The sequence below is a fragment of the Heterodontus francisci genome, chromosome 10 (assembly GCF_036365525.1).
Source record: "Heterodontus francisci isolate sHetFra1 chromosome 10, sHetFra1.hap1, whole genome shotgun sequence".
Lineage (NCBI taxonomy): Eukaryota > Metazoa > Chordata > Chondrichthyes > Heterodontiformes > Heterodontidae > Heterodontus > Heterodontus francisci.
Window position 1 is genome coordinate 119,988,099 of NC_090380.1, and position 72,089 is coordinate 120,060,187.

Below are 72,089 nucleotides of genomic sequence, written 5' to 3' on the forward strand. Positions count from 1 at the left end.
ATACTCCTTTGTCATCCAAGTTGCATTTGCTTTGGATTCTCTACTTGTCCCATTCAAAAGAATATGCCATACTTGTACCTGAAGTAGTCGCCACTCAAACGTGGTAGATATCCACCTCCGGGAAATCATAAGGATTATTTCTGGAATATTGGAGCCACACAGCTCGAGTGGCTTCCTGTACTACCATACATTGAACCTCCTGATATCTGTAGGCAATACACTCTCCTCAAAAAAACACCACTGGCTGATAGCTAATGAAGCACTCCTTTTTATACAGGACCTCAAAAAAAATCCATGCACTCGCCTGAAATTTTGGAGCACCTACTGGAACACAGTCCACACCCGACAAACCGACGACAGCCCCACCTCTCGATGACACACCTCCTGGTTGACTGCTAACATTACCAACCGTAATCTGGTAATTTACCCGAGTGGTGAAGTCCCAGGTTTAAACCTCCTATGGAAATTCGGACAATCCTTAATCCTTTGTTCGGCGGAGAGTTTCATCTGTTGACTTTTTTTTATTAAAATAAAACCACCCAGTTTGTATATATTGAGGACAGGCTCGGGAAGTTGTGGCCACTTGCTCCGCAAGTGGAACATAAGGTCCAGCTCAAGCTGTGACTGTGGGCATCCAAGTCAGACCATCACCCAAATATTGAACTCTTGCCCTGGAAGATCCATTCTTGGTAGCATCACAAGCATTCACACTGCATCAGCTGAAGCCATTGAATGGATTGTGAACCTCGACATTGAACTATAACTGCTTCCCCAGCCATATGAATATATACCTGAAGTATCTCTTTCCTGAATGTCCTTCACTGCTCCGTTATTGCTTTAACCTTGAATCACCTTTCCAATCTACCTGTGCAAGGTCCCTTCTTAAATCACTTAAATCATTCTTTCCCGGTTGAGCATTTTTACCTTTGATATTTTCTGGTCTCTTTCCATAATTACTTTCTCGAGTTATGTTGTAGTCACTGTTAGCTTAGAACCATATCCAACACTGCTTCCTTCCTTGTTGGACTGGTGACATATTGATTGAGAAATCTCTTCTGTACACAGGCCTTTTCTCAAATTATTTTTCTTTTTTTGTGGTCATTAAAGTGAGTTATGTTATTGCTCGGGAATGAACTACTTTGCATTTCAAGTGTCTCGTGTCAGCATCAAGTACCCCCAAGTTATATGACATAGCCAGATGCAGAGTAATGGTCCATCTAATCTACGTCAACCTCAAAGGATGCACTGTGATATTTTTCCCTTTCCTAACCCAGTCAAAATAATGCTGTACACAGAGGGTAGCTGGGCAGGTTGAGAAAGTGGTTAAAAATACATAGAATATATAAGAAAAAAAGTTACGATGAACCCTAATAAGGCACTGGTTCGGCCTCAACTAGAGCATTGTGTCCAAATATGGGCACCGGACTTTTGAAAGGGTGTGAAGGCTTTAGAGAGGGTGCAGAAAAGATTTACGAGAATGGTTCCAGGGATGAGGGACTTCAGTTATGACGATAGACTGGAGAAGCTGGTGCTCTCCCTAGAGAGGAGAAGTTTGAGAGGAAATATAAGAGAGGTATTCAAAGCCATGTCTATGACTCTATGAGGGATTTAAACAGAGTAGGTAGGGAGAAACTGTTACTGATGGCGGAAGGGTCAAGAACCAAATGACACCGATTTAAGGTGATTGGTAAAAGAAGCAACGGTGACATGAAAAACATTTTTACGCAGCAAGTGGTTAGGATCTGGAATGCATTGCCTGAGAGTATGTTGGAGGCAGACTCAATTTTGGCTTTCAAAAGGGAATTGGATAAGCAGCTGAAGAGAAAACAATTGCTGGGTTATAGGGAAAGGGCAGGGGAGTGGGACCAGATGAGTTTCTCTTGCTGAGAGCTGGCATGGACTCGACATGCCAAATGGCCCTCTTCTGTGATGTAAACATTCTGATTCTATGAACCTTGTTTGCGTGGGGGATATTGGTATATCTCGCTGATTGTGGTGTTTAAACTGGCATAAAAGAAGGGGAAAATAGACTGGTGGTGGGCAAATTATGGGAAGTAGGTAAGTTAACATATGAAAATAGGGCACACTGGAATGTAGATTGAGCTTATTTCTTTGAATGTGATCTGAATTTCTAACAATGAGCAGCTATCGTCCCTCCTATGTCTGCCTTAGAGGGGAAAGCAAAGAAAGGAGGAAATTGCATTTGGATCCAGTATAAGAATCACAGTCATTATGGCTCAGAAGGAGGCCATTCTGAACATCGAGCCCATCCCATGTCACTGTAGAGCAATCCCTTTTCCCCGCTCTATCCCCATAGCCCTGCAAGTTTATTTCCCTCAACAGCCCATCCAATTTCCTTTTGAAATCATTGATCATCTCCGCTTCCACCATCCTTGCAGGCAGCAAATTCCAGGCCATCAACACTCGTTGCATAAAAAGGTTCTTCCTCACATCCCTGCTGCACCGCTTGTCCAAAACAAAGCTGTGTCCCGAACAGCTTTATAAAGGTTCAGCATAACCTCCCTGCTTTTGTACTCAATAACTCTATTTATGAAGCCCAAGATCCTGTATGCTTTGTTAATTACTCTCTCAATACTTTCAAAGATATATCCGTATGAACACTCAGGTCCATCTGTCCTGGCACACTCTTTAGAACTGTGCCATCCAGTCAATATTGCCTCTCTCTATCCCTTCTGTCAAAATGCATCACCTCATGCTCCTCTGTATTAAATTACATTTGCCACTGATCTGCCCATTCTGCTATCCTATCTATGTCCTGTTGCAGTTGATTTGTATCATGCGCACTGTTTGCCACATCCACACATGAGCAAATTTTGAAATTATACTCTCTTCCAATATCCAAGTAATTAATATATATATCAAAAAAGCACTGAACCTTGGAGAACACCACTGTCTACCATCATCGAGCTTGTGAAACAACCATTCACTGCTGTTTTCTGCTTTTAAGCCTTTTTTTTTGTCCCAGTTGACACTGACCCTCCGATTCCATGAACTTCACTTTTGTCAACCAGCCTTTTGTCAAGTGAGGAGGGTTGAAGGGCTTCCCTCTTTTCCCTGTCCTTGTTAGACCACAACAAGTTTAATTCTTTGTAAAAGTGGATGTACTGGCCAATCAGTAAGTGTTTGATTACTTAGTTTTTTTATTCATTCATGGGATTTGGGCGTCACTGGCCAGGCCAGCATTTAGTGCCCATCCCTAATTGCCCTTGAGAAGGTGGTGGTGAGCTGCCTTCTTGAACCGCTGCAGTTCATTTTGGGTAGGTACACCCACAGTGCTGTTAGGAAGGGAGTTCCAGGATTTTGACCCAGCGACAGTGAAGTAACGGCGATATAGTTCCAAGGCAGGATGGTGTGTGACTTGGAGGGGAATTTGCAGGTGGTGGTGTTCCCATGCATTTGTTACCCTTGTCCTTCTAGTTGGTAAAGGTCGCGGGTTTGGCAGGTGCTGTCTAACTTACTTGCTATGATCATAACAAGAACCAGTCGGACAGGTTTTCTTGAGTTAACAAACAAAGAGGTTAACTTTATTTTACTTAAACTGAACTAACAAAATAATAAACAACGTGCCAACTTTCACTCTCACACACACACACTAGAGATCTCTTCTTTGGCCTCCTTGTCTCGAGAGACAATGGGTAACCGCCTGGAGGTGGTCAGTGGTTTGTGCAGCAGCGCCTGGAATGGCTATAAAGGCCAATTCTAGAGTGACAGATTCTTCCACAGGTGCTGCAGATAAAATTGGTTGTCGGGGCTGTTACACAGTTGGTCCTCTCCTTGCGCTTCTGTCTTTTTTCTGCCAACTGCTAAGTCTCTTCGACTCGCCACGCTTTAGCCCCGCCTTTATGGTTGCCCGCCAGCTCTGGCGATCGCTGGCAACTGACTCCCACGACTTGTGATCAATGTCACAAGACTTCATGTCGCGTTTGCAGACGTCTTTAAAGTGGAGCCATGGATGGCCGGTGGGTCTGGTACCAGTGGCGAGCTCGCTGTACAATGTGTCCTTGGGGATCCTGCCATCTTCCATGCGGCTCACATGGCCAAGCCATCTCAGGCGCCGCTGGCTTAGTAGGGTGTATATGCTGGGGGTGTTCGTATTATGGTCCTGCCACCTGATGCCAAGTATTCTCCGGAGGCAGCGAAGATGGAATGAATTGAGATGTCGCTCTTGGCTGACGTACGTTGTCCAGGCCTAGAGGTCTACACACACACAAATAGGTTACAGAGTGGGGAAAGGTAGATTGATTGAGTTAGAGTCCAAAAAAAGGTATACGGTCTGTGCAGTTTGGTGATTCGTCTGGCTTCTAGCTGAATTCGGTGATGCTGAAGCTTTTAGCTTGAAGAGGTAGATGACTGGTTCAGTGGGTTTCTTGGAGATAGCGATGCAGATGATTTCCTCCAACGGGGTTTCTGATTGTAGCTGGAGTAGGCAAAGGTGGTCAGTCAACAAGCAGGATTTGAAAGCTTTCAAGCAGGAATGGAGAGAGAGAGGGACCTCCACTTAGTGTCTGCTCATGTCAGAGTCCGGTTGCTTTGCTGTAGAGAAAACACCAGCTTAAAACCACAAATAAAAATAGAATGTGTTGGAAATGGTATGTTAGCCTTCATAGCGAGAGGATTCGAGTACAGGAGCAGGGATGTCTTGCTGCAATTATACAGGGCCTTGATGAGGCCACACCTAGAATATTGTGTGCAGTTTTGGTCTCCTTATCTGAGGAAGGATGTTCTTGCTTTAGAGGGAGTGAAGCGAAGGTTTACCAGATTGATTCCTGGGATGGCGGGATTGAGTCGGTTAGGATTATATTCGCTGGAGTTCAGAAGAGTGAGGGGGGATCTCATAGAAACCTATAAAATTCTAACAGGACTTGACAGGGTATATGCAGGAAGGATGTTCCCGATGGTGGGGGAGTCCAGACCCAGGGGTCATAGTATCAGGATGCAGGGTAAACCTTTCGGGACTGAGATGAGGGGAAACTTCTTCACCCAGAGAGTGGTGAGCCTGTGGAATTCGCTACCACAGAAAGCAGTTGAGGCCAAAACATTGTATGTTTTCAAGAAGGAGTTAGATATAGCTCTTGGGTCTAAAGGGATCAAAGGGTATGGGGCGAAAGTGGGGACAGGCTACTGAGCTGGATCAGCCATGATCATAATGAAAGGCGGAGCAGGCTCAAAGGGCCGAATGGCCTACCCCTATTTTCTATGTTTCTATGAAATAGCAGGTCTGGCAGCATCTGTGGAGAGAGAAGCAGAGGTAATGTTTCAGATCTGTGCCCTTTCTTCAGAACTGCTCTGATGAGTATTTCCAGCACTTTCTGTTTTTATTTCAGATTTCCAGCATCTGCAGTATTTTTCTTTTATTTCAGCTTAAAACCACAGATGGGGAGTGACTTGTCACATGGCAGTCACTCAGTCATTCGAACATAGCAGTTAGCAGTACTTCTCTGCTTGCTGAGAGAGAAGGTAGTTCCTTTCAACTTCTTGGGTCTTGGTTCTTGCTGGGAAATTAGCAGACATTTCGTCTCTTTCCTCATAGTCTTTTGCGATATAGGATACAGTGTTACAAACTAGGTGATCATCTTCAGCCAAAAGGATGACCTTGCTGGCAGCTTGTCTTTTTAGCAATGTCGATTAAAAAAATACAAATTCAGATCTCCAGTCAGTGGACCAAAGAAAATTATCATTCAACAAAACACATTGGCATAACATTTTTATGTAGTACTTTGTCAAATGCTTTCTTAAAACCCATATCAACAACATCCATTGTATTCCCTTCATCAACCTTTTTTGTTACTTCATCAAAACATTTAATTAGATTAGTCGAACACGATCTGCCTTTTACAAATCCGTGCTGGCTCTTCTTACTTAACTCAAACCTCTCCAAGTGCCTTTTGATTTTTTTCCTAATTATTGATTCTCAAACCTTGCCCACCACTGATGTTAAACTGACTGTCCTGTAGTTACTAGGAATAATGCCCTTCCACCCTTTCTTGAATAAGGTTATCACATTTGCCACTCTCCAATCCATTTGGCAACTCCCCCGTATCTAAGGAAGATTGTAAGATTATGGCAAGCCCTCCACTCCCACTTCCTTGAGAAACCCGGGATGCAAGCCATCTGGACTAGGCGACATCCACTCTCAGCATAGGAGGCAATATACTGGCATGGATCAAGGATTGGTTAACGGGCAGAAATCAGAGAGTAGGAATAAAAGAATCATTCTCACGTTGGCAGGCTGTGTCTTGTGGGGTACCGCCAGGATCAGTACTTGGGCCGCAGCTGTTCACAATATATGTATCAATGAATTGGATGTAGGGACTAATGTAATATTTCCAATTTCGCAGATGGCACAAAACTAGGTGGGAATGTGTGTTGTGAGGAAGATGCAAAGCGGCTTCAAGGGGATTTGGACAGACTTAGTGAGTGGGCAAGAATGTGGGAGATGGAATACAATGTGGAAAAATGTGAGGTTATCCATTTTGGTAGGAGGAATAGATCTGCAGAGTATTTATTAAATGGTAAGAGATTAGAAAGTATAGATGTACAAAGGGACCTGGGTGTCCTCGTCAATAATTCACTGAAAGCTAACATGCAGGTGCAGCAAGCTAATGGTATGTTAGCCTTTATCACAAGAGGATTTGAGTACAGGAGTCGTGAAGTCTTGCCTCAATTGCATAGAACCTTGGTTAGACCGCACCTGGAGTACTGTGTGCAGTTTTGGTCCCCTTACCTTAGGAAGGATATTATTGCCATAGAGGGAGTGCAACGAAGGTTCCTATGTCCTATGAAGAAAGATTGGGAAAACTGGACCTGTATTCTCTAGAGTTTCGAAGAATGAGAGGTGATCTCATTGAAACCTACAAAATACTTAAAGGGATAGGCAGGTAGATGTTTGCCCTGGTTGGGGAGTCTGGAACCAGGGGACAAAATTTCAAAATAATGGGGAAGCCACTTAGGACAGAGATGAGGAGAAATTTCTTTACCCAGAGGGTTGTGAATCTTTGGAATTCTCTACCCCAGGGGCCTGTGGAAGCTCAGTCATTGAGTATGTTTAAAGTAGAGATTGAAAGATTTCTAAATACCAGTGACATAAAGGGATATGGGGATAGTGTGGGAAAATGGCATTGAAGTGGAAGATCACTCATGATCGTTTTGAATGGCGGAGCAGGCTCGAGAGGCTAAATGGCCTACTCCTGTTCCTATGTTCTCAGGTTCCAGCCTCTCCAGTACATCCTTCCTATCAATTTCCATCCCATACATTACCTCTACCATCTCCATTCTACTGATAGTTTGTCAGCATCCTCTTCCTTAGTGAACACAATACAACATATTCATTAAATGTTCTAGCCTTGCCCTGCACTTCCAAGCAGATATCACCCTCTTTGTCCCTAATAGGCCCCACCCCGCCTCTTACTACCCACTTGCTATTTATATGTCAGTAGAAGATTTTTGGGTTCCCTTTTATGTTAGCTGCCATGCTATTCTCATAGTCTTTCTTTGCCAGTCTTATTTTCCTCTTCACTTACCCTCATCTTTTTATTTGGCCTGGTTCTCGCTTAAAAAAAATCACCTGACGTGCATCATACACCCTCTTTTTTTTGTTTTATCATATTCTCGACCTCCTTTGTCATCCAAGAAGCCCTGGCTTTGGTTCCTCCACCTTTCGCCATTCTTTTACCTGAAACATCTCCTCCTTAAAGATCAGCCATTGTTCCATAATTAATATCAGCAGAGAGAAAGTATTGGAGAAACTTAAGGGATCAAAATCTGACAAATCCATAGAACCTGCAGAGATAGTGGTTGTGCTGGTTATGATTTTCCAAAATTTCCTGGATTCTAGAACAGTACCCGCGACTGAAGGTTAGAAAATGTAACACTGCTATTCAAGAAAGGAGGGAGAAAGAAAACAGGGAACTACAGGCCAATTAGCCTGACATTAGTTATCAGGAAAATGCTGGAATCTATAATTAAGGAAGTCTTAACAATGCACTTCGAAAATCATAGTATTATCAGACAAAGTCAACACGGTTTTATGAAAGGGAAACCGTGTTTGACAAATTCATCAGTGTTTTTGAGGGTGTAACTATTAGGGCAGATAAAGGGGAACCAGTAGATGTAGTATACTTGGATTTCCAAAACACATTCGATAAGGTGGCACACAAGAGGTTAATACACAAGATAAGGGCTCATGGAGTTGTGCACAATATATTAGCATGGATAGATGATTGGTTAACAGACAGGAAGCAGAGAATAGGGATAAGTGGGGCATTTTCAAATTGACTGTGCCTAATGGAGTGCCTTAAAGATCAATGCTGGAGCCTCAGCTATTTACAATCTATATTAATTACTTATACGAAGAGACCAACAGTAATGTATCTAAGTTTGCTGATGACGCAAAGCTGGGTGGGAATGCAAGCTGTGAGGAGGACACACAGAGGCTACAAAGAGATATAGATAGGCTAAGTGAGTGGGCAACAAGGTTCAGATGGTGTGTAATGTGGGGAAGTGTGAGGTTATTCACTTTGGTAGTAAAAATAGAAAAGCAGAATATTATTTAAAAGGTTTTGAACTTGTAAATGTTGATGTTCAGAGGGTCTTGGGTGTACTCATACAAGAAACACAGAAAGTTAGCATGCAGGTACAGTAGGCAATTACGAAGGCAAATATCATTCTCGCCTTTATTGCAAGGGGACTGGAGTATAAGAATAAGGACGTCATGCTACAATTGTAAAGGGATTTGGTGAGACCACACCTGGATTACTGTGCGCAGTTTTGGTCTCCATATTTAAGAAAGGATATAGCTGCCTTGGAGGCGGCATAACAAAGGTTCACTGGATTAGTTCCTGGGATGAGAGGGGTGTCCTGGGATAAGAGGCTGAGTAAATTGGGTCTATATTCTCCAGAGTTTAGAAGATTGAAAAACGATCTCATTAAAACATACAAGATTCTGAAGGGGCTTGATAGGGTAGACACTGAGAGGTTGTTTCCCCTGGCTGGGGAATCTAGAACACTGGTCACAGTCTTAGGATAAGGGGTCAATCATTTAGCACCGAGATGAGGAGGAATTTCTTCACTCAAAGGATTGTGAATCTTTGGAATTCTTTACCCCAGAGGGTTGTGGATGTTCCATCGTTGAATATATTTAAGGCTGAGATACACAGATCTGAGGAAATCAATGGTTTTGGGAGGCGGGCAGGAAAGTGGAGTTGAGGCCAAGGATCAGCCATGATCATATTGAATGGTGAAGCAGGCTCCAGGAGCTGTATGGTCTACTTCTGTTCCTATTTCTTATGTTCTTATGTTACAGTTTTTCCTGTCAGTGTTGGATTCCATTTTACCCTGGCAAGACCCCCTCTCATCCCATTGAAATTATCCCTCTTTCAGTTTAGAAGTTCTACTTTAGATTGTTCCTTGCTCTTCTCCATTACTAATCTAAACCTTATGATATGATGATCACTCTTACCCAAGTGCTGTCCCACAGACATTTGGCCCAGTTGGCCCTTCCTCATTCCCCAGCACCAGAATAGAATACCTTCAGTAGCGTGATCATACCATTTTTGCTTCTCACCTCTAACCAGATGGATTCTGTCCTTTCCCCCTCAAGGACATCCTTCCTTTCCAACAGTACAATGTTTTCCCTCATCAGTACTGCTACCCTACCTCCCGTTTGTCCTTCCCTTCTTTTTCTGAACACTTTGTATCTCTGAATATTAAGCATTATTAACCATTTTTAAGCCACATTTCCATTATTGCTACCACATCCAACCTTATTCACCACAGTTTGTGTATTTACATATATGCATTCTAAACCTTACATGGCATTCCCTGGAGACCTTCTCACTCTGCTCCTATCTAATATGGTACTGCTTTGTTCTCTGGTAATTTTCAACGCTCTTACTTTATGCACCTTATTTCTCTTTTCTATTTCTATATTCTGGTGCCCATCCCATCCAACATGGGATAAAAATTGAACTAAATGTTTTCCTAAGTTTATAATATACATCTATGAAATATTGCCGTCTGCAAATTTCTGGATTCCTCAATTAAGTAAAAGTGCTGCAGAGTATGGCATGCTCACTGAAATTGGAGGAGGCTGACTCTATCGCTAATCCTAGGGGACAAGGGAGGTTAGATACATCAGGGAAACACAGAAAATTAAGAGGGAAATGGAGCAAGAATGCAGCATCTGTATTTAAAGAGCTCCTTGCAGCTAAAAGGGCTGAGCCAACTCTTCGAAGAGGAACTGAAATGGCTGGAATAGAAAAGATTGATGTGGAAGTGTTGCTGGCCCAAAATGGAGACAGGAGGGTTGTAATAGTTGGGATACCAAGAAAGAAGCTATCACATGCAGTAGCATAGGTCATGTCGAAGAAAGTGGCTGTGGATCTCTTGAACTCCAAGAATGTAAGAAGAAGTTTAATGACTTCACTAGGTAAGAAAGTTTTTAGTTAAATAACATGGCAGATAGGCACAAGAGAATTCTCTGGAACAATAGTTAAATATTGTCCTTTAAAGTATCACATGACACCATGTTCCTTGTCCCAAAAACAACGCCACTTGGCAGCATTCATGCCAAATATCTCACATCCCATAATTCATACATTAGTTGAAGGCTCACAAGACACTTCTTTGCTTCCTTACACCTATCATTATTGCCATCCATTTCACAACACCAGACATGGTGACTGCCAATTAAAACTATTTCTCCTTCAGAAGGACAGTGCATAATGCCAGGAATTACTAGGCTATTGCAGGAGGTTGTACCAACATCTGATATTTAATGACACATGAAGAGAAAACAATATCAATAATAGGCTTCAACTCTGGCCTGGCAGTTTGGGATGAAGATGTGGAAGTCTATTCTGACTTCACTGTGTTTGTGAGAATGTATATTATTTCTTAGTAAATGATTCTATTTTATTCAATCTTCACCAGCTAGTACTTTCCTTGTGAGATCAACAGAGTAGCTGATTAAGATCGAAAGCTGCTCAAGCACACCAAACTCTTTTTGTTTCCTCCAGAGATTGCAAACCAGTATACAGTGGATTAGACTGCTGAAGAACAAGACCTTGCACTCCCCTCTACCTCTGGCAACCCTGGCGACCACTCACTCTCCCCATCATTCACCCTCTCAAGGGTGCACCGAGAGGGTACACATTGATTTGGTGTGACAAGAAAGCCAGAGGTTTAAGATGTGGAAGCGGAGCTTGATGTAGTAGGCATAAGACATGTCAAAGCACATTCATTTTACCTGTGCACATCTCCCCACCTCAAACAAACCAACAGTTGAACAACCCATCTCCACCCCTCCACACTGGGCATCGGATTGGTGACCAGAACCTGACTTCCTAACCTGAGCATATCTCCCTCCATCTTCTAACTGAGCATTGCTTAGCTGATTGAACCCTAACTCCCCATTCTGTCCCTCCCTTTCTCCTCTACTCCCTCTTGCCCATCTCCTCACCCTCCCCTTCCTTTCTCAACCTCTCCTCCTCCTGAAGCCTAGTTTTTTTACTCCTTGTTTTTCCTGTCCCTTTTCTGGTCCAGTTTCTCCTCATCTGGTTCTTTCTTTCTTTCCTCTATTTACTTTCTCTGTCCCTGTTCTCGTTGGGTCCTTTCTCATTCTTCTGTCTGTCTCTCTTCCTATTTCTTCTGGGGCTCTCACCTCCTCTGCTTCTCTCTTCCCCTTTCCAGTCTCAGTGCATTTCTATTAAGATTTCATTATCTCAACAATATAATCCTTGCTTCAAATTACATTTAGTCTAAGAACACAAGCAGTAGGAGAGTTCTGGCTCAACCCACTAAAGCAGCACAGAAGAGGAGAGAGTGCTGCAACTCTTCAAAATTGCTGGGCCTGGAATAGTGGCAAACATCGCACCGTAATTCTCAAATCTGGCAGATGCTGCCAGTACTTCAGGTCCGTGAACTTTAAACAGCTTTAAGGTGTTCAACAGAAAGTCATGGAAATACTCAGCAGGTCAGGCAGCATCCGTGAAGAGAGAAGCCAAGTTAACTTTTCAGTTCTTTGACCTTTCATCAGATGACTTCTGATGAAAGGACACAGACCTAAAACGGTAACTTTGCTTCTCTCTTCACAGATGCTGCCTGACCTGCTGAGTATTTCCAGCACTTTCTGTTTTTCTTTCAGATTTCCAGCATCTGCGGTATTTTGCTTTTATTTAAGGTGTTCATGTTGGCTTTGCAGACATGTGCAAAATAACGGAACTGGCAGGAGCTTTGTGGCGCGATCAAAGAAGCTTGTCTCTTGCCTTTTGAATATTTCTGCCTCATATCATTTTCGGCTGCCAGGTTTATTTGCTTAAAAGTTCTGTACTGAATTAATTTACAATTTCTTTTCTTTATCTTCTCACTTCCTTGAAACCTGTGCTAATATCTTTGCCTCTCCACTGTCTAAGAGTAGCCCATCACTGAGTTAATTACATTTATTTCTTACATGTCATGCTGCATTTATTTTGTTCATTTATTAGTTTGAATTTATTTCTGCAGTTGTTTACAAGCTGTTGAATTTATTTATTTCAGCTGTTTTGACTATTGACCAGCTTGAATCTGTTCCCCAGTTCATTCTATGTGGCAAGTTTATTTGTTCATTTGTTTGCCACTCTCAAGTCTCCTGTTGAATTAATTTATTTTTTATTTTATTTTACTCCCCTCTGCCCAAGAAACCTGCACCATATACTTTACTGTCAGTTAGAGCATCATGTTTCCCAGTTCATTAACTTCTCCCCATCTCCCCACTGTCTATTACTCTGCTCCTGTTATTTGAATTATTTTGACAAGTTTACCAAGTCTTCTATTTTAGTTACATTGCTGAGTTTACTTCATTTTTAAGTTTTCCCAGTTTTTAAAATAATTTTTCTCTTTCTCCCCAGCAGCAGACTGTCCCTTCCGACTTTTGAATTACTTTACTGAGTTGTTTAAGCCAGCTATTGCAATTAATTTATCCAGTTCATTTTCCTCCCATTCGTGTCCATATACACAAATCCTTAAAGGTGGCAGGGCAAGTTGACAAGGTGGTTAAAAAATCATATGAGTGAATTGGGTTTATTAATAGAGGCAAGGAGATCATGCTCGAATTTTATAAATCTCTGTTCGGCCTCAGCTGGAGTATTGTGGACAATTCTAGGTACCACACTTTCGGAATGTTGTAAAGGCCTTAGAAATGACCTTAGAAATATTAGAATAGGTTTACCAGGATGGTACCAGGCATGAGGGATTTCAGTTATGTGAAGATGTTGGAAAAGTTAGAACTGTTCTCCTTGGAACAGAGAAGGTTAAGAGGTGATCTAATAGTGCAATTCAAGATGATGAGAGGTTTTAATGGGAAAAAAAACTATTACCCCTGGCATGTGAGTCAATATCCAGAGGTCTAAGATTTTTAAAACTTGGCTGTAGATCTAGAGGGGAGTTGAGGAGAATTTTTTAATTCAGAGAGTTGTTGAGGTCTGGAATGCTCTACCTGAAAAGATGGAGGAAGCTAATTCCATAAATAATTTTAAAAGGGAGTTGGACAGGTTCTTAAGGATGACGAACTTACAGAGTTGGGGATGAAAAGTAGAGGTGTGGTACTAAGAACGACTGCACTTTCAAACAGTCATCACAGGCAAGACAGGCCGAGTAGCCTCCTTCTGTGCTCTACGTATCTATGACTGTGATCGCAATGCTGCCTGTTGCCTTGTTCCACTATTGAATTACTTTGTTGAATATGCTGTTGCAAAGATGTGGAGGGATTTGAAAATTGCTGTAAGTTTAGTATATTGCAGACATGGAGTTAATCATAGAAAGTTTATGGCACAAAAAGAGGCCACCTGGCCCATCGTGTCTGCACCGGCCAGAAAACAAGCCACCCAGTCTAATCCCACCTTCGATTATTTGGGCCATAGCCTGCAGGTTACAGCACTTGAGGTGCCTATCGAGATACCTTTTAAATGAGTTGAGTGTTTCTGCCTCTACTACTCCTTTAGGCAGTGGGTTCCAGAACCCCACCACCCTCTGGATAAAAAAATCTTTGTTCATCCCCCTCTAATCTTTCAACCAATCGCTTTAAATTTATGCCCCCTATTCACTGACCTCTGCTAAGGTAAATAGGGTCTTCACATCCACTCTATCCAGGCCCCTCACAATTTTGTACATTTCAATCAGATTTCCCTTCTGCCTTCTCTGTTCCAAGGAGAACAGCCCCAGCCTATCCAATCTTTCCTCATAGCTGCATTTTTCTAGTCCTGGCAACATCCTCGTAAATCTCCTCTGTACCCTCTCTAGTGCAATTGCATCCTTTCTGTAATGAGGTGACCAGAACTGCACACAGTACTCAAGTTGTGGCCTAACCAATGATTTATAAAGTTCCAGCATAACCTCCCTACTCTTATATTTTATACCTCGGCTAATAAAGGAAAGGATTTCTTATGCCTTCTTAATGACCTTATCGACCACCTTACCTTCAGGGATTTGTGGACGTTCACTTCCCCTACACCTCTCAGTATTCTCCCATTACCTGTGTATTCCTTTCCCTTATTTGACCTCCTCAGATGGATCACCTCACACTTCTCTGGGTTGAATTCCATTTGCCACTTTTCTGCCCACCTGACCAGTTCATCAATATCTTCCTGCAGCTTACAGCTATTCTCCTTGCTATCTACCACAAGGACAATCTTTGTGTCGTCTGCAGACTTCTTGATCATGCCCCCTACATTTAAATCCAAATCATTAATATATACCACAAAAAGCAGGGGACCCAGTACTGAGCCCTGCAGCATACCAGTCGCAAAAACATGCGTCAACAATTACCCTTTGTTTCCTGCCACTGAGCCAATTTTATATCCACCTTGCTACATTTCCCCGGATCTTTTTTTTATTCAGGCATGGGATGTGGGCGTCACTGACTAGGCCAGCATTTATTGTCCATCCCTAATTGCCCTTGAGAAGGTGGTGGTGAGCTGCCTTCTTGAACCGCTGCAGTTCATGGGGTACACCGACAGTGCTGTTAGGAAGGGAGTTCCAGGATTTTGATCTAGCGACAGTGAAGGAATGGCGATATAGTTCCAAGTCAGGATGGTGTGTGGCTTGGAGGGGAACTTGCAGGTGGCGGTGTTCCCATGTGTCTGCTGCCCTTGTCCTTCTAAGTGGTCAGGATCCCGGGTTTGGAAGGTGCTGTCGAAGGAGCCTTAGTGAGTTGCTGCAGTGCATCTTGTAGATGGTACACACTGCTTCCACTGTGGGTCGGTGGTGGAGGGAGTGAAAGTTGAAGGTGGTGGATGGGGTCCCAATCAAGCAGGCTGCTTTATCTTAGATAGTGTCAAGCTTCTCAGTGTTGTTGGAGCTGCACTCATCTAGGCAAGTGGAGATCATTCCATCACACTCCTGACTTATGCCTTGCAGATGGTGGACAGGCATCGGGGAAATAGGAGGTGAGTTACTCACTGCAGAATTCCCAGCCTCTGACCTGCTTTTGTAACCACAGCATTTATGTGGCTGGTCCAGTTCAGTTTCTGGTCAATGGTGACCCCCAGGATGTTGATAGTGGGGGATTCAACAATGGTAATGCCATTGAACGTCAAGGGGAGATGGTTTGATTCTCTCTTGTTTAAGATAGCCATTGCCTGGCACTTGTGTGGCGTGAATGTTACTTGCCACATCAGCCCAAGCCTGGATGTTGTCCAGGTCTTGCTGTATATGGACGTGGTCTGCTTCAGTATCTGAGGAGTCGCGAATGGTGCTGAACATTGTGCAATCATCAGCGAATAGCCCCACTTCTGACCTTATGATGGAGGGAAGGTCATTGATGAAGCAGCTGAAGATGGTTGGACACTACTCTGAAGAACTCCTGCAGTGATGTCCTGGGACTGAGCTGATTGACCTCCAACAACCAGAACCATCTTCCTTTGTGCTGGGTATGACTCCAACCAGTGGAGAGTTTTCCCCCTGATTCCCACTGACTCCAGTTTCGCTAGGGGTTCTTGATGCCATACTCGGTTAAGTTCTGCCTTGATGTCAAGTGCAGTCACTCTCACCTCACCTCTGGAGCTCAACTCTTTTGTCCCTGCTTCGATCAAGGCTTTAATGAGGTCATGGGCTGAGTGACCCTGGTGGAAGCTAAACTGAGCGTCACTGAGCAGGTTATTGCTGAGCAAGAGCCACTTGATAGCACTGTCGATGACCGCTTCCATCACTTTGCTGATGATAGGGTGGTAAGTGGCCGGGTTGGATTTTCCTGCTTTTTGTGCACAGGACATAACTGGGCGATTTTCCACATTGCTGGTTAGATGCCAGTGTTGTAGCTGTACTGGAACAGCTTGGATAGTTCTGGAGCACAAATCTTCAGTACTATTTATTGAGGACGGCGCAGTGGCTAGCATCGCAGCCTCACAGCTCCAGCAACCCAGGTTCGGTCCTGGGTTCTGCCTGTGCGGAGTTGCAAGTTCTCCCTGTGACCACGTGGGTTTTCTCCGGGTGCTCCGGTTTCCTCCCACATGCCAAAGACTTGTGGGTTGATAGGTAAATTAGCCATTGTAAAAATTGCCCCCAGTGTAGGTAGGTGATAGGAGAATTGAGGGAAGGTAGGGATGTGAGAGGGAAAATGGGATTAATGTAGGATTAGTATAAAAATGGGTGGTTGATGGTCGGCGCAGACTCGAAGGGCCTGTTTCGGTGCTGTATCTCTCTATGACTATTTCTGGAATGTTGTCAGGGCCCATAGCCTTTGCAGTATTCAGTGCTTCAGCCATTTCTTGATATCACATGGAGTGAATCAGATTGGCTGAAGACTGGCAACTGTGATGCTGGGGATCTCACGAGGAGGCTGAGATGGATCATCCACTCGCCACTTCTGGCTGAAGATGGATGCAAATGCACTGCCTTGTCTTCTGCATGGGCTTTTTTTTTATAACCAGTCTGCCATGTTGGACCTTGTCAAAAGCCTTGCTAAAATCCATGTAGACCACATCAACTGCACTACTCTCATCTATCTTCCTTGTTACTTCTTCAAAAAATTCGATCCAGTTCGTCAGACAAGATCTTCCCTTAACAAATCCATGCTGTCTATCCTTGATTACTCTGTGCCCTTCTAAGTGACAGTTTATCCTGTCTCAGAATTGACTCCAATAATTTGCCCTGAACTGAGGTTAGACTAACTGGCCTGTAATTATTCGGTCTATCCCTCGCTCCCTTTTTAAACAAAGGTACAACATTAGCAGTCCTCCAATCCTTTGGCATCGCACGTATCCAGTGAGGACTGGAAAATGATGCTCAGACCTTCCACAATTTCCTCTCTTGCTTCCATTAACAGCCTGGGGTACATTTCATCCAGCCCTGGTAATTTATCAGCTTTCAAGGATGATAATCCCATTAATACTTTCTCTGTTGCTATGTTTATCACATCCAATACTTCACACCCCTCTTCCTTAACTACAATATTGTCCCCCTCTTTTGTGAAGACAGAGGCAAAGTATTCATTAAGAACAATTGCAACATCTTCCGCCCCTACACACATAGGTTACCTTGTTGGTCTTTTATGGGCCCTTCACCTTGATTTTGCTTGCCAATATTCTTTCATGCCCTTTCTTAGCTTTCCTAATGTCTTTTTTGATTTCACCCCTTCACTTTCTATACTCCTCTCGGCTTTCTAGTATTGAGTTCTCAGTGTCGGACATAAGCTTTCTTTTTCTGCCTTATCTTACCCTGTAAGCTCCTTGACATCCATGGGGCTCTAGATTTGGCTGTCCCACCCTTTTTTCTTTGTGGGAACATGTTTACTCTGAACCCCTTGAATCTCCTCTTTGAATGTCTCCCACTGTTCTGACACTGATTTACCATCTAGCAGCTGTTTCCAGTCACTTTTGCTAAATCACTCCTCAGCTTAGTATAATTGGCCTTGCCCCAATTGAGAACGCTAACTCCTGTTCTATCCTTGTCCTTTTCCATAATAATGTTAAAAGTGACTGAATTATGATCACTACCACCAAAATGCTCTCCCATTGCTACTCCTTCCACCTGCCCAGCTTCATTTCCTAAAACTAAGTCTAAAACTGCACCCTCTCTTGTTGGACTTGCTACATACTGGCCAAAACATTTCTACTGAATGCACCTCAAGAATTCTGCTTTGTCAATTCCTTTCACATTAAAATGATCCCAGTTAATATTGGGGTAGTTAAAATCCCCCACTATTACTGCCCCTATTGTTTTTGCACTTCTCACATATCTGCTCGTCTATCTCCCTCTGACTCTTTGGGGGTCTGTAGTACACTCCCAGCAGTGTGATTGCCTTTCTTTGCTCCTTAGCTCAATCCATATAGCCTCATTTGATGAACCGTCCAACATATCATCCCTCCTCACAGCTGTAATTGTTCCTTTGACCAAAATTGACAGTCCCCCTCCTTTCTTATTCCCCTCCCAATCGCGTCCGAAAACCCTATAACCAGGAATGTTGAGCTGCCATTCCTGTACCTCCTGTAAAATTTTTGTGTGGTTAGGTGAGACTTTGACTAGCTTTTGACCCACAAGGTACAAACTGGCTATAAAGGTCAATTCTAAAGTCTGTCACTCTAGAATTGGCCTTTATAGCCACTCCAGGCGCTGCTTCACTGACCACCTCCAGGCACCTACACATGTCTCTCAAGACAAGGAGGCCAAAGAAGGTGAGATTTTGACTAGCTTTTGACCCACAAGGTACAAACTGTGGTTTCTTAATCAAGATAGAGAGTTTATTAAGTACAGCAAGAATATTCAAGCAATACTTAACCAACGGCTGTAGTTATACAACTGGATATAGGTGTCCTCAGTCCTTGCCTTCCATAATAGGCGCCGTCTTCTTTCTTGAGGTGTTCTGTTGACTGTAGGTTGGTTTTTTTTGAGTCGGTGCGCCCTGAATTGTCCCAGCACCTGCCATTTATGCCCTTCTCTGAGGGTTCCTTCCTTCCATATTAGGTTTTAGTCCACCTTAACCCTTTGATTGTTAGGTATGACCTCACCTTCTGTACATTGTCCCTTTTTTATTAGTTTATAATAATCAGATTACAGCAGATATGACCGTACATTGTCTCTGCAGACAGCTTGATGGCCCATGTCATTGTCATACAATGGGGAATATTTGCTGTCCCCATCAACATTCCAATCTTGAGTGGTTTCTGAATATCTTTATTTGCATTATCATCTCATGGGACCTACAAGTCCGTCCCTTATTATGACTGAATCTGTCTTAGTTGAAATGCAGAATGGGTTGTTGTCAAGACATCCAGTCTCATAACAACACGACTTCTGCTATTATTGTGAGTGAGGAGGTCACATGGTATATAATGTTTCAATTTAACTGTGTGAAAAAACCAACAAAAAACAGTTTTGAGAGACACCAGGAAAGCGTGCTACTGAAGGAAACAGCTGCCTATTTCTCTCAGCAGAAATTCTACAATGAGCTATAGGCTGTGTTAATTGCCTAAGGAGGAAAAAACCCTTTGAAGAGACCATTTGTATTGCTGGAGTAAAGTTTTGACTGAGAGACTGTTGGTTTTAAAATCCAAGTGGACCTATTGCTATACTGCTTGTTTAAAGAACTGTTTGATGCCTGCTGCAGCCGAAGTGCTTTGAATGCTTATCAAGAAAAGTTTGTTTCATCAAATCCTTGTGAAGACTTTGACTGGCATTTGATTATTTTTACACTACATTTTACACTTATTTTTACACCTCACCCATCAGAACGTAACCCACAAAGACTTATTTATTTATTTTAAGAAACAGCTCATTTTTAAAACATAATTATTTTTAAAAGAAACTGGTTAACCATTGATGTTTGAGTGTATGTGTGTGAATGGGGGAGTTAGATTAAAATAAGTTATAAGGTCTTTAGACGTAGGTTTATCTTAATAGTGTTTAAGATTTAGTTTTAATAAATAGTTAATTTGTTGTTGTCTAAAGATACCTGGTTTGGTCTGAATTATTCTGGGGGTTACTGGAGTGTTTAATTTGGCTGTTTTCCAGTTGAGTGGGAAAACTTTAATAACATGCTGTGACCTGTGGAGTGATGGGACTGAATTGACAGTGCATTGCTCCAGCCTCGGTCATAACAATATACATTTCACATTTAGCAACATGATTCTAAATACAAAGTTCATAATTTAGAAACATAGAAAATAGGAGCAGGAGGAGGCCATTTGGCCCTTCGAGCCTGCTCCGCCATTCATTATGATCATGGCAGATCAGCCCCAACTCAGAAACCTGTTCCCACTTTCCCCCCATATCCTTTGATCCCTTTCACCCCAAGAGCTATATCTAACTCCTTCTTGAAAACATACAATGATTTGGCCTCAACTGCTTTCTGTGGTAGTAAATTCCACAGGCTCACCACTCTCTGGGTGAAGAAATTTTTTTTTTTAGAGATACAGCACTGAAACAGGCCCTTCGGCCCACCGAGTCTGTGCCGACCAAGAACCACCCATTTACACTAACCCTACAGTAATCCAATATTCCCTACCTACACTGGAGGCAATTTACAATGGCCAATTTACAGGCTTGGTCCAAACATGGACCAAAGAGTTGAATTCGAGAGGTGAGGTGATAGTGTCTGCTTTTTGCATCAAGGAACTCCAGTAAAATTGATGTCAACATAAATAAGCTGGAAAACTCACCACAGGTTGAGTCAGACTGAGAACAAAGATTCTAGTTGTTGAAGGCCAATCATCTCAGCCCGAGGACATTGAAGCAGGAGTTGCTAGAGCTGTATCTGAGGTGGAAATACCTTCAGCTGCTTTATCAGTGGCCTTCCTTCCATAAGGTCAGAAGTGGGGATTTTTGCTGATGATTGTATGGTGTTCAGTTCCGTTTGCAACTCCTCAGATACTGAAGCAATCCATGCCTGCATGCAGCAAGTCCTGGACAACGTTCAGGCTTGGGCTGCTAAGGAGCAAGTAACATTCATGCTACATAGGTGCCAGGCAATGACTATCTCAAACAAGAGAGAATCTAACCATCTCCTCTTGACATTAATCAGCATTACCATCATTGAATTCCCCACCATCAACATCTAGGGAGGGTCACCATTGACCAGAAACTTAACTCGACCAGCCACATAAATATGATGACTACAAGAGCAAGTCAGAGGTTGGGAACTCTGCAGCGAGTAACTCACCTCCTGACTCTCCAAAGCCTGTCCACCATCTGCAAGACACAAATCAGGAGTGTGATGGAATACTCTCTACTTGCCGAGACGAGTGGAGCTCCAACAACACTCAAGAAGCTCAACACCATTCACATAGAAACATAGAAAATAGGAGCAGGAGTAGGCCATTTGGCCCTTCGAGCCTGCTCCACCTTTCATTATGATCATGGTTGATCATCCAATTCAGTAGCCTGTTCCGGCTTTCGCCCCATATCCTTTGATCCCTTTAGACCCAAGAACTATATCTAACTCCTTCTTGAAAACATACAATGTTTTGGCCTCAACTGCTTTCTGTGGTAGAGAATTCCACAGGCTCACCACTCTCTGGGTAAAGAAATTTCTCCTCATCTCAATCCTGGAAGGTTTACCCCATATCCTTAGACTATGACCCCCTGGTACTGGACACCCCCACCATCGGGAACATCCTTCCTGCATCTACCCTGTCAAGTCCTGTTAGAATTTTATAGGTTTCTATGAGATCCCCCCTCACTCTTCTGAACTCCAGTGAGTATAATCCTAACCGACTCAATCTCTCCTCATATGTCAGTCCCGCCATCCCAGGAATCAGTCTGGTAAACCTTTGCTGCACTCCCTTTATAGCAATATCCTCAAATGAGGAGATCAAAACTGCACACAATATTCCAGGTGTGGCCTGGATAAATGCAGCAAGACATCCTTGCTGCTGTACTCGAATCCTCTCCCTATGAAGGCCAACATACCATTTGCCTTTTTTACCACCTGTTGCACCTGCATGCTTACCTTCAGTGACTGGTGTACAAGAACACCCAGGTCTCGTTGCATATTCCCCTCTCTCAGTTTATAGCCGTTCAGATAATAATCTGCCTTCCTGGTTTTGCTACCAAAGTGGATAACCTCACATTTATCCACATTATACTGCATCTGCCATGCATTTGCCCACTCACTTAACTTGTCCAAATCACCCTGAAGCCTCTCTGCATCCTCCTCACAACTCACCCTCCCACCCAGTTTTGTGTGATCTGCAAATTTGGAGATATTACATTTAGTTCCCTCATCTAAATCATTAACATATATATTGTGAATAGCTGGGGTCCTAGCACCGATCCCTGCGGTACCCCACTAGTCACTGCCTGCCATTCAGAAAAAGACCCGTTTATTCCTACTCTTCGTTTCCTGTCTTCCAACCAATTTTCTATCCATCGCAATCCACTACCCCCAATCCCATGCGTTTTAATTTTACACGCTAATCTCTTATGTGGGACTTTGTCGAAAGCCTTCTGAAAGTCCAAATAAACCACATCCTCCAACTTCCCCTCATCAACTCTACTAGTTACATCCTCGAGGAATTCGAGTAGATTTGTCAAGCATGATTTCCCTTTCATAAATCCATGCTGACTCTGTCCGATTCCACCACTGTCCTCCAAGTGCTCTGCTATAAAATCTTATATAATGGACTCTCGAATTTTCCCCACTACCGACATCAGGCTGACTGGTCTAAAATTCCCTGTTTCCTCTCTATTTCCCTTTTTAAATAGTGGGGTTACATTAGCTACCCTCCAATCAGTAGGAATTGTTCCAGAGTCTATAGAATCTTGGAAGATGACCACCAATGCATCCACTATTTCTAGGGCCACCTCCTTAAGTACTCTGGGATGTAGATTATCAGGCCCTGGGGATTTATCGGCCTTCAATCCCATTAATTTCCCCAACACCATTTCTCTACTAATACTGATTTCCTTCCGTTCTTCCCTCTCACTAAACCCTGTGTTCCCCAACATTTCTGATATGATATTTGTGTCCTCCTTTGTGAAGACAGAACCAAAGTGTGCATTTAGTTGGTCAGCCATTTCTTTATTCCCCATAATAAATTCCCCTGTTTCTGACTGTAAGGGACTTACATTTGTCTTCACCAATCTTTTTCTCTTCACATACCTATAGAAACTTTTACAGTCAGTTTTTATGTTCTCTGCAAGCTTACTCTCGTACTCTATTTTCCCCTTCTTAATCAATCCCTTGGTCCTCCTTTGCTGAATTCTAAACTGCTCCCAATCCTCAGGTCTGTTGTTTTTTCTGGGGAATTTGCCGATCCACCATCATCCCTTTAAGTAACGTTTCCCAATCCATCATAGCCAACTCACGCCTCATACCTTCCTCGTTTCCTTTATTAAGATTCAGGACCCTGGTCTCAGAATCAACTACGTCACTCTCCACCTTGATGAAGAATTCTAACATATTATGGTCGCTCATCCCCAAGGGGTCTCGCACAACTAGATTGTCAATTATTCCTCTCTCATTACACAATACCCAGTCTAGGATGGCCTGTTCTCTAGTTGGTTCCTCAACGTATTGGTCCAGAAAACCATATACCATAAACCATAAACCGTATACACTCCATGATTCTTCCTCTACGATATTGTGACTAATTTGATTTTCCCAATCTATATGCAGATTAAAGTCACCCATAATTACAGATGTTCCTTTATTGCATGCATCTCTAATTTTCTGTTTAATACCATTCCCAACATCACCACTACAGTTTGGGGGTCTATATACAACTCCCACTAACGTTTTTTGCCCCTTAGTGTTTCTCAGCTCTACCCAGACAGATTCCGCATCGTCAGAGCTAATATCCTTCCTCAACATTGCGTTAATTTCCTTTTTAACCCGCAATGCAGCAATGCACGTTTTGTCTGTCCTTCCTAAATCCTGAATACCCCTGGATATTCATTTCCTATCCCTGGTCACCCTGCAGCCATGTCTCCGTAATCCCGACTATATCATACCCATTTACATCTATTTGCGCGATTAATTCATCCACTTAATTGCGACTGCTCCGTGCGTTAAATAACAAATCCTTAAGGCTTGTCTTTTTAGCATTACTTGTCCCCTTCCCACTATGTTTCACTGTGGCCCTGTTTGAATCTGGCCCTTGATTTCTATGCCTATCACTTTTCTTATTCCCCTTACTGTCTTTTGTTCTTGTCTTTGCTCCCCCCTCCTCTGACTCCTTGCAAAGGTTCCCATCCCCCTGCCATTTTAGTTTAAACCCTCCCCAACCACTCTAGCAAATGCTCCCCCTAGGACATCAGTCTCAGTCCTGCCCAGGTGTAACCCATCCAGTTTGTACCAGTCCTATCTCCCCCAGAACCACTCCCAATGTCCTAGGAATCTAAAAGCCTCCCCCTCACACCATCTCTTCAGCCACATATTCATCCGATATATCCTGCTATTTCTACTCTGACTAGCACGTGGCACTGGTAGTAATCCTGAGATCACGACCTTTGAGGTCCTACTTTTCAACTTACTCCCTAACTCCCTATATTCTGCTTTTAGGACCTCATCCTTTTTTTTACATGTCATTTGTACCAATGTGTACCACGACCACAGGATGTTCATCCTCCCCCTTCAGAATGTCCTGTAACCGCTCTGAGACATCCTTGACCCTAGCACCAGGGAGGCAACATACCATTCTGGAGTCTCGTTTGTGGCCACAGGAACGCCTATCTATTCCTCTTGCAATTGGATCCCCGATAACTATTGCATTCCCACATTTTTTACTCCTCCCCTGTGCAGCAGAGCCAACCGTGGTGCAACTAATTGAGCTGTTGCCACTTTCCCCTGAGAGGCCATTCCCCCCAACAGTATCCAAAGCAGTACATCTGTTTTGCAGGGGAATAATCACAGGAGATTCCTGCACTGCCTGCCTAGTCCTCTTGCTCTGCCTGGTGGTCACCCATTCCCTTCCTGCCTGTGGAGTCTGAGCCTGAAGTGTGACCACCTCTCTATACCTGCTATCCACGATACTCCGCCTCGCGGATGCTCCACAGTGTCTCCAGCCGCCACTCCAACTCTTAAACCCGGGCTTCCAGGAACTGCAGCTCGAGACACTTCCTGCACACATGCTGGTCCTGGGCACTGGAAATGTTCCCGGCTTCCCACATAGAGCACGAGTAGCACACCACGGAATTGAACTCTCCTGCCATGACTTAACCCTTTAAATTAAACCTTTTGGAAGATGCTTAATATTTCCGGGACAACCTGCCCGGTGAGTTTTGTGGCTTCTTTCAATCTTAGCAGATATCCTCATTAGAGGGCTGGAATGCTGACCTTCACACACTCAATGTCTTTTGATCAAAATCCATTTGGTTAATTGAATCAGGGAGCAGTTCCATTGTCTTCCCCAGGCAACTGTCTCTTAGAATGTAAACGTTTCCAGCCGCTGTCCTTTTAGAATGCTAGTGTAGGCATGTTTTCAGTCCAGTAAGAGTTTAAAATTAATGCTCTATATGACAAAATTAATATGCTTCATTTTTGGCAGGTGTGGTTTTCCCCACGGGAGTAATAAACGTTACCTTAAAAAAGCTAAAACACACCAGATTATTTCTTAGTTTAGATAACTAGGAAATACTCACCAGCCAATCACCTGCCTGCTTCTCTGTGATGTCACACCTTGATTTTTCTTTCCTTTTCTTAATGTCTGTTTGAGTGAGCCCAGGAGTCATGGGTGAGCAGGATTTAGTGAGGGACAAATTATACATTACTGAATTTTGAATGTAATTTTATGCAATTTTCTGCCAATTTCTTTTCACTTTTGTCCTCAAGCAATGCTGCATGTACATCTCGAACTGCTGAAATGGTTCGTGTCAACCTTGTGTCAGAAAATAATTAATTTACATAAACAATTGCTGAAAGAAACAACACAGCCATCACTAATGCACTGTCACATAACCTAACATGCTGACCTATAAGTCTGTCTGTCTCTCTATTTTTGTCTCATGCCGCACCAAATCTGAATCTATCTCAGGCTGTCTTGCGATGCACTAAACTGCCCTCAGCACTTGCTTTCAAAGAAATGACCCTGTAACTCATCTTTGGCCTCCTTATCTCGGGAGACAATGGGTAAGCGCCTGGAGGAGGTCAGTGGTGTATGGAGCAGCGCCTGGAGTGGCTATAAAGGCCAATTCTAGAGTGACAGGCTCTTCCGCTGGTGCTGCCGAAAAATTTGATTGTCGGGGCTGTTACACAGTTGGCCTGTAACTAATGCTGTAAATATAGGTGCTAGTGTTTTTAGTTTGTTCTTGGTCCATGTGATTGAAACTTGACATTTCTGTGCCTGGACTGTTCTTGCATGAAATTATCTTCCCAGAAGTTTTGATTTCAGAGTACTGTCCTGGGAGATCTAAAAAGTGATTACACTTTGATGCTTTATCACTTTTCATGTTCTTAAACAATGTCCCTGATATGGATGAGGGAATCGTCTCCAGACATGTACTGAGCTTTTAACTTTGATTAATTTGCTTTCCTGTTTGGCTAGTTTAAATTAGTATTTGCGGTGTGTGATGTAAATTTGTAATTGGTGACACTTTTGGGTCACTTTATCACCATGGCTGGGATTTAGTGGGATGTGGCGGGAAAGGGAAGGTGGAAGTAGAAGCGATGGTGAAGGCCCTCCTGCTCCAACTCCTATTCCCATAGTAATTTTGCGCTGGCTGGCCCATTAACTGTTGGCAGGCGGGGTGGCCGACCATTCAGCAGCTGGAGGCGGGCCTTGAGGCGGCAGCAGCATCGTCAGTTGACGTGAAAGGAAGTGCTGGAGTGTGGTGAAAGGGTCACCAGCACCTGAGCTCTGTATCAAACTGTGGCCAGCAGGAAGTCTGCAACCGGCAACCACCCTTTCCTGGGCCCTGCTGCTATAATGGGAGCACCCTTCCAGTGGATGCTGAAACGCAACCCAGCCCACCGCCCTCTCAGGCCACTCTCCAGTGAGTCCCTGACAGGAGGAATAACTCCTTAAGGGGTCTTTGACCCCAAGTAAGTGGTTGCCCTATTCCTTATTTGCATTGAAAGTGAAATGCCTCACTGCATGGCTGCCGAGTGCAGCAGCACCAACAGCTGCCGTTCTGTTGCCGCCCTTTAAAAGCTGCCGAGGTTCTGACCTACTGTAATGATAGTGCACTACTCGAAAAATTCAGAGGGGTCCATAAAATCAGTTTCAATTGGCTGAATCATCTATATTACCTTTTAATTGCTTGTTTCTGAAATACAAGCAGAGCCGCCTTGCGACTTTCCGTCCACCGCTTGTGAAATTGCGTCCTGGCATGATGACGTCAAGGGCCCAATCCAACGCCATCTCATGCAATCTTACGGCCCCCTCCACCCCCCCTTCGCCATCCACTTTTTCCCCATTTAATGCCAACCCTTATTGTGTTTGCTTCAACAAGGGGAAATGCGCTGAACAGATCTAATTGAATGGGGGAGCAGGCTTGACGGGCTAAATGGCCATGCTCCTATGTTCATACACAGTTGCCCTGGCAACAAGACAATGGCTAAGGAATGGCTTGAAGTCCAATTAGAAATCCAGTTGATATAAAATTAGTATGGTTTCATAGAATAGTAGAATAATACAGTACAGTTTGAGATTATTTAGCCCATTGAGTTTGCACCAGCTCTTTTGAAGATCAATCCAGTTCGTTGCACTCCCCTGCTTTTGCTCTGTATCCCTGCAATTTTCTTCTCCCGTAACTACTTATCCAGTTTCCTTTTGAAGGCTACAATGGAATCTGTACCACTACTCTATCAGGCAGAGCATTCCAAATCCTAACCACTTGTTGCATTAAAAAAGTTTTCCTCATGTCATCTCTGTTTCTTTTCGCAATCACTTTACACCTGTGTACACTGATTATTGATCTTTCAGCCATTGGAAACAGTTGCTCTTTATTTACTCTATCTCAACCCTTCATGATTTTAAACACCTTCATCATTTTTCCTCTTAGCCTGCATGCTCTCGGAAGAACAACTCCAGCTTCTCGAGGCTTTCCATGTAACTGTAAAACTTCATCCCTGAAACCATTCTGGTAAATCTCTTCTGTACCCTCCCCACAGTCTCCACTGTCTTCCTAAAGTGTGGTGCCAAGAATTGGATACAAACTGCATACTACAATCACATATCCCATGAATAAAGCACGATCACCTGTACTTACAGTATGGTGCAAAACTAGTGTTTTATATAGGTTGAGCATAACTTCCTGGCTTTTGTACGTCATAGCTCTTTCTGAGTCAAAAAATCAAAGAATAGTTACAGCACAGAAGGAAGCCATTCAGCCCATTGTGTCCATGCAGGCTCCTTACAAGAGCAATTTAGCAAGTCCCATTCCCCTGCCCTTTCCCTGCAGCCCTGCAAACCTTTTCTCTTCAGGTAATTATCCAATTCCCTTTTGAAAGCTATGATTGAATCTGCCTCCACCACATTTTCAGGCACTGCATTCCAGATCTTTGCCACTTGCTGCGTAAAAACGCTTTTCCTCATGTTGCCTCTGGTTCTTTTGCCAATCACCTTAAATCAGTGTCCTCTGGTTCTCGATTCGTCCGCCAATGGGAACAGTTTCTCCCTATCTACTCTGTCCAGACTGTTCATAATTTTGAACACCTCTATCAAATCTCCTCTCACCCTTCTCTTCTCAAAGGAGAACAACCCAGTCTATCAGCATAACTGAAGTCCCTGGAAACATTCTTGTAAATCTTTTTTCCACCCACTTTAAAGCCTTCACATTCCTCCTAAAGTGTGGTGCCCAGAATTGAACACAATACTCTAGTTGAGGCCGAACCAGTGACTTATAAAAGTTCATTGCAACTTCCTTGCTTTTGTACTCCATACCTTTATTTATAAAGCCCAGGATCCCAAATATCTTTTCAACCACTTTCTCAACCTGATTTGTGCACATATGCCCCCAGATCCCTCTGCTCGGATCACTACAGACAAAGTAAAATGTCCTGGAACCTTTTCCTGCAACTGTTCTGTCTCTTTAACTTCGTTTGGTTTTTCCGTGACTACTGGAGAAGCTACTACCTTCGCTCCGGCCAAATCATTCCCCAGGAGCAGGTCAACTCTGTCTACCGGCAAACGATGGACAACTCCTACAGTTATCGTTCCAAACATTAGGCCACACTCTAGGTGCACCCGATATTAAGGTCACATACTCCCCACCAATACCATTCACAAAAACCGTGGCATTCAATGCGTTCTGTGGTGGAAAAGTTATGCCTTTTCCCAGCAAAAGAGTTTGGGTTGCTCCTGTATCCCTGAGTATAACTATAGGTTTACCTGCCTTACTTGAGGGATAAGGAGTTACTTTTAGAACATAGAACAGTACAGCACAGTACAGGCCCTTCGGCCCACGATGTTGTGCCGAACCTATTAACCTACTCTAAGATCAAACTAACTACCTACCCTTCATTCTACTATCATCCATGTACCTATCCAAGAGTCGTTTAAATGCCCCTAATGTATCTGCTTCTGCTACCACCGCTGGCAGCGCATTCCACGCACCCACCACTCTCTGTGTAAAGAACCTACCTCTGACATCTCCCCGAAACCTTCCTCCAATCACCTTAAAATTATGCCCCCTGGTGATAGCCCTTTCCATCCTGGGAAAAAGTCTCTGACTATCCACTCTATCTATGCCTCTCATCATCTTGTACCCCTCTATCAAGTCACCTCTCATCCTTCTTCGCTCCAATGAGAAAAGCCCTAGCTCCCTCAATCTTTCTTCGTAGGACATGCCCTCCAGTCCAGGCAGCATCCTGGTAAATCTCCTCTGCACCCTCTCTAAAGCTTCCACATCCTTCCTATAATGAGGCGACCAGAACTGAACACAATATTCCAAGGGCCAGGGCCTTATAGAGCTGCAGCATAACCTCGCGGCTCTTAAACTCAATCCCCCTGTTAATGAAAGCCAACACACCATACGCCTTCTTAACAACCCTATCAACTTGGGTGGCAACTTTGAGCGATCTATGGACATGGACCCCAAGATCCCTCTGTTCCTCCACACTACCAAGAATCCTGTCTCTAAGCCTGTATTCCGCATTCAAATTCGACCTTCCAAAATGAATCACTTCACACTTTTCCAGGTTGAACTCCATCTGCTACTTCTCAGCCCAGCTCTGCATCCTGTCAATGTCCCGTTGCAACCTACAACAGCCTTCCACACTATCCACAACTCCAGCAATCTTCGTGTCATCGGCAAACTTGCTAACCCAGCCTTCCACTTCCTCATCCAAGTCATTTATAAAAATCACAAAGAGCAGAGGTCCCAGAACAGATCCATGCGGAACACCACTGGTCACCGAGCTCCATGCTGAATACTTTTCCCTACAAGAATTCCCTATAACTATCTTAATCACATCCCTCATACTCACAGTGGTTTTTGTATTTGGCCTTACAGCTGCAGTCGGGGCTCCTTCGCATTGGTTTTGTGTACCCCAATATGTCCCATGGGTTTACCCTGCAACTTCCAGCATTCTGCATAAAGCTGTCCCACCTTGTGACATTGTTCACACTTAGACTTGCGGACCTTACTTCCACCCTCAGCATCTTCCTTTCTGGCCTGAGGAAGAGATCCTGGGGCGTTCCCAGCTATCTCTTCTTGTCCCTGGCTACTTGCCTTCCTTTCACCCTCCCACCTTCTATCCTTCTCGGCGTTGTGAGGGTGACAGACAAAGGGTTTGGGCTTATAAACAAGCTCATAATCATTAGCGATTTCCACTGCCTGTTTGGCTGTTGAAACCTTCTGGTTCTCTACATGGTTATGACCAGGTGAGAAAGGTGTCCAGGGATCTTTCTCAGCCTTCACCTGGTCTTATTGTAATAGGGTTTATGTTTTTTAACACACTGTGTTTTGAGCTCCCCCTTGGTGAATCCTTGTTCACCGCTTTCCAATTATAAGGCAAAGAAATGAGCACAAACAGGCCTTCTTAGGTTTAAAGAAGAAAAGTGAAATTTATTAAAACTTAAACTCTAATTCGGTTAATGCCTACGCCCCACGCTAGCATGCATATGTGATACACACATGCAAATAGAGACAGAAAAGAGCAGAAGAAAAAAAGTAGAGAGGTTTGAGGCAATATCAGAAGAATTTCTTGTTACTGTGCTTCGAGCTCACTGTAGTCATTTTGTAGATATTTCTTGCTTGTAGGTAATTCTTGCTTTTCATCGGGGCCCAGTGTTCTTCTTAAACTTTGTTCACTGTAGGAGACTTTTCTCTTTTGGGGTTCGTGTGTCTTCAATGGATTTCAAAGCTGGTGAGAAAGAGATGAGCAGGTAGGAGAGAAGTCTTTTCAGTCCAGGAGTAAGCAGCTTTCTGAGTTCAAATTCTCTGTGGCAAGTTCAAATTCAAAAAGCTCCAACAGCCAGTTAACCATGTGACTAAACTGGTCTGACCACGTCTGTTAGTGTATTTGGCCATCTTAGCAGTTAACCAGGAATTCTAGCCTCTCCACCTTCAATATCTGGTAATCAAAAGTCCATTGTGGTTAAATTGGAGCAGGGAGTGACCCCTTTGTCCTTTCCAAGTATTGTCTGTTACTATGCAAATGTCTTTCCAGTCAAGGGTCTGGTGTTTTTTTTTAAACAAGTTCTTTCTCTACTCCAGTAACAGTTTAAAAATTAATGTTCTTGTGGCGAAATTAATGTCTCATTCTTGGCAGGTGAGGAGCCTGCATGACACCTCCACACCCAGGGGAATGAAATGTGTTTGGAAAAAAAAACGGCGCATTTCATTAAAAGGTTTATTTCATTAAAAGATTTGAGAGAAATATAAGATACAGAAAGAAAAAACATGCATTTCTCTCATTCATTTCCATTCATTCATTACTCTTAAAGCTCATTAAAATTGTCTTTTCTGGGTGCCAGTGCTGCTTTAACTTCCCCTTTTTTGGCATTCCCGTAGCCATGTGGTTCTTTGGGGAAGCTTTCCTTCAGTTTGCCCATTGCTATGACTGCCTGGGGTTTTGTTCCTGTTGAGGTAATTTTTTTTTCCAGGAGCATTAGTGGTGGGTGGGTCTATCCTGAACTCTCTTTCAGTGTTTTGTTGAATCATGCAAAGGCTTTTGGCTTCAGGGGATGGGTGCTTCCCTTTTCCTCTGACTGTGGGGTAGGATTCTTTTTTAATCTCCCCTTTTTCCTCTGGGACATTCCTACCTGCAGGCATGTGTGCAGACTTGACTGCCCTCTCCTGTGGCACTTTGACTAGGTGAGACATCACCCTCACAGGTTCTGTGCCCCCGAAAGATCTCTCTTTGTCTCTGCAGGTTCTTGTAAATGCTGTTAGCAACTCTGGTGGGGTGCTTCTAGTGTTTGCATTTACATAGGAGGATGTGGGGTTGGCTGACCAGACAGTAGGAGTTTTCATCCGGGATTCCTCCCAGTCTTCCTTTAACCTGCCCTCTTGGTCACTTTTTCCCCTTCTCTTTCTAAACTTTTGCCAGCCGTGTGCCTGCCTGTCCCCACAGTTCACCAGCCCTCGCTGAAGGGTCCTCCTAACACCGGTACAGGACTTAGGAGTTCAGGTTTCACTGTAGGTTGGGGTTTCCCCTCAACCTGGCACAAGTAGCAACTCCTGCAGTACTCCACGACATCTTTGTGGCGTTTTGGCCAGTCAAACTGCTGTCTTGTTTGGTCTTTCATATACCGGCATGTACAGCTGCTATAGTCTCGTGGGCCCTTCTTAATATTTCTCCCCGGTACCTCTGTGGCACCACTAACTGGTGAACTACTGTCCACTCCTTTCCCTCAGGTCTGTGAGAAGGACTCCATTTCCTCATCAGTAACTCATTCTTTAAATAATAGCAATCAGGGACTCCCTGTGCTTCACACTCAGCCTGGGCAGCCTGTGCTAACTCTCACAATACTGGGTCAGCTCGCTGAGCCTCAGCTAGGGAAAATCCATTTAATTCATTCCCTGGGTCTCCTAACTTTCCAAAGAAAGTCTCGAACAGGCAGACCTCATGGTCATTTGCCTGCAGTGCCAATGCAGTCTCCTCTGGGGGAGCTGGTAGGTAGGAAAGTAAGTTGTCAAGAGGAGGTAAAGAGTCTACAAAGGTTTATAGATGGGTGAAGTAAATGGGCAAAGATATGGCAGACTGAGTGTTCTGTGGGTAAATATGAACTTGTCCACTTTGGAAGGAAGAATAGAAAAGCAGTATATTATTTAAATGGAGAAAGATTGCAGAACTCTACGGTACAGAGGGATCTGGGTGTCCTGGTACATGAATTACAAAAAGTTAGTGTGCAGGTACAGCAAGTGATTAGGAAGGCAAATGGAATGTTGTCATTTTTTGCAAGGGAAATTGAGTATAAAAGTAGGGAAATTTTGCTCCAGTTGTGCAGGTCCTTGGTGAGACTACATCTGGAATACTATGTTCAGTTTTGTCTCCTTACTTAAGAATGAATATAATTGGATTAGAAGCAGTTCAGAGAAGGTTCACTTGACTGTTTCCTGGGATGAAGGGGTTATCTGATGAGGAAAGGTTGGACAGATTAGGCCTGTATCTGTAGTATAAGGGCCAGGGAGAGTTGTGAAGCTTCCTGGCAGATTGAATATGTGATGAATAAAAAAAGTATGTAAAAAAAAATGACGGTATAAATATATATATGGATAAAGACTTGGGGGGAGATATAGTATAAAGGTCTGAAAGGGTTAATGATTGAGACTGTGTAAGGAATACCTCCCACCATGATGACATGAGAGATCACATGTGAGGGAGACTGGAAGGAGATGCAGCATGGCTTCATAGAAGTCACAGACTTGCGTAAAGCTGTACACAGATAGAATGTAAAAAAAAGAGTTAATGTTCAAAGTACTGAAGACTCATTAATCTCTCTAAGCTCAACTAACCAAGTATACTAAGGTGGCATCAGACAAACCAAACATACAATATGAACAATAGTGGTTCTTACCATGCAACACCCAGACGAATTTAAGAAATACTTCGAAGAAGACTGCCCTGAAAAAAGCGGCAAAACTGCAGAGCTCAAGAAGAGGCTGTGAAAAAGCTCCAGAGCTGCTCCATGGATGAAGGAGGCATGGCGAGTCGGGGAATCGGCTTGTAGAGACATTCAGGCTGCACCACAGAGGCGGGTAGTCTGTGAAAAAATTCCGGTCCAGCGATGGCAGGCTTCGAGCCGGAGAACCAAACAATGATCGGGGATCTGGAGAGCAACCCTAAAAGAGGGTAAAGTATTTTTTCCTAACGGCACCAGCAGGCAGCACTGGGAAAACCACAAGTCTTTGTCGAGGCCGGATCCAAGGTCGGCGCTATTACATGTTGCGACTGGAGTGAGCGAGAAAAAAAAACAAAGAGGCTGCAAAAACTTAATACTTTAAGTGAAAGGAGTAAAAAGAGATTAGCAGAAACGCTACAAAACTGCAAGTAAAGAAAGAAGGGAATAAATACAGAGTCTAGCGGCCAGATTTCACAGGGAGAAAGGATGACAGTAGTGGGAGTAAGTGCGAGGCTGAAAATTGTGGGGAACTTCTGATACTGGAGGGAAAATTTTAAAAAGAAAGTGAACGAAATAGAAAGCCATGGATCTTAAATTCTACTAGAGAAGTTTGGACACATGGAAGGACCAGAACAAACTCAGAATTGGCACAAAAGATTTTTCAGATACAGAATTGCTTCCAAATTAGACAGCCAGTCTAAAGCAGAGCAAGTTAACACATTGCTGTATTCCATTGGAGCAATAGCAGACAATGTTATTGCAAGACAAGGAATTAATGAGACAGCAGACAAATTTGATGAAGTTTTAAAAGTCTTTGACAGCTATGTCAACCTGAGGAGCAATAAGATTCTGAAAAGTGCAAGATTTAACAGAAGGGTCCAGAAACCAGGTGAAACAGTTGCTGCTTTTATTAATGACCTTTACAGACTAGCTGAAGAATGTGAATATGGAGACCAAAAAGCAGAATTAATACGAGACCACATTGTAGTAGGTATTGCTGATGAATCCCTATCAAATTTATTGCAGTCGAAGGAAGACCTCGCCCAAGACAAAGCAATTCAGCTGGTGAGACAAGCAGAGATCCGGACTAAGAACAGAGCAATCCTGAGAGGTGAAGAAAAACCTTGGTTCAGGAAACCTCAAAGCTAACGTACAGTTCTTTAATCAGAGGGCTGCAAAGAAGCACCAGCAAAGAAGGTACACTGTAGGGGGTGGGGGGGAGAGTGCAAGACACCATGAAACCCTGCCAGTGCTATGGCGCCAAAAAGACCCACAGGTGCAAACAGTATCCTGCAAACAGCAGAATGCTTCCACTGTAAGAAAATAAGCCATTTTGGGAAGATGTGCCAAAGTAAAATCTCTACTGCAAGTTCGAAAGAAAAAGTCTTCAAACATAGAGTTATTAACAAAGTTGAAATTTCCATCAGGAAGGAAATCAGAAAATTTCCTTGGTGAGATCAATGATCCTAATCAGGCATTTTGGTCTGCAGATGTATATGTCAACGGACATATCACTAATTTTAAACTAGACACTGGAGCAAGTGTAACGGTATGTATTGATCTTTATCTTATAAGAAAAGTGGAAGAAGTTAAGCAACAAGAATCCAGGAGTCACTTCCAAAAAGATTTTCTGAAATTATTTACTGGTCTAGGAAGACTTCAGACTGAATACAGCATTACGTTGAGAAAAGATGCTAAACCAGTATGTCTTTTCACTCCCAGGAAGATACAACACCCACTAATGAAGCAAGTCCCACATCAACTAGAAGAGATGATCAGGATGGAGTCATTTCTCCTGTCACTGAACCTACAGAGTGGTGTTTGGGAACGGTTCCAGTTCCTAAACCTAACAGTACTCTTCGCATTTGTGTAGACTTAACTTAATAAGGCTGTGGCAAGAGAGGTTCATCCGATGTCCTCAGTGGACGAAAGCTTGGCAAAGTTGTCCAGAAGTACCATGTTCACAAAGCTTGATGTGAATAGTGGTTTTTGGCAAGATCCATTGAATAAGAAGTCAAGGTTATCGACAAACTTCATTACTCCATTTGGAAGATTTTGTTTTAATCGTTTACCATTCAATATAACATCAGCACCAGAAATATTTCAAAGAACTATGCCAAGCATTCTACAGGGCCTTAAAGCAGTAATATGCCATACGGATGACATCTTAGTCCATGGTGAATCCATTGAAGCACGTAACCTGAGGGTTGGAGCAGTTTTGAATCGTCTACAAGAAGGAGGCCTGACTTCATGAAAAGTGTGTATTTTCGAAAATGTCTATTCATTTTTTACGACACATTGTCAACGGCATAATGGCAGATGCGCAAAAGACGAGAGCCATTAATGAATTCCCACTTCCTACTTCTGTCCAAGATCTTCAACAATTCCATGGAATGTTAATCAGTTGGCAAACTTTTTACCCAATATAACGCAGGTTACTGAGCCCTTATGACAACTATTAAGGAAAGCGCAAGCGTGGTGTTGGGATGCACATCATTACAAAGGATCAAGGAGATGCTTATTTTGCCAGATATCTTAGCACATTTTAACCCGTCACTGCCAACCACAATTGCAGAAGATGCCTCATCTCGAGGGATAGGGACTGTCCTTTTTCAAGAACAGCCAGATGGATATTGAAGACCGGTTTATTATGCATCACAAGCATTTTCTGAGACACCATCATAGAAAAAGAAGCTGTCGCAGTCACGTGGGCTTGTGAGAAGCTCTCAGATTATAGTATCGGCTGAAAGGTAGTCATAGAGGCAGACCACAAACTGCTAGTTTTCTTACTTGATGAAAAGGAACTTGCTCGGATGCTTCTGAGAATCCAGAGATTCCAGTTGAGGCTAATGAGGTTCATGAACAAAACAGTATCCATACAGGGCAAGCAACAAGCAACAGCAGATGCATTGTCCAGAGCTACTGTTGACCATCCTACACAACACGATGTTAACCTTATTAATGAAGTTGAGTCAAATTCTCAGTTCACTGCATCACAATGGCCGACGTTCAAAAAAAGCTCCAAAAAATTCATCATGCTCAGAAGCAAGATGATGAAGCATCCGTATTCGCCAATATGGTACGCAAGCTTGGCCGCAGCAGCATCCCAGCGGTAAAAGGTTGAAAATCTTTTACAAACATAGAAGGCACTTTACTATTGTGGATGATTTGCTAGTATATGGCGAGAGGCTGGTGATTCCAGACTCATTCCGGGTAGACATCTTGGAGAAAATACATCAGGGTCACATGGATATAACGAAATGCAGAGCGTGGGCTCAGTCGTCTGTGTGGTGGCCAGGAATATCTAAAGATATAGAAGAAATGATTTCTAATTGCCAGGTATGCGCAGTGCACAGACATGATAAGATGGAACCCCTTATCTCGACCCAATTCCCACCTGACCGTGGGAACGTCTGGGGATGGATCTATTCATGTTTAATGGAAAATCCTACCTGATTGAGGTCAAACATTTATACACAATGACAATGGAGACAGTCATTCGGGTGTTACAGGAAATCTTTGCAACACGTGGTATACCTGACCAGATAGTTTCCGTTAATGGACCACAATTTGCAAACGACTACTTCATGCTGTTTGCAGTAAACTATGGATTTATACATCTTACAATTTCCCTAGCTATCCACAATCTAAAGGTGAAGCTGAGAGAGGAGTCAGAACTATCAAAGTGCCGTTAAAGAAAAATCACCATTTTCAAATGGCACTCCTAAACTTTAGATCTACTCCATTGCTGATCTTCCGCGCCTGACAACAACACTATCAGGGAAGTTGTGAAGCCTCCTGACAGATTGAATCTGTGATGTCAGAGACTTGGGGGGAGATGGGGTAGTATGTAAAAATAAAAAATAATATGTGAAAAGAGTGAAGTTATAAAAATATATAGTTGGATAAAGACTTAGGGGAGATGTAATATAAGGGTCTGAAAGGGTTAATGATTGCGATAGTGTAAGGAATACCTCCCACCATGATCATGTAAGAGATAACATGTGAGAGAGCCTGGGAGGAGATGCATCATGGCTTCATAGAAGTCATGCAGACCTGTGTAAAGCTGTACATAGTTAGAATGTAAGCATACAAGGCTACGGGCCAAGTGGGGAGAAATGGGATTAGTTAGGATGGGTGCTTGATGGTCGACGCAGACGCGTTGGGCCGAAGGGCCTGTCTCTGCACTGTAAAACTCTATGACTCTATAAAAGAGTTAATATTCAAAGTACTGAAGACTCAATAATCTTGCTAAGCTAGACTAACCAAGTATACTAAGGTCGCAGCAGACAAACCAAACATACAACAGTATCAATTGGAATTTAGAAGAATGAGAGGTGATCTTATTGAAAGATATAAGATCCTGAGGGGTCTTGACAGGGTGGATGCTGAGAGGATGTTTCCAATTATGGGAGAGACTAGAGGGGCCACAGTTTAAAAATAAGGGGTCGCCCATTTAAGACAGAGATGAGGAGAATTTTTTTCTCTCAGAGGGTCATTAAGTCTGTGGAACTCTCTTTCCCAGAGAGCAGTGGAGGCAGGGTCATTGAATATTTTTAAAGCTGAACTCAATAGATTCTTGATTGACAAGGAAGTCAAAGGGGTAGATCGGAAAGTCAAGTCCCCTCAGGATCTTATATCTTTCAATAAGATCACCTCTCATTCTTCTAAATTCCAATTGATACTGTTGTACATTTGGTTTGTCTGCTGCCACCTTAGTATACTTGGTTAGTCCAGCTTAGCAAGATCAGCAATCAGATCAGCTATGATCTTATCAAATGGCAGAGCAGGCTCGAGGGGCCAAATGGCCTATTCCTACTCCTAATTCATATGTTCTTAGCCAGTCTATTTAACAGTATAAAATTCAAATACTTATAGTTATCAATATTTCCAGAACTTACATGACTATTCCTTGTGAACAGGGTGGATTGCTTAGCTTGTCTTCCTTTGGGTGGACTCTTCTGAGACATAAGAGTGATGAACCTCTGCTTGCAGAGGTGCTGTCCGTTCTTCCGAGATGGAAGGGGCACACTTTTCACTGCCTGTATCTGACTAGTATCAATGTCCAACTTCAACTTCTGTAACCTTTCTCAGTTTCTGTTGGAAAGATGCACTTTCCAATCTTAAAATAACACTTTTCTACACACACTTCTGCCGAGTGTGAAGCACAGAGTGATCAGGGAACAGAGTGCTCCATAAACCGAATGCTCAAGTCGGGGAACTTGGTGCAAGTGGGAATTCGATGCAGAGGCAGAAGGAGGTGCTGCTTTTTATTCTTTTTGTTTTACTTCCAGTAGCTGGTGAGTGTTTTTCTTTTGACTCTAAGCTAGGAGACTGTAACTTGCTATTGCTTTACTTTGCTAAATTAGTAACTAATTAACTGAACAAATAAATAAATAAGGTTAGGCAGACATGGCAGGGCAGGTGGTGCGCTGTAACTGCAACATTTAGGAGTTTGTGGAGAGTATTTCAAACCTGGACAACCATATCTTCAGTAAGCGTCTGCAGCTTGAGCAGCATTGGCTCAGAGTTGTTGAGCTGGAGTCAGAGTTACAGACACTGCAGGGCATCAGGGAAGGGAGAGTTATCTGGACACTTTGTTCCAGGAGGCAGTCACACCCTTTAGGTGAAGTAGAACTTTCGAGTTGGTCAGTGGTCAGGGACAAGAGGGTGTGACTTGGAGTTAGACTGGTATGGGGATGCAGGATATAGTAATTGAAGAGCCTTGGCGCTTGACTTTGATCAACAGGTATGAGGTACTTGCTACCTGTGTGGATGAGAACAAGGACTGCAGGGTGGATGGGCCAAGTGACCGTAGCACCATGATGCAGGAAGCTATTCAAGTGGAGGGAGTGAAAAGGAATGTGTTAGTGATAGGAGAGGGAACTCCAAAGCTTGTGTTGCTTGCCAGGTGCCAGGGTTAAAGATCTCGTGCTGGTGACAAATTTGGAGTGATAGGGGAAGGATCCAGTTATCATGGTCCATTTAGGAACCAACGACATAGGTAGAGTTAGGAATGATGTTCGACTGAGAACTCCAAAGCTTGTGTTGCTTGCCAGGTGCCAGGGTTAAAGATCTCGTGCTGGTGACAAATTTGGAGTGATAGGGGAAGGATCCAGTTGTCATGGTCCATTTAGGAACCAACGACATAGGTAGAGTTAGGAATGATGTTCGACTGAGAACTCCAAAGCTTGTGTTGCTTGCCAGGTGCCAGGGTTAAAGATCTCATGCTGGTGACAAATTTGGAGTGAGAGGGGAAGGATCCAGTTGTCATGGTCCATTTAGGAACCAACGACATAGGTAGAATTAGGAGAGAGTTTGAGGAGATCAGGTCCAAAATAAAAATGCAGAATCTCAAAGGTAACAATCTCTGGATTGTTACCTGAGCCGCATGTCAATTGGCATCGGGTCAAGCAGATTAGAAAGTTATACGCCTGGGTCAAAGAGTGGTCTCGGAAGAAGGGGTTTCGATTCAGGGGCACTGGGACCAGTGTCCTGATGAATCTTAGAACCAGGGCTGTGGATCGGGTTTTCAACTAAAAAATTCGGAAAGGGGGTAAGATGAAGGGAGATTTAGAAATCTAAAGAAGAAATTGAAGGTAATATGACAGTGTAGTGATTTGGATAAAGGCAAGCAGAGGGGAACAAGAAGGGACTGGGAGTTTAATCGTAATAGTGCATCAGCGAACAAGGTCCATGCAAAGAACAGTAATTTTAAAAATAAAATTAAAGTCTGTTTATCTGAATCCACAAAGAAGGTTCCAGAAGGCAGTTCACCACCACCTTCTCAAGGGCAATTAAGGATGGGCAATAAATGCTGACCTAGCCAGCAATGCCAAATTATTGGAAAAAATTCTAATAGACAGTATAAATCATCATTTAGAAAGACACAGATTAATCAAGGACAGGCAGCATGGATTAGTTAATTTTTTGAGATAACATAGAGGGTTGATGAGGTTAGAGCATTTGATGTTGTCTACATGGATTTTAACAAGGCTTTTGACAAGGTCCCACAAGGCAGACTGATCAGAAAATTAAAAAGTCATGGGATTCAAGGGAAAGGAGCAAGTTGGATCCAAAATTGGCTCAATGGCAGGATGTTTTTGCAATTGGTAGGCTGTTTCTAGTGGGGTTCCGCAGGGCTCGGTACTATGACGCTTGCTTTTCATTGTATATATCATGATTTAGACTTACATGTAGGGACATGATTAAGAAGTTTGCAGATGATACAAAAATTTGCCGTGTGGTTGATAGTGAGGAAGAAAGCTGCAGGAAGATATCAATGGACTGGCCAGGTGGGCAGAAAAGTGGCCAATGGAATTCAGTCCAGAGAAGTGTGAAGTAATACATTTGGGAAGGGCAAGCAAGGCAGGTAGGATTCTGGGAAATGTAGAGGAATAGAGGGACCTTGAACTGTATGTCTGGAGATTGCTGAAGGTAGCAGGACATATAGATAATGTGGTCAAGAAGGCATATGAGATACTTTACTCGCTGAGGCCTAGAGTATAAGAGCAGGGAGGTTATGCTGGAATTGTATAAAACAGTAGTTAGACCATAGCTAGAGTATTGTGTTTAGTTCTGATCACTGCATTACAGGAAGGATGTGCTCACATTAGAGGGGCTGCAGGAATGGAGGATTTTAGCTGTGAGGAAAGATTGGATAGGTTGGGGTTGTTTTCACTGGCTGAGGGAAGGTTTAATTGAGGTGTATAAATTATGAGGAACCCAGATAGAGCTAGCGGACAGGTCAATAACTAGATAGATTTAAAATAATTGGTCGAAGGATTAGAGGGGAGTTGAGGAGTGGCTAACCCCTTATTATGAGATTATCCAAATTCTCTAGCCAGGGGAATAACCTCTCAGCATCTGCTTTGTCAAGCCTCTAAGAATTTGAGATGATTCAATGAGATCACCTTTCATTCTTCCAAACTCCAGAGAATATAAGCCCATTCCACTCAATCTTTCCTCATAGGACAACCCTTTCATCCCAGGAATCAATCTAATAAACCTTTGTTGCACTCCCTCTAAGGCAAGGTATATCCTTCCTTATAAGCTCAGACACTGGGTTTTCCCTCCTGGCAATGGTATTAGTGATGGCAGAGGAGCAGAAAGTGGAAATATAATAGGAAGAATAGCAAAAGAAAAGTTGCATTAACATAACACTAAACATCCTAATGTTTGAAATGAAGGTTGCAGGAGCATTAGAACACAGGAGAGGTAGCTAACAATTCTGCCAAGTTCTTTCTATAGAAGTGTGATAAACAGTTTGTAAATATATCTACAAAACTTCCTCCGGGCTGAAATTTGATCTATTGTCAGAGGTGGGTTCATTGTTGTGGGGAAGAATCACTGCAGAGCTGTCCGCCATGGAACCTGGCACCGTAACGCTGTTTGCCGATTTTGTCACAGGCGGGGAAGTACTGTGGCGGCACTGAAGCACTGACGCGACGGCCTCATCATTTACATATTATAAATACTGCTTTAAATAAATTTGAATCCCATTCCCCGCGATACATTGAAGGGTTCTCAATTTTATGCGTGATGTGCGGCATTCACGTGCCTTCAGTTTCTTGGCTTTCAAAAGCTGGAGCCAATGAGGTGACAGTCCTTGGTGCCACAAAAGGGAAAGTAACCTCACTGGAGTTTTTTTAGAGGAAGTGGGCTTTGCAGCAGCCTTTGCTTGTGAATGGCAGGGGAGCTCTGCAAGGGGCTTGTGTTTGAATGATGGGGAATGGCCATCCTTGCTCTGACATCTGACATGGTCAGAATGATGCCCGGATGCTGCTTGCTGAGTGACAAGTTTATTACAAACCACAGAGGTGTTCATTTATAAGCTGCTGCTGAATGCTCAGAGAGACTAAATGCAGGGCTGGCATCCTTTTAAAGATGGTGCCAGCATTTGCTCCAACATCAGGTGATGCTGTGAATGGAGTCTCCATTGCCAGACCCAACACGTGATTGGACGGGCAGGCCGCCTCCATTATGCAAAATGGCCGCCCGCCACGTAATCGCAGCAGCGTGGCCTCAGACGTCACAGGCAGGACCACTGCCATTTTGCAAATCCAGCCCAGTGTGGGTGTGTGTAAATGTGTTTGTGCATGAGACAGATTATTGCGGTGCACTCACTCACAAGTCTGTTGAACCATACACTTGCCTTGATAGTTATCCATTACTAAATTTGCTGGTCTCAGTCTAGTGGGCATGTTAATTTTGAGCCTATCGATGTAATAGCTTTTTTTTCTGTAAATCCTATTACATTGATTGACAGCATTGATTAAAGCTACATCACACCACAGATAACATCATCTCTGTTAAATGTTTTGCATATTTTATAGAGGCAATGTCACAAACAGGCAGCACTCTGGAATAGAAGTTTAACTGGAATTAGTTTACAGTTCCAATTAATTTGAATTACTTATATAACTTGAACAGGATGATGAGTAGCTAAATGGCTACGGGGGCCTTATGGTCATGGTAGTTGGCTAGCAGACAGTGCTTTGTGAGTTTAATGTCACCATAGCAGGTTGTAAAACTAAATTCAATAAATCTGGTAATTTGTTGGCTGGCACCAGGAATGAGCATGACCAAAAATTCAACGGGTTCATCAATGATCTGCAGTGAGGTCGTCCCTGCCTGATTGGCTGACATGTAACTTGCACTGTATTGGTTGATGCTTAATGCCCTCTCTGTGAGAGCTACTCAGCTAGTGCCACTCCCTTGCCTTTTCCCCATAGCCCTGAAAATTTTTATCTCTTCAGGCAATTATCCAATTCCCTTTTGAAAGCTATGATTGAATCTGCCTTCACCACACTCTCAGGCAGTGCATTCCAGACCCTAACCACTCGCTGCGTAAAAACATTTTTCCTTATGTCGCCTCTACTTCTTTTGCCAATCACCTTAAATCAGTGTCCTCTGGTTCTCAACTCTTCCGCCAATGTGAACAATTTCTTCCTATCTGCTCTGTCCAGATCCCTCATGATCTTGAACACCTCTATCAAACCTCCTCTCAATCTTTTCTTCTTTAAGGAGAACACCCAGCTTTGCCAATCTATCCACGTAACTGAAGTTTCTTATCCCCAGAACCATTTTCATGAATCTGCTCTGTTCTGTATCCAATGCCTTCACATTCTTCCTAAAGGGTGGTGCCCAGAATTGGGCACAATACTCCAGTTGAGGCCAAACCAGTGTATTATAAAGGTTCACCATAACTTCATTGCTTTTGTACTCTTATGCTTCTATTTATAGAGCCAAGAATCCCAAATGCTTTAGTAACTGCTTTCTCAACCTGTCCTGCCACCTTCAACAATTTATGCACATATACTCCCAGGTCCCTCTGCTCCTACACCTTTTTTTGAATTGTATCCTTTATTTTGTATGAACTTTCCTCATTCTTCCCACCAAAATGTATCACTTCACACTTCCCTGCATTAAATTTCATCTGCCACGTGTCCACGCATTCCACCAGCCTGGCTGTGTCCTCTTGAAGTCTATCACTATTCTCCTCACATTTCACAATACTTCTAAATTTTGTGTCATCTGCAAAGTTTGTAATTTGCAAGTGTCCTTCACAAGCAGTCTAGGTCATTAATATAGATCAAGAAAAGCAGTGGTCCTAATATCACCCCCTGAGGAACCCCACTATATACTGCCCTCCAGTCTGAAAAACAACAGTTCATCACTACTCGCTGTTTCTTGTCACTCAGCCAACTTTGTATCCATGCTACCCCTGTCCCTTTTATTCCATGGGCTTCAGCTTTGCTGACAAGCCTGTTATGTGGCACTTTATCAAACGCCATTTGGAAGTCCATGTACACCACATAAATCACATGACCTTCATCAAATTTCTCTATTACTTTATTGAAAATCTCAATCAAATTAGTGAAACATGATTTGCCTTTAACAATTCTGTGCTGGCTTTCCTTAATTAATCCACATTTGTCCAAATGACTGTTAATTTTGTCCCGTCTTGTCCTTTCTAAAAGCCTTACCACCACTGACGTTAAACTGACTGGCCTGTAATTGCTGAATTTCTCCTGACACCTTCTTTTGAATAAGGGTGTAGCACTTGCAATTCTCCAGTCCTTTGGATTGGAAGATTATGACCAGTGCCTCTGCAATTTCCACCCTTGCTTTCCTCAGTATCTTCGGATGTATCTGATCTGGTCCTTGTGATTTATCAACTTAGTCTCAGCCTTTCTAATACCTCTTTATCAAATTTTAGTCCATCCAGTGTATCGACTATTCCCTCTTTCACTACAACTTTGGCAGCATCTTCTTCCTTCATAAAGACAGATGCAAAGTACTCATGCCTTCTGCCACCATGCGTAAATCCCCTTTTTGGTCCCAAACGGCCCTACTCCTACTTTACCACCCTTTTACTATTTATATTCCTATCAAAGACTTTTGGATATCCTTTCATGTTGGCTGTCAGTCTCTTCTCATACTCTCTATATTTCTCATTTCTTTTTTGACTTCCTCTCTGAACTTTCTATGTTCATCCTGGTTCTCACTTGTATTATCAACCTGATATCTGTCATATGCACCCTTTTTCTGCTTCATCTTATTCTCTATCTCTTTCATCATCTAGGGAGCTCTGGCTTTGTTTTCCTATCTTTCCCCTTTGGGGAATGTACCTCAAACTATATCCTCTTTAAAGGCAGCCCATTGTTCAGTTACAGTCTTGCCTGCCAATCTTTGATTCCAACTTAACCAGGCCAGATTCTTTCTCACCCCATTGAAAATGACGCTCCAAAATTAATTATTTTTACTCTGGATTGCTCTTTGTCCTTTTCCATAGCCAACTTAAACCTATGATACCTTATGATCACTGTCCCCTAAATGTTCGCCTACTGACACTTGATTGACTTGTCCCACCTCATTCCTCAGAACCAGATCTAGCAATGCCTCCTTCCTCATTAGAATACTGATGTAGAAAATTCCCCTGAACACACTTTAGAAACTCTTTAGAAACTCTTCCCCCTCTCTGCCCTTTACACTATTACTATTCTGGACTATATTAGGATAAAGTCCCCCAGTATAATTACTCTATTGTTTTTGCATCTCTCTTTAATTTCTTTGCACATTTGTTCCTCTATTTCTATCCTCTATGGACAGAAATAACAAGTTTCTGAACACTGAATTAAAAAAAAATCTCTGCCCATTTATCCGATCCTAAACACACACTGGTCTCAGCTATTTTGTCTTTTTTTTAAATACCCTATCTGGTTTGGACTGGGATTAATGTTTCCATTTATACGTTGTGCCAAATCCAATACCAGTCAGGGATTTTGACAGGGACAGGGCAAAGAGATAGTGATGAAGCTGAAGGGGAATACGAGAGACAAGAAGTTAGTAGGTCCGAGAGTGATGCAGTGGTATTGCTAGGATTCAGTTAGAAACGAAAAAACTTGATGCTGAAAAAGGATTAAGAAAACTTGAATTGGAAAAAGAGGAAAGAGAGGGCATTTTAGAGAGAAAGAGAAGAGAGGGAATTTAAGTTAAAAGAGATGAAACTAAGACAAAAGGGTTGTCTTGAATCCAGGGAAAATTTGTGTCAGGAAGAATCTGAATTTGGATCAGGACCTAGAGAGAAATTGTTTAAATTTATACAGGCTCTTCCTACTTTTGAGGAAAGGGAAGTAGAGGCATTTTTCATATCTTTTGAAAAAATGGCCAAACTGATGAAATGGCCAAAAGAAAGCTGGACACTGCTTATTCGGGGGAGGCTGGTAGGCAGAGCTCATGAAGCTAATGCCATGCTTTCTGAAGAGGCTTCTGCAGATTATGAGATGGCAAAAAAGGCTATTCTCGCTGCGTATCAGTTTGTCCTTAAAGCTTACTGTCAGAAGTTTAGGAATTTACAGAGATTGGCTGGGCAGACATATTTAGAATTTGAGAGGGTGAAGCAAATGAATTTTGACCGTTGGATACGGACATTAAGGATAGAAACCACATCTGAGAACCTTCGAGAATTGATTCTCTTAGAAGAGTTTAAAAACTCCATTCCTTCAGTAGTGAGAACTCATATAGATAACCTGAAAGTTTTGAAATCTAGGCAAGCGGCAGAGATTGCTGATGATTTTGAGCTTGTGAATAAGCCAACCTATTTTGTCCATCACCCCCATAAACCTAAGAAGGATAGAAAGTGGGAGAGTGAAAAGAAGGCAAGTAGCCGGGGACAAGAAGGAACAACTGGGAATGCCCCCGGATCACCTCCTCAGGTCAGAAAGGAAGGTGCTGAGGGTAGAAGTGAGGTTCGCAAGCCGATGTGTTATCATTGCAACAAAATGGGTCATCTTCGTTCAGAGTGCTGGAAATTGAGAGGTAAACCCATAGGACTTGTTGGGGTACACAAAGTTAGTGCAGAAGAAAAGACTTTAGCTTTAACGACAGCTGTGAATGTGAAACCAGATACTAAAACTAAAAGGAGTGCAGAGGTTAAGAATAAAATACCTGAGAATTATAATGAATTTTTGTCAAAGGGGAGAGTAACTCCGTATCCTGTAAGTGAGGCAGGAAAACCTATCATTATACTCAGGGACACAGGAACAATCCAAATACTCTTGCTGGTGAAAGATATGAGGTTTCCACCAGAGAGCGCCTTGAACGCTAAAGTTTTAGTAAATGGAATTGGCAGGATGTGTATACCTGTACCTTTGTATAAAGTAGGCCTAGAGAGTGACTTAATATCTGGGATAGTAACCGCAGGTGCTGTCCACAGTTTACCAGGAAAGGGAATTGATCTACTCCTAGGAAATGATTTGGCAGGATCAAAAGTATCAGTTTTTCCTATAGTTACAGAGAAACCAAGTGAAATTAAGGAAACAGAGCAATTACAGGAACAGATTCCGGGAATATTTCCTACGTGTGTAGTTACCCGAGCAATGGCTAAACAGGATCCATTATTGAAGGTAAAAGGGGCACCACAAATAGATAGCCAAGCATCGGAAACCTTATTTGGGGATTTAGATAATCCAAATGAGTAGTTTAACAGAGATGTACCAAATGGCACAGACAGTTCTGGAAGGATATGATATGGCAAACGGGGTTTTGAGGAGGAAATGAAGACAGCCTCATAGACCTGCCAACAAAGACTGGACAGTTGTTGAACAGATAGTGGTACCACCTAAATATTGACCAGGATTATTAAGGTTAGCACACGACATTCCTTTTGTAGGACATAGAGGAATTCGGAAGACCAAATCACACATAAGCAAACATTATTACTGGCCAGGTCTTACAAAGGATATGAGACAATTTTGTAGAACATGCCACACCTGTCAAATGGTGGGAAAACCACAACCTACCATAAAACCTGTGGATGAGGTATTAGTGTTGTTACCATTACAGCGAGAACCATTAATAGCACGGTTCAGTGGTTCATATAGAGTAGAAGAGGTCAGCTTGCCAGACATCTCAAAGAAACTAATATTAAATCGTCGCTTGGTAGTACAGAAATTGAGCATTGCTTAAAAAAGTGACATGCTGTCAAAGCTTTTCATCTTGCACTCATCAGGACAGACACAAGAATGCCAAATTTCAAAGGGAGCAACAATTTATATAGCATGAGAAAAAGGTGCTGATTGGTTGGCAAGTTGACTCTGATTGTTCGCGGCATTGCCATGGAGAAAGCACCAGGAAACTATTGTCCACCACACTTTGTTAATTCAAAAAAAGCTTTATGTTTACATGTTCCTTTTGCCTGCAGAGGACAGGCCCTGCATATGAATATATGTAGCTTCCAGCAAGCATAAGTGAGCCATATTGCGAGCACAACTGATAATCTTAAAGTAAAAGCAAAATACTGCGGATGCTGGAAATCTGAAATAAAAACAAGAAATGCTGGAACCACTCAGCAGGTCTGGCAGCATCTGTGGAAAGAGAAGCAGAGTTAACGTTTCGGCATTTGCTGACAATGCAACCACATAGTACTTACACATGCACAAATGCAGCCTCTTCCACGAGAACATCACATGTCTGTGATGTTCAGGCAGCTGCCAGGATTAAAGATGGCGCTGCTCAATTTTTCCCAGGAAATGCTTATGGCTAGATCGTTCTAGCAAACTAACCTTACATTAAGTTGGATAGAAGCCTCAGATCCATTTAATATTCCAGTAATCCTATTAAATACAGAAGGAATTTAATGGTTGAATTTCCACATTCCGATATTTTTGGGAGATAGTGAATTGGCATCCCGATCGATGGAGAAGAAAGTCGGGCAGAGTATAAAATGCACTGCCAATTCGTTATCCACATTTTATATGACTGACCAGGACTGATTTCACCCGAACACAGCTATTAGCTCTCGCCCCACTGGCTGCTCTCCCCCCTCAGCAACTCGCTTTCTCCCCTTCCTCCCTCCTCCCCACCGGCAACTTCCCCCCCCAATCAGCTGCTCACTCCAGAGCTCACTGCTCCCCCTCACTCCCCTGCCCGATTGTTCCCCACTCCTCGCTTTGCGCCACCCCTCTCTCCGGCTGTTCGTTCCTCACGTCCCCCCTCCAGCCACTAGTTATAGGCTGCACCGTTGCCCTCCTCTCGGCTATTCGCTCCCACGTTTGATCATTTTCCATGCGCTACCCAAAGAAACAAGACCGGCCACAAGGGGTGATGGGGCGACGTAGGAGCAAGTGGCTGAGAGGAGGGAAGTGGCACGACCAAGTGCTAGCGGCTGGAGGGGAAGCAGGGATCGAGCAGCCGGAGAGCTGGGTAGGGTGGGAAGTGGGAGCGAGCGCCTGGAGAGCCGGGTGGCGAGGAGCGGCGAACAATCGGCCGGGGAGTGGGGGAAATAGCGAGGTCTGGATCGAGCGACTGAGGGTGTGAAGCGTTGAGGCCTGGAGCGAGTTGCCGAGGTGCGAGCGCAGCTCGTGGAGCCGGAACGAGTGACGAGGATCAAGCTTTAATCGCAAAGTCTCCCATTCAGCCGCTCCCTCCAGCCGAGATGGACCAGGCGCTGATACGCGATGACGTTGGCGTTGCACGATGACGTCCTCCCATGCATGCGCCACTTAGTCCTGGCAAGACGTAGGTTGCGCATGTGCACATCTTGGAGTGCTCTGATGATGTCAGCGGGCCGCTGAGTTGTCAGGAGTCACTTTGAATCTTAGATTGGTTGTTAGTGTAATTTCTAGCACACTTGGGATTGTTCAGTAAGTGCTCTCCAGTTGAAGAATTACATCTGATGTCAGACATTCTGTTTTAAGTTTTGTGTTCTCAGAACTACATAAGCTAGGTATTCAGTGGAATTTGGAAAGTTAAAGGTTAATTTGATCAAAGTTTTCAAGAGGAAAAATCTCCACTGGTTGGAAGCATACCTAGCACAAAGGGTTGTGGTTGTTGGAGGCCAAACAGCTAAGCCCCAGGATATTGTTGCAGGGGCTCCTCAGAGTCGTTCCTAGACCCAACCATCTTCAGCTGCTTCATCTGTGATCTTGCCTCCAACATAAGGTGAGAGGTTGGAATGTTCGCGAATGACTGCACAGTGTTCTATACAATTTGCAACTCCTCAGATACTGAATAAGTTCATGTCCACATGCAGCCATATCTGGACAACATCCAGGCTTGGGCTGATAAGTGGCAAGTAACATTCACGCCACATAAGTGCCAAACAATGACCATCTCTAACAAGAGAGAATCTAACCATCTCTCCTTGACATTCAATGGCATTACGATCGCTGAATCCCCCACCATCAACATCCTGGGGCTTACCATTGACAAGAAACTTAAATGGAACAGCCACATAAATGCTGTGGCTACAGGAGCAGGTCAGAATCTGGGAATTCTTTGGTGAGTAGCTCATCTCCTGACGCCCCAATTCCTATCCACCATCTACAAGGCACAAGTTAGGAATGTGATGGAATACTCTCCACTTGCCTAGATGAGTGCAGCACCAACAACACTCAAGAAGCTCAACACCATCCAGGACACAGGAGCCCACTTGATCAGCACCCCATCCAACACCATAAACATTCACTCCCTGCACCATTGATGCACAGTGGCAGCAGTGTGTAGTATATAAAAGATGCATTGCAACAACTCACCAAGGCTTATTTGACAGCACCTTCCAAATCCACGACCTCTACCACCTAGCAGAACAAGGGCAGCGGAAGCATGGGCACACCACCATCTGCAAGTTCTCCTCCAAGCCACACACACCATCCTGACTTGGAACTATATCACCGTTCCTTCACTGTCGCTGGGTCAAAATTCTAGAACTCCCTTCCTAACAGCATTGTGGGTGTATCTACACCAGATGGACTACAGCGGTTCAAGAAAGTGGCTCACCACCACCTTCGAGGGTAATTAGGGATGGGGAACAAATGCTGGCCTTGCCACATACCATGAAAGAAATTAAGCCAGACCAACAGGCTAGACTATGAGCTGGATTTTATTCCAGTGGCGGGGTCCCAGTGGCATGCTGTAAGTCGGGAAAAACCTCGCCTCGGCCCTCCATCTGACCCCCGGTGTTATTTACTGCCTGCCATCGGGGACGCTGTCCCTTTACGGGACGAGCTCCCACCTCCAAGAGCTGCCAGCCAATCGGAAGACCAGCAGCATTGCAGTACCGCCATTGGGAGTGTTGGCCACTACCAGTATTGCAGGAGGCCCTGCAGAGGGGAAGAGGCCAGGAGGGATAAGTGGTGTGAGGGTCGCTGGGGCAATTCAGGGGAGGGTTTTAGTGTGGGTGGGGGGGTTCCCATGGGGCCAGTCATCGACGCAAGGGGTGCCCTCCAGGGGTCCTGGATTGCTCCCAAAGAAGGGAACCCCCCCCCCCACCTGACCCTGATAGGAGGCCGCTAGACTTTACCTGGCAGTGTCTCCTCGCAGCAGCAGGCCCCTCCAAAATTGAGGGTTGAGATGGAGGAGGGAAGGGGCCATTAATTGCCCACTTAAGGGCCTCAATTGGCCTGGTGCGGGAAGGCTGTCCTTGACCTTCCCTGCCTCGGACAAAATGTCAGGTAGCCCAAGTGTCCCGTGCCATTTTGCTTGCTCCCCCGCCTCTGTACCCAGCTCCAGGGGCAGAACAAAACCCTGTACTATTTCTGCTGGTTTGGGAGTTTAGGACCAGGGGTCATAGTCTAAAAATTATAGCCAGACTCTTCAGGAGTGAAATTAGGAAAATCCTTTACACACAAGGGGTGGTAGAAGTTTGGAGTTTTTATACAAATGGAAATTGATGCTGGATCTGTGATTGATAGATCTTTGTTAGCAAAGGTATTAAGGGATATGGGGCAAAGTTAGGAATGTGGAGTTAGCTCGCAGATCAGCCATGATCTCATTGAATGTCTTGAGGGGCTAAATGGCCTATTCCTGTTCCTTTGTTCCTATTTTCCTGCAGAATACTAGTCCAGTAACATAACCACTATGCTACCATACCTGGGGCAGGAGCTCCTTGCACCAGAAGTCTCTACTCCAGCTCAACCCAATGACATTTGCCTTGTAAGGAACAGATGGAGGTTCTACTCCTTGCAAGATAAATTGGAAATCCCAAAAACAGCAGAGACTGCATTAAAAATGTGTTTTTCTTTTCCAGGGGATTCTGCCTATGTGCTGTCAGATTTTCAGTGGAAAACTAGTGGAATCCCTGAAGAATTTTAGACCAATTATAAAAACACTGCTTGATTTAGCTTTTGGTTGAAATAGCCCTAGATCTTGGTGCTTTTGAAAGAAAAGGATCACCAGTTGATAGTGAGGAGGGAAAATCTCTGAACTGAATAATTGTACATGGACTCTGGAGAGTGTGTTTATTGAAAAACAGCCCAGTGCAAAAATGCAGAGTTGGCAACTCTAAGCCCATACAGTGATGACAAACTTGAGCTTTAGATCCAAGCAATTGCAAATTGTGAAGTGATAAATAATGAATACCTGGTTACAGTATTGATTCAAGTAGCTTGTCCTCATTCCTGACCTTAAGTGTTGTTTTGACAAACCTCAAGGACTTGATTATTATGGCATCCCTTAAAGATATCCCAAGTCATTTATTGATCCTTATTCAATAACATGCATGTCAAAAATGTAAATATCAAACTAGATATGCTACATTTACAGTGCTCATTTTATAACAATTGAATGGCATCAACTCAAAAATGTCATGCACTGATGATTCTAACAGTTTCTTTATTAATAGTCATTTGGTAGTACGGAACTTGAGTATTGCTGAAAATAGAGACATGTTGTCGAAGCTTTTCGTCTTGCATTCATCAGGACAATCCACAAAAATACTAATTTGAGGGAAAACAACATCTTTATACTGTATGAGAAGAGAGTACTGATTGGTTGGCAAGTGAACTTTGATTAGTAGAGGCGTTGCCACGGAGAATGCACCAGTTTACAATGACTGACAGTTAACTGCCAAGCTTTGTCTGAAATTTAAACCAGACAACTTGACTCTGATTGGTCAAGGGCTTGCCCTGAGGAATGAACCAGCGAATGGCTGTCACTTATTTTGTTTAGCTGAAACAAGCACAATGTTTGTACATGTTCTTTCTGTCTGCAAAGAACAGGGCTCTGTGTATTAATATATGTAGCTTCCAGTATGTGCAAATGTGCAACACTGCTGACAATCTTTAATTGGTTGTCAGCGCAATTCTTAGCCCACTGACGATTATTTAGCAAATGTTGTCCAATTGCGGAATCAGATCTAATGTTGGACACTGTGATTTGAGTTTTGCAAGCACGGGCTGGTTGGTACAGCCTGTACCTTGCCCATTGCAAACAGTGGAAGGGACATGTTGTTTGATACAATCCACCAGTCTTTGGGATGTACGGCCTACATACCTAGCATCACACTGGCATTGAAATTCATATATCACATTACTCATTTGTGTGATAGGCAGGACGTCTTTTTGGCTTGACAGCAGCACCCTGTTAGTGGTGAACACCACACGTAGTAGCAGTGTGAAACAGCTAGCTTTGCTTGTTGCTCTAATTTTGGAACACATTAACTTTCCAGGGTAATTTGAGGTAGACTGGGCACTTTTCAGGGCTGCAAATGACGGCTTTAGATCCGTTCATAAGTTTGTGCGATATACAGCGAGAAATGATCTGATCACGATAGCCGTTGTCACGCAGGATGTTTCTTTATTATCAAAATTCACAGACAGTGAATGGCTAATATTTTGCCTACCACCATCAAATAACATAGCTTTATTTTATTTCGAGATTAATAAGAGCTGAAAGTGAAAGGACCTGTAATATCTGTAATGCACCATATTTACAAATCACCCATGAATATATTACAAAGTAATTGGATCACTCTTAACCAATCAGAAGAAGCCATTTCATGCATAAATGTTGATGTACACAAGAAGCCTGAATAACATTGCACAGCAATGAATGGATCTAAATTTTTGTGTACATATGTCGGAGGTTCATGGTTCAAATTTAAATTACATATATACTTTATATCAATGAGATTTTACTCTTCAATATTCATTTCAAAACAATATGTGAATAATTTATAAATAGTATTGGTTGGTCATTTAATGTACAAATGCACCAATGTACTGCACCACAGAGTGATAAGATACTAGACACGTGCCCAGGGTTTCTCACATGGCAAGTTCCAATCATAGAGAGAAATTTTGGAGGGCATGCTGCTTTTACATAGTTTTATTGTGGCCAACTTGAACAGCCTTGCCAAATGCCTGGGAACAGGCTGCCTGCTTACAGAGTGTTTGGTGTTTATTATAGGGAAGAATTTTTTAATGTCTGTTGCAGACATTGGGCTGATTTTAATCATGCGCCGCGTACCTCAGCAGGGCGATTTCAACTCGGCGGCCTTCCAACATGGAAGGGCCACCGAGGAGCCCCGCGATATTTCACATGGGGGCTCATTTAAAGAGTGGGGGCGGAGCGGCCGCCCCCGATGACATGTATTGGCGACCGCCGTGTCCTCGGCAACAGCGTCCGGCGCCTCCAAGCAGGCACTGGTGCCATTTTTAAAGGGCTTCAAGCCCTTCAGTTACATTGTAAAATATAAAGGTCCTGATCTCCGGGAATTAAAAATAAAATGTTATGTCAGGTGTCAATCATGTATTCCACCCCCCAATGGGTAAATCATACATTAATTGCCATCTACCGCCATGATAAAATTTTATTAGTATCATGAAATTTCCCCCCCGAAATTTGTTCCCTTTGACCCTCAACCCTTTCCCACCATCCCCACAGCCAATAATAATTGTTTACCCCACTCCTCCGCTTCTTCCGCCCTGAAATTTTATTCTTCCCCCCTCCCCACCAGGTGCGCAGTTCCGAAGGCGCACGAAGGCCAAACGGAGGCCGTAAAATCGGCGTGGGACGGTCGCCGCCTGCCAGGAAGTTTATTAGCATCTCATTTGAATATGTAGATGAAGGGCCTGCTGCCAGGCAGTGTGAGGGCTGCACCAAGGTCCCCCCACCGCCGGTAATATTCAGCGGGCCCTTCTTGGCGTCGCGGGTTGAGACGGGTCTCTCTCCGCAAAATTTTACTGGTCCCTGTGCTGCGACCCGTGGCACGAGGGGCCAGTAAAATTCAGCCCATTATGTTTTACAATATTCTTTATAGAATTCCATTGCTCCCTGCATTCCAATCCTGCAATTGTGAACATTAAAAACTCTCAAAATGTAGTTGCCAGTGCTGGAAAAATATTTTAAAAGCTATTTGCCTTTTGAGTAAGACTTTTTTCACAAAGCAAAAAATGCTAACGATCAATATCTGAAAGGAGAAAAAAATGAGTTATTATTTCAGCTCGAGACTCTTCATCAGAATGTTGTTCTTTTCTTGAAATCTTAGTCTGTTTGCTTTCCTGCTACATATTTGCAGCATCAACAATTTATTTTCCATTTGTCAAAACAGATTTTTGAGATACCCAAGTAAGTTCTTCTCAGAAGCAAATGGCAAATCTTATTACTATGTATAAAAAATAGATAATCTGGATAGACAGTCCCGCTATGCTGGTAATAATTATGACGTCTTCCCAGCTGGTTTGGAGTATGAAGTTACTGTGGTAAGAAAGTTTGAATATTGCAGATTATATGTTCAGATGAACCTTTTGAAGTTCCACTTGATTTGCCTTGGTGGAAAGGATAGGAATCTACTGATGTTTTTTCTTAGGAAATTAAGTATGTTTAGATAAATAACAAGATAGAGCAAATTGTATATAGTCTGTGATAGGAATAGAGTTGATGAGCCAAACAGGCTTTTCTCATTCAGTATTCCATAAAGAAAGAATTTGATTTTGCATTCTCAGGACATGTGAAAGTGCTTTTAAAACAGTATTTCTGTCAATATGATCTGGTATATGTAACAAATTCCTCATATCTTCAACAATTATTTCAAAATTGCTATTTATTATGATGAAGCAAATAACATCTCATAAACCTATCCTGTTCATGACAAGGCAGTATTGGCAGCAATTTGAGAGCTGCAGTAGTTTACGCAATATTGTCCTGAGAAGATCAACTCTCAGTGAAACCCAAACCTTTGTACTGTACCTTGACTTGTTAAACTGCTAATGACTCTGAATGAGTGGACTCACTTCATTGTGTGAGAAAAAGTACTCTATAAATGTTCTATCACTCTTAGATGTCAGGGCTACAGGGTTAGAGCAGGGAAGTGGGACTGGACTGGATTGCTCTACAAAGAGCCTGCATGGGGTTGATGGCCGAACGGCCTCCTTCTGTGGCATTATGGCCAGAATTTAATGTTTGATGGGAGGCAAGATGCCTCTGCAAGGCCTGGGAAGCCTTGCTGGTATTTTTCACTCCCTCGACCTTTAATTGGCCTGAGGCGGGACTTCCACCTCCTTGAAGCAGGAAGTCCTGCCTAATGAAGCTGCCGGCAGCTCTTAGTCCAAGCAGCGCCACTGGGAGCAGTGGCCACAACTGGGATTACTCTCAGCTTCAGCAGGAAATGCGTCCTTAGAAAGAAGATGGGTTTTTGGGGCCTCACCGAGGACAATCAGCGGGGCCTCAGTGGGGCAAGGGGGGGGGTTCAGTTGGGGATGGGGGGAAGTGTTGTGCATTGGGGGGGGCGTTGGGTCATTGGGGGTGGCCCCCCCGAAAGGCACAGGGTACCCAATCAGGAGGTCCCCCTCCAGCCTGCAAGAAGGCCATCAAGTTTTACCTGGCGGTGTTCTTGGGGCCTTTGCTGCCACCCGCCATGGGTAAAATACCAGCGGCGGCAGGAGGAGGCCCTTAAGTGGCAATTAATTGGCCACTTAAAGGCCTTGATTATCCTGGGGCAGGCAGGCCATTTCCCGCCGCCACCACCCCGCGTAAAATTGCAGTGGAGGCAGAAGAGTATCGTGAATGACACACCCTGCCTCCCACTCAATTTTTCAGCACCCCCCCATCCCCAACCCTCTCCTTGAGGGGGCCATAAAATTCAGGCGTATGTCATTGCTTATGTCATTGTGTGCAATATGCTACAACTCAGTACTTACAAAGACACGTGCCTTGTTAATGTGTATCAGTTAAGTATTCCATAAACTTTAGGTTTTATAAAAATGTATCTTCTAAGAATGTTTTTTTTCGTCTCAGGTGAAGTTTGATTAAGAAGGCTGCACTCTATCTTCAGCATGTTTTTTTAGCTAGTATTAAATACTGTAAACCAATCTTTCTTCAAAAGAATTCATCCTTTGAAGTAATATTGCTTCAAAGTATTTAATGAGTGTTCTCCCTCAAGCTGCAAGGTAGACGATTAGTTTTAGAGATACAGCACTGAAACAGGCCCTTCGGCCCACCGAGTCTGTGCCGACCATCAACCACCCATTTATACTAATCCTACACTAATCCCATATTCCTACCACATCCCTACCTGTCCCTATATTTCCCTACCACCGACCTATACTAGGGGCAATTTATAATGGCCAATTAACCTATCAACCTGCAAGTCTTTGGCATGTGGGAGGAAACCGGAGCACCCGGAGGAAACCCACGCAGACACAGGGAGAACTTGCAAACTCCACACAGGCAGTACCCAGAATTGAACCCGGGTCGCTGGAGCTGTGAGGCTGCAGTGCTAACCACTGCGCCACTGTGCCGCCCCATGATTAAATACCCATGAGGGAGGTTCTGAGTTCGAAACTGGTCTCAAATGAGATTTAAATTTCTCTGACCACTGTACGTAGCTTCTTATAGGTATGTAGATACAGATCTGCTCATCTGTCATGCAGGATTAAGCAGGGAAGAAGATTACAATTGGTTTCAGACTTTCCATTCTATCTTCCTGTGCATTATGTATTGAACTTGGAAGACAGATTAAATTGTTGGAAATAATGCTGATGTCTGATGTTCTAAGAGCTGATATTACCTGAAATAACTGCTGACCCATCTTTGCAGTACCTTGTCCTCCCAAAAATTCCATCTTGTGTTGGCCAATGATGGAAATGCTGGAGATGCTACTGAGGGCAACTGAGGTGTCCTATAACTGACAGTGGAATTGTCATTCATGCTGTGAAGAAGTAAGAGGTTCAGAAAAAGCAATGACTTTAAAAAAACATTTTGTGGAGAAAGATGCTAAAAGGCCGTATAAATATATGTGAAATGGATCTCTTGCAGTCAAGGATTCAAAAAAATCTTTGCTATAACATGCTGAAGCGTCTGACCACATCTGCAGTGCAAAAAGCAATTTTTCACCATATTAGACTGTCTAGGGTTTTCCATTATATTGGCTGCTGAAATTCCTGAGTGCAAAGCCTTCAAAAAGGAAAAATTGAATGTTGCTTTAGCCTTCGGGCTCATACAGGAAGATCCTCAATCCATCACTGATGCAGTGGGATCTGAGAGGCTAAAATTAATGAATGACAAGATACCTATGAAGCAGTTGTCCACTCAGAGGTGCAGTTACACAGTAGATGATAAAATAATTTCAGCTGTAAGAATTTTAAGAATGGGTTTGGGTTTATTGATCAATGGAAGTAAACTTGAATAAATTTTATTATTAACACTATCATTTATGTACTTGTCTTGTTTTCTGTAGAGTCATCGAGCATATTTTTTCAATTTGGTTGTCAGAGAACAAAATAAAATGACAAACTCAAAAACTGAATAATATTAGCATACTATTATGCAAATTGGACTACAAATTATGCTTTACTAATACATGTATTAAAAAAAGCCATGTCCAGACTTAACAGCGGATTAAAAAAATGGTTAGCAACCAGGCATTGGGTTAGACTTCCTGATGTATGGATGCATCAATAACACTGTTCATTTATTTTTTAAACTGCAGTATTATTGATATATTTCAATATTCTCAGCCTTTTTCACTTCTGTAATGCTTGGATGCAGGCTTTCGATGAATAGCGTGCAAAATTAAAGCACATGGGATTGGGGGTAAGGTACTGACATGGATAGAGAACTGGTTGACAGACAGGAAACAAAGAGTAGGAATAAACCGGTCTTTTTCCGAGTGGTAGGCAGTGACTAGTGGGGTACACAGGGATCAGTGCTCGGACCCCAGCTATTCATAATATATATTAATGATATAGATGAGGGAATTAAATGTAATATATCCAAGTTTGCAGGCAACACAAAGCTGGGTGGGAGTTTGAGCTGTGAGGAGGATGCAGAGAAGCTCCAGTCTGATTTGGACAGGTTGAGTGAGTGGGCAAATACATGGCAGATGCAGTATAATTTGGATAAATGTGAAGTTATCCACTTTGGTGGCAATAACAGAAAGGCAGATTATTATCTCAACGGCGATAGATTGGGAAAGGGGGAGGTGCAGCGAGACCCGGGTGTCCTTGTGCACCAGTTGCTGAAAGAAATCATGCAGGTGCAGCAGGCAGTTAAGAAGGCAAATGGTATGTTGGTCTTTGTAGCAGGAGGATTTAATTACAGGAGCAAGGAGGTCTTGCTGCAGTTATACAAGGCATTGGTGAGACCACATCTGGAGTATTGTGTGCAGTTTTGGTCTCCTTATCTGAGGAAGGATGTTCTTGCTATGGAGGAAGTGCAGCGAAGGTTCACCAGACTGATTCCTGGGATGGCAGGACTAATGTATGAAGAGAGATTGAGTCAATTAGGCTTGTATTCGCTCGAGTTTAGAAGAATGAGAGGGTATCTCATAGAAACCTACAAAATTCTAACAGGACTGGACAGACTAGATGCAGGAAGGATGTTCCCGATGGCGGGGGAGTCCAGGACCAGGGGTCACAGTCTAAGCATAAGGGGTAAGCCATTTAGGACTGAGATGAGGAGGGATTTCTTCACCCAGAGAGTGATGAACGACATTGGTGAACCTGTGGAATTCTCTACCACAGAAAGCAGTTGAGGCCAAATCATTTAATATATTCAAGAAAGAGTTAGATATAGTTCTTAGGGCTAAAGGGATCAAAGGATACAGGGAGAAAGTGGGAACAGGGTACTGAGTTTGGATGACTAGCCATGATCATATTGAATGGCGGTGCAGGCTTGAAGGGCCAAATGGCCTACTCCTTCTCCTATTTTTTCTATGTTTCTATGTTTTCTATGCTGCTAACTAACTGATTGGGAAAATATTTCCCCATCACCCCCCTTCAATCTTGCCACACCTCTTCCTGAGAGGAACAGGAAGTGCTCTGTTTCAAAGTTTTTATCAAATATCAATACTGTCCTTAAAGTCGTTTCAGGGATGTATTGAGGTTAACCTGCCTTTGAATTGTCTTCACTTCCAATTGTGTGATATCACAGCTGATCCCGATCCCATTCTCATCCATCATCCATACCTCCAAATATTTCAGTCAGGGGTTACAAGATAGCCACCAAGAGTTGGAGTAGTGACTGATTCCAACCCCGAACCGGCCTCCAGCAAAATGGCTTGGGGGTGAGATGGTGCTGGCAAAGCGGCACGGTGGCCGGTGGCATGAGATTACGTGCCCGCCTGTCTCCATTCTCACCCTGTTATTCGGGCGAAAGTTCTGCCCTGGGTAAGGGCAAGGGATATGGAGCAAAGGCAAATAAATAGATTTAAGGTTCAAATCATCCATTATCTAACTGAATGACAAAACAGACTAGAGAGGCTGAATGGGCCTCATGCTGTTCCCACTTCAGTCTTTCTTTTTCCCTAGATCCAAGGCACTGTGGCCAATTATAGCATTTCAAAAGTAGTTGCAGTTTTGATCACAAAGCTAACAGTGTGGCTACTGAACCGGAACGCTTCTGGTCTGTATGGTGCAGCACGAGGCAGTACCTTTGCTCACTAGACAAGGAAGCTGTTTCAAAATTACAATCTCAACTGACATTGCAACTGCAACAGGCCTTGCCTGAATTATGACAGGAGAATCAGTGGAAGGAACAATCTTCAGGGCGATCTATTTTTACCAATGAATGTTACTTCTTTTGACAATATGGAGTGAGTAGTTTTTTAAAAAATTCATTTCATTGGGTATGGGCATTGCTGGCAAGGCCCACATTAGTTGCCATCCTGAATTGCCCTTGAGAAGGTAGTGGTGAGCTGCCTTCTTGAACTGCTGCAGTCCATTTGGTGCGGGTACTCCCACAGTGCTGTTCGGAAGGGAGTTCCAGGATTTTGATTCAGTGACAGTGAAGGAACTGCGAAATATTCCCAAGTCAAGATAGTGTGTGGCTTGGAGGGGAATTCGCAGATGGTGGTGGTTTAACCTTCTTGGTGTTTTTCTCTATGTTTGATAGAAAATCTATGTTAACTTGTTCCGTTCTACCCCATTTTGCCATCTATCTTTGAAACCATTTTTCTTTATCAACATCATCATGCATTGTCACTTCACAAATGGCTTTTCTAGCTTGCAAAGCTCCAGGGCATTTTACAGAGTGATTGCTAAGCTTATTCCTCAGAGAAGAGGACGAGGCTAAATTTGATAATCTATAAAATCGGGCACGGGGATTGCAATGTGCAGTTAACCTGCGCCCATTGATTGCAGTGTAGGCAGCATGCCGTCTTTGTGCTGCAGGCTCATTCCAATGATTCCAGTATCCAGGCAGTGCTAACCATACTGTTGATTGCCTGGACGCATCAGCAGCGGGCCAATGTCGTGAGTTGCTAGCACCACTTAAAGCTAGCCTGCTGGCAGTCATGCAGGACTTACCTTCCGGGAGCGGAGCGGAGAGCAGTCCAGGCACGCCGGAGTTTGAAAAAAATGTCAACAGTGACATCACAGGAAAGCTGCAAGGTGATTGGATGGTGAGTAACAGCTGTTAGTGCCTGTAAATAGCTTTAAAAAAATCAGGGCAAAGTTCTTTTTTTAAACCTACCTATAAGTGAGAAGGTTAGTATGACTAAAGTGTGTTTTTTTTTACTGGTGCAATTTATTATGGACTTTAAATTGTAGTGGGCAGTGTTTGGAGTAGAACAAGGCCCTGAGTGTAATTAGTATTTTTTAAAGGGAGTAACTAAATAATCTAAAGGTAAGTCATGGCAGGAGAGCTCGCACCCGTGATATGCTCCTCCTGCACTATGTGGGAATTCAGGGACACTTCCAGTGTGTCTGATGACCATGTGTGCAGGAAGTGTATCCATCTGCAGCTACTGGCTCCCCGCATTACAGAGCTGGAGCTGCGGGTGGATTCAATGTGGAGCATCCGCGATGCTGAGGACGTCGTGGATAGCACATTTAGTGAGGTGGTCACACCGCAGACAAATGCTGCAAAGGCAGGAAGGGAATGGGGGACCACCAGGCAGAGTAGAGGAAGGCAGGTAGTGAAGGGGTCCCCTGTGGCCATTCCCCTCTCAATCAGATATACGGCTTTGGATACTGTTGCGGGGGATGGCCTCCCAGGGAAAAACAGCAACAGCCAAGATCATGGCATCATGGATGGCTCTGCTGCACAGCAGGGGAGGAAAGACTGGGCGAGCCATAGTGATAGGAGATTCAATTGTAAGGGGAACAGACAGGCGTTTCTGTGGCCGCAAATGAGACTTCAGGATGGTATGTTGCCTCCCTGGTGCTGGGGTCAAGGATGTCTCGGAGCGGCTGCAGGACATTCTGAAGGGGGAGGGTGAACAGCCAGTGGTTGTGGTACATGTCGGTACCAAAGACATAGGTAGAAAAAGTGATGAGTTCCTGCAAGATGAATTTAAGAAGTTAGGAGCTAAATTAAAAAGCAGGACCTCAAAGGTAGTAATCTGAGGAATACTTCCTGTGCCACGTGTTAATGAGTATAGGAACAGGAGAATATACCAGATGAATGCGTGGCTGGAAAAATGGTGCAGGAGGGAGGGATTTCGATTCCTGGGACATCGGGACCAGTTCTGGGGAAGGTGGGACCTGTACAAGCGGGACAGGTTACACCCAGGCAGGACCGATATCCTTTCAGGGGCGTTTGCTAGTGCTGTTGGGGAGGATTTAAAGTAGAATGGCAGAGGGATGGGAACCTGAGTGGGGAGACCGAGGAGGAGGAAACAAGGATAGAAATGAAAGACAGGCAACAAAAAGACAAAAGTGGAAGGCATAGAAATTAAGAGCAAGAAACAAATAGGGCCATAATGCGAAATAATGCGAAGATGACGAAGAATGTTAAAAAGACAAGCCTAAAGGCATTGTGTCTCAATGTGTGGAGTATTCACAATAAGGTAGGTGAATTAACCGTGCAAATAGATGTAAATGGAAACGATATAGTTGCGGTTACGGAGACATGGCTGCAGGGTGACCAAGGATGGGAACGGAACATCCAAGGGTATTCAATATTTAGGAAAGACAGGCAAAAAGGGAAAGGAGGTGGAGTAGCGTTGTTCGTAAAAGAGGAAATCAAAATAATAGTGAGGAAGGATATTAGCTCAGAGAATCCTGATGTGGAATCTGTATGGGTGGAGCTAAGAAACACCAAGGGGCAGAAAGCGTTGGTGGGGGTTGTATATAGACCCCCAAACAGCAGTGGTAATGTAGAGGATGGCATTAAACAGGAAATTAGAGACGCATACAATAAGGGCGCAACTGTAATTATGGGTGCCTTTAATCTACATATAGATTGGGCAAACCAAATTAGCAATAATACTGTAGAGGAGGAATTCCTGGAGTGCGTACGTGATGGTTTTTTGGTCCAATACGTTGAGAAACCATCCGAGAGAACAGGCCATCCTAGACTGGGTATTGTGTAATGAGAAAGGATTAGTTAACAATTGTGTTGTGCGGGGTCCCTTGGGGAAGAGTGACCATAACCTGATATAATTCTTCATTAAGATGGAGAGTGAGAGAGTTGATTCTGAGACTAGGGTCCTGAATCTAAATAAAGGAAACTAGGAAGGTATGAGGCGCGAGTTGGCTATGATAGATTGGGGAATGTTACTTAAAGGGTTGACAGTGGATAGGCAATGGCTAGCATTCAAAGAGCGCATGGATGAATTACAACAATTGTTCATTCCTGTCTGGCACAAAAATAAAATAGGAAGGGTGGCTCAACCGTGGCTTACAAAAGAAATTAGGGATAGTATTAGATCCAAGGAGGAGAAATATAAAATGGCCAGAACAAGCAGCAAACCTGAGGATTAGGAGCAGTTTAGAATTCAGCAAAGGAGGACAAAGGAGGAGATTTCTGAACACAGAGAGTGGTGAACCTGTGGAATTCTCTACCGCGGAAAGCAGTTGAGGCCAAATCATTAAATATATTCAAGAAAGAGCTGGATATAGTTCTTAGGACTAATGGGATCAAGGGATACGGGAAGAAAACGGGACCAGGTTACTGAGTTTGGATGATCAGCCATGATCATCTTGAATGGTGGAGCAGGCTCGAAGGGCTGAATGGCCTACTCCTGCTCCTATTTTTCTATGCTTCTATGTTTTCTATGTATTTCCGATATAGAAAACATTGAAAGATGCAAAACATAGGAGAACGCAGGCTCCAATCTTTATCATTCAGGAGTCATACCTGATATTCATAAGTTACACAGCACCCTCCCACAGTAGCACTGCTGTAAACCTCACACCCTCATTTCAAAGTAGCACAAACTGCCAGCTATTCAACCATGACAGCTATATCACCGAAACTGATTGCATGGTCCTCACTGACACACTTCCCTCTCTGTTGCAAGACAAGCTGGCGCACAACCAAAGGAGCAGGAGCAAACCGAGGGGGACAGGCACACCTGCAAGTCCTAATCCCTGTGGAGGAGATGGTGCTGGCCATATTTTTTATTCGTTCCTGGGATGTGGGCGCCACTGGCTAAGCCAGCATTTATTGCACATCCCTAATTGCCCTCAAGAAGGTGGTGGTGATCTGCCTTCTTGAACCACTGCAATCCTTGAGGTGTAGCTACGCCAACAGTGTGCTTAGGAAGGAAGTTCCAGGATTTTGACCCAGTGACTGTGAAGGAAGGGCGATATACTTCAAGTCAGGATGGTGTGTGGCTTGGAGGGGAACTTGCAGTTGGTTGTGTTCCCATGCAACTGTGGCCCTTGTCCTTCTAGGTGGTAGAGGTTGTGGGTTTGGAAGGTGATGTCGAAGGACCCTTGGTGCGTTGCTGCAGCGCATCTTGTCGATGGTACACACTGCTGCCACTGTACGTCAGTGGTGGAGGGAGTGAATATTGAAAGTGGTGGATGGGGTAGCAATCAAGAGGGCTGCTTTGTCGGATGGTGTTGAACGTCTTGAGTGTTGTTGGAGCTGCACTGATCCAGGCAAGTGGAGAGTATTCCATCACACTCCTGACGTGCCTTGTAGATGGTGGACAGGCACTGGGGAGTCAGGAGGTGTAGAATTCCTAGCCCCTGACCTGCTTTTATAGCCACAGCGTTTAATTGGCTGGTCCAGTTCAGTATCTGGTCAACGGTAACCCCCAGGATGTTGATAGTTGGAGATTCAGCGATGGTAATGACATTGAATGTCAAGGGGAGATGGAGATTTTCTCTTGTTTGAGATGGCTATTAGCAGGCACTTGTGTGGCGCGAATGTTATTTGCCACTTATCAGCCCAAGACTGCATGATGTTCAGGTTTTGCTGCATCTGGATATGGGTTGCTTTAGTATCTGAGGAGTCGCGAATGGTGCTGAACATTGTGCAATCATCAGCAAACATCCCCATTTCTGACCTTATGATGGAGGAAAGATCATTGATGAAGCAGCTAAAGAGTGTTGGGCCTAGACACTGCCCTGAGCATCTCCTGCACTGATGTCCTGGGTGTGAGATGATTGACCTCCAACAAACACAACCATCTTCCTTTGTGCTAGGTATGACTCCAACCAGTGGAGAGTTTTCCCTCCTGATTCCCATTGTCTCCAGTTTTGCTTGGGCTCCTTTATGCCAATCACTTTCACCTCATCTCTGGAGTTTATCTCTTTTATCCATGTTTGGACCAAGGCTGTCATGAGGTCAGGAGCTGAGTGGCCGGCGGAACCCAAACTGAGCATCAGTGAGCAGGTTATTTATTGCTGAGCAAGTACCGCTTGATAGCACTGTCGACGACCCCGTCCATCACTTTGCTGGTGATCGAGAGTAGACTGATAGGGCAGTAATTGGCCTGTTTAGATTTGCCCTGCCTTTTGTGGACAGGACATATCTGGGCAATTTTCCACATTGCCGGGTAGATGCCAGTGTTGTAGCTGTACTGGAACTGCTTGGCTATGGGCGTAGCTTGTTCTGGAGCAAAAGTTTTCAGTACTATTGCCAGGATGTTGTCAGGGCCCATAGCCTTTGCAGTATCCAATGAGTTCACCCATTTCTTGATATCATGTGGAGTGAATCGGATCGGCTGAAGACTGGCATCTGTGATGCTGCGGACCTCAGGAGGAGACCGAGATGGATCATCCACTCGGCACTTGTGGCTGAAGATGGATGCAAATGCTTCAGCCTCGTCTTTTGCACTGATGTGCTGGGCTACCCCACCATTGAGGATGGGGATATTTGTGGAACTTCCTCCTCCTGTTAGTTGTTTAATTATCTACCACCATTCACGACTGGATTCGGTCGGACTGCACAGCTTGGATCTTATCTGTTGGTTGTGGGATCGCTTAACCCTCTCTGTCGCATGCTGCTTTCGCTGTTTGGCATGCAAGTAGTCCTGTGTTGCAGCTTCACCAGACTAACACCTCATTTTTAGGTATGTTTGGTGCTGCTCCTGGCATGCCCTCCTGCACTCTTCATTGAACAAGGGTTGCCCCCCAGGTCCCCCCAGGTTTGATGGGAATGGTAGAGTAGGGGATATGCCAGGCCATGAGGTTACAGATTGTGGTTGAATACAATTCTGCTGCTGCTGATGGCCTGCAGTGCCTCATGGCTGCCCAACTTTGAGCTGCTAAATCCATTTGAAATCCATCCCATTTAGCACCGTGGTAGTGCCAAACAACACGATGGAGGGTTTCCACAATGTGAACAAAGAACAAAGAACAGTACAGCACAGGAACAGGCCATTCTGCCCTCCAAGCCTGCGCCGATCTTGATGCCTGCCTAAACTAACACCTTCTGCACTTCCGGGGCCCATATCCCTCTATTCCCTTCCTATTCATGTATTTGTCAAGATGTCTCTTAAACGTCGCTATCGTATCTGCTTCCACCACCTCCCCTGGCAGCAAGTTCCAGGCACTCACCACCCTCTGTGTAAAGAACTTGCCTCGCACATCCCCTCTAAACTTTGCCCCTCTCATCTTAAACCTATGTCCCCTAGTAACAGACTCTTTCACCCTGGGAAAAAGCTTCTGACTATCCACTCTGTCCATGCCGCTCATAACTTTGTAAACCTCTATCATGTCACCCCTCCACCTCCGTCGTTCCAGTGACAACAATCTGAGTTTTTCCAACCTCTCCTCATAGCTAATGCCCTCCAGACCAGGCAACATTCTGGTAAACCTCCTCTGTACCCTCTCCAAAGCCTCCACGTCCTTCTGGTAGTGTGGCAACCAGAATTGCACGCAGTATTCTAAGTATGGCCTAACTAAGGTTCTGTACAGCTGCAACATGACTTGCCAATTTTTATACTCTATGCCCCGACCGATGAAGGCAAGCATACGGTATGCCTTCTTGACTACCTTATCCACCTGCGTTGCCACTTTCAGTGACCTGTGGACCTGTCCGCCCAGATCTCTCTGATGGGAAGATGGGACTTCGTCTCCACCAGGGTAGTGCGGTGGTTACTCCTACCAATAACGTCATGGACAGATGCATCTGTGACAGGTAGGTTGGTGAGGACGAGGTCAAGTATATTTTTCCCTCTTGTTGGTTCCCTCACCACCTGCTGCAGGCCCAGTCATGCAGCTATATCCTTTAGGACTTGGCCAGCTCAGTCAGTAGTGGTGCTACCGAGCCACTCTTGGTGATGGTCATTGAAGTCCCCCACCCAGAGTACATTCTGCGCCCTTGCCACCCTCCATGCTTTCTCCAAGTGGTGATCAACATGGAGGAGTACTGATTCATCAGCTGAGGAAGGGCGGTAGGTGGTTATCAGCAGGAGGTTTCCTTGTCTATGTTTGACCTGATGCCATGAGACTTCATTGTGTCCGGACTCAATGTTGAGGACTCCCAGGGCAATTCCCTCCCGACTGTGCTGCCACCTCTGGTGGGTCTGTCCTGCCTTTGGAACCGGACATACTCGGGGATGGTGATGGCAGTGTCTGGGGCATTGTCAGTAAGTTATGACTCAGTGAGTATGACTATGTCAGGCTGTTGCTTGACTAGTCTGTGGGACAGCTCTCCCAACTTTGGCACAAGCCCCCAGATGTTAGTAAGGAGGACTTTGCATCGTCAACAGGGCTGGGTTTGCCATTGTCATTTCCAGTGTCTAGGTCGATGCCGTGTGTTCTGTCCGGTTTCATTCTGTTTTATTGACTTTGTAGTGGTTAGATACAACTGAGTGGCTTGCAAGGCTATTTCAGAGGGCATTTAAGAGTCAACCATATTGCTGTGGACCTGGAGTCACATGTAGGCGAGACCAGCTAAGGACATCAGACTTCCTTTCCTAAAGGGCATTCGTGAACCAGATGGGTTTTTACAATAATCGACAATGGTTTCATGGCCATCACTCGACTAGCTTCTCTGTACTACCTCCAATGCATTTATATCCTTCCTTAAATAAGGAGACCAGTACTGTACACAGTGCTCTGGATGCGGTCTCACCAATGCCCTCTATAGCTGAAGCATAACCTCCCTACTTTTGTATTCAATTTCCCTCACGATAAACGATAACATTCTATTAGCTTTCTTAATTACGTGCTGTACCTGCATACTAACCTTTTGCGATTCATGCACTAGGACACCCAGATCCCTCTGCATCTCAGAGCTCTGCAATCAATATGCTTCTTTTTTATTCTTCCAGCCAAAGTGGACAATTTCACACTTTCCCACCTTATACTCCATTTGCCAGATCTTTGCCCACTTAACTTCACCTATCTATATCCCTTTGTAGCCCCCTTATGTCCTCTTTACAAGTTACTTTCCTACCTATCTTTGTGTCATCAGCAAATTTAGCAACCATACCTTCAGTCCCTTTATCTAAGTCATTTCTATAAATTGTAAATGGTTGAGGCCCCAACACAGATCCCTGTGGCACACCACTCGTTACATCTTGCCAACCGGACAATGATCCATTTATGCCTACTCTCTGTTTCCTGTTAGCTAGCTAATCTTCTATCCATGCCAATATGTTACCCCCTACACCATGAGCTTTTATTTTCTGCAATAACCTTTGATGTGGCACCTTATCAAATGCCTTCTGGAAATCCAAGTACAATACATCCACCGGTTCCTCTTTATCCACAGCTTATGTAACTACCTCAAAGAACTTCAATAAATTGGTTAAAAATGATTTCCCGTTCATAAAACCATGTTGACTCTGATTGATTACCTTGAATTTTTCTAAATGCCCTGCTGTAACGACTTCAATAATAGCTTCTAACATTTTCCCAAAGACAGATGTTAAGCTAACTGGCCTGTCGTTTCCTGCTTTCTGTCTCCCTTCCTTTTTGAATAAAGGAGGTACATTCGCTATTTTCTAACAGAACATTCCCCGAATCTAAGAAATTTTGGAAAATTAAAACTAATGCATCAGCTATATCACTAGCTACTTCTTTTAACATTCTAGGATGAAGTCCATCAGGACCCAGGGACTTGTCAGCCCGCAACTCCAACAATTTGTTCACTACCACTTCCCTGGTGATTGTAATTTTCTTGAAGTACTCCCTCTCTTCCATTTCCTGACTTACAGCTAATACTGGGATGTTACTTGTATTCGCAATAGTGAAGACCGAAGCAAAATATCTACCTGACTGCAATTTTTAGGCAGATAAAAGGGTGTTTTAGCTCACTGGCAACAGAGAGCTGAATTGCCACACTCTGCTTATTTATTGTTCATAAAACCGCAGCGACATGTGTCTCATACACCCAATTTGTCTAGTAGCACGGGAAGAAGAGCAAAGGGAGCAACTAAGAAGGGCTCTACTTCCTCAACTCATCATGCCTGAATGCCAGCAACATACATAACAAGAAGGTGAGGATGCTCTGAATGAGAACATCCAGGAATGGCCTTATCAAAGACAAACACTGACAGGTGTCAGGCAAACCCCCCACCTGCCAAGACTGAGGCACACATGATTTTGCCACGTGTACATTAAAACTTAAAATTGCAAGCCTCTGACTGGAAAGACATTTGCATGGTAACTAGCAGGGTTGGAACAAGGGACAAACGACCATGACCTGACCCATTCAACTAACAATAGACTTTTGATTACCAGACATTGAAGGTTAGGGGAGCTAGCATTCCAGGTTGACTGCTAAGATAGCAGAATCCACAAACACAGAAGAAGTGGTCAGACTAGTTTTAGTCACATGACTAGCTGGCTGTTGAGATTTCAACTTCCAACATGGGATTTGAACTCAGAAAGCTCCTGGCTCCTGGTTTTGAGAAGACCTCTCTCCTGCCCGCTCATCTCTCAGGGAACTGAATCTTGTAAAAACGTAAATCTCAAAGAGAGAAAAGTCTCCTACGTGAACAAGGTTTAAGAATACTGGGCCCCAACTCTTCTGAAATTGCCTCAAACCCCTCTCTACTATACTTTCTTCTCCATTGTTCTGTCCCTATTTGCATGTGTCTATCGCTTGCGTATGCTAGCATGGGCGTGTCGTATATCTGTAGGTGTTAACCGTACTAGAGTTTAAGTTTAAGGCTTAATAAATTTCATTTTTTCTTCTTTAAATATGAGAAAACCTGGTGCGCTCATTTCTTTGCCTTTTTATTGGAATGCGGTGAACAAGGATTCACAAAGGGAAAGCTCAAAACACAGTGTGTTTAAAATTAAACCCTGTTACAAAAAGACCAGGTGAAGATAGTAAGAGACCCCGAGACACCTTTCTCACCTGGTTGTAACACAGGTCATCGCATCCTCAAGACAAGGACAAATTACCTTTGGCCCATTCACCTAACCTATCCATATCCATTTGTAAATTTCTTATTTCTTTATTGCAACTTACTATCCCACCTATTTTAGTGTCATCTGCAAATTGGGCTATCCTTCGATCCCTGCACCCAATTCATTAATATAGATTGTAAATAGTTGGGGCCACAGAAACATAGAAAATAGGAGCAGGAGTAGGCCATTTGGCCTTTCGAGCCTGCTCCGCCATTCATTATGTTCATGGCTGATCATCCAACTCAGTAGACTGTTCCGGCTTTCGCCCCATACCCTTTGATCCCTTCAGACCCAAGAGTTATATCTAACTCCTTTTTGAAAACATTCAATGTTTTGGCCTCAACTGCTTTCTGTGGTAGCGAATTCCACAGGCTCACCACTCTCTGAGTGAAGAAATTTCTCCTCATCTCAGTCCTGAAAGGTTTACCCCGTATCCTTAGACTATGACCCCTGGTTCTGGACTGCCCCACCATCGGGAACATCCTTCCTGCATCTACCCTGTCAAGTCCTGTTAGAATTTTATAGGTTTCTATGAGATTCCCCCCTCACTCTTCTGAACTCCAGCAAATATAATCCTAACCGACTCAAGCTCTCCTCATATGTCAGTCCCGCCATCCCAGGAATCAGTCAGGTAAACCTTCGCTGCACTCCCTCGATAGCAAGAAGATCCTTCTTCAGATAAGGAGACCAAAACTGCACACAATATTCCAGGTGTGGCCTCACCAAGGCTCTGTATAATTGCAGCAAGACATCCCTGCTCCTGTACTCGAATCCTCTCGTTATGAAGGCCAACATACCATTTGCCTTTTTTACCACCTGTTGCACCTGCATGCTTACCTTCAGCGACTGGTGTACGAGAACACCCAGGTCTCACTGCATATTC